Source organism: Miscanthus floridulus, chromosome 18 (assembly GCF_019320115.1).
Source record: "Miscanthus floridulus cultivar M001 chromosome 18, ASM1932011v1, whole genome shotgun sequence".
NCBI classification, from domain to species: domain Eukaryota; kingdom Viridiplantae; phylum Streptophyta; class Magnoliopsida; order Poales; family Poaceae; genus Miscanthus; species Miscanthus floridulus.
The window spans coordinates 105799172-105871260 of record NC_089597.1 but is presented as its reverse complement, the minus strand read 5'-3'; the positions used below and the strand labels follow the sequence as shown (position 1 = coordinate 105871260).

The 72089-nt window shown below is 45.8% G+C and overlaps 2 protein-coding genes across 2 annotated transcripts; both read left to right on the top strand.

Annotated features, from left to right (window-relative positions):
* The first annotated feature begins 6883 nt into the window (after positions 1-6883).
* Positions 6884-10269, top strand: LOC136522634 (APETALA2-like protein 4). Its single transcript, XM_066516444.1, has 10 exons — positions 6884-7587; positions 7731-7756; positions 7859-7889; positions 8013-8100; positions 8410-8555; positions 8657-8701; positions 8829-8920; positions 9035-9162; positions 9259-9450; positions 9626-10269. Exons 1-10 carry the CDS (start codon positions 7199-7201, stop codon positions 9830-9832), a joined length of 1344 nt encoding a protein of 447 aa, XP_066372541.1. The 5' UTR covers positions 6884-7198; the 3' UTR covers positions 9833-10269.
* A 23538-nt stretch (positions 10270-33807) lies between these two features.
* On the top strand, positions 33808-42726 carry LOC136524320 (rRNA biogenesis protein rrp-36-like). Its single transcript, XM_066517737.1, has 2 exons — positions 33808-34029; positions 42496-42726. The coding sequence occupies exons 1-2, from the start codon at positions 33808-33810 to the stop codon at positions 42724-42726; spliced, it is 453 nt and encodes a 150-aa protein (XP_066373834.1).
* Positions 42727-72089: the final 29363 nt, after the last annotated feature.

The window sequence follows — 72089 nt, the reverse complement described above, 5'->3', positions numbered from 1 at the left end:
GACTTTGCCGAATGTTTTTTATTGGGCACTCGGTAAAGAGGTTGAGTACGCCAAAGTGACGGGGCCGACCTACTCATTTGACCACTACGCCGCCGCCCCCGATGCTGCAGATCGGGCCCGCAGGGTATTCAACAACAAGGCGGAGTGGGTGAAGCAAGAGCTGTGGGTAAGTCTTCCTCGCACTACATTGCTCAATACAATCTTGAAATAATGAATGGATACATTGTGTTTGTATGCAGGATTTCTTTAGATGCTAGGACGGACATGAGGCCAGGGCGGATGCGGTGGCTACCAAATGCTGCAAAAAACTCATTGTGGACATGCATTATGAGGCGCGTATCCAGGCCGTCGTAACTTACCACGGGACCGTCCTTGGAACGAAGGTCACCAAAAGGGACGCAAGATCCATGACGCTAACCCGAGACCAGTACCTGCAGGTAAATACAGAACATTAACACTGATTCCTTTTGAGATTAAGTAGGCTTAATTTCATCTTCTGATATGTCATGTACTTGATGGCCTGTAGATGATTCCTTATTGGTGTGCCGCGCATCCCCAGTGCTGGGAACAGATGGTGGACAGGTGGTCCTCACGCGAGTGGGAAGAGACGCACAACTTGTGCCAGGAGCGGCATTTGATGATGCCAGGTGTAGCACACCATCAAGGCAGCTGTAGCCTTAGCGGATACGCAGAAACATAGGTACGCAAATTCATTTATTTATTCTAACTCTCAATTCTACATGATTTCTAATCATCTTGCATTTTTTCTCGCAGTCGGCATCACATGGTGGCCAGCCTTGCTCCATCTTCAAGGCATTTGCTATGGCCCACAAGGGTAAGGCGACGTCCGACGTCGACTACAACCCGGAGGACGGGCCCGAGGCATACAGCAATGCGACCATCCACAACCGCCTCAGTGAGTACACATCGATGGCAAGGGAGGTCCATGGGTCAGAGTACGATCCGAGCACCAAAGACCTTGATGGAGAAGTCGTCATGAGGGTGGGAGGAGGCAAGAAGCATGGGCGGTGCTGGATTGGCGACGGCGCAATCGACTCGTCCGCTACTCCCAGTCTCTCCCAGAATCAAGCAAGCAGCACGAGCAGGAGCCCGGCCATATGACCTCGGCAGGACACTTCACACCACCGGGTGGAGGCACTCGAGGTTATTCCTGGTTTATTCGTAGTTCATTGGTTTTTTCATACCTTTCCTTTGCATTATTGTAACATTGGAGTGAATATATTGTAGGCCCAGCTGGAACAAGAGAGGAGGATACGGGAGCAGATGCAGGCGAAGATGGAGAGGGTGGAGGCCGAGCAACGGAGGATGGTGGAGATTCTTCAGTACATGCAAAGTCTTGGCGCCGCTACGGCTGTAGCTCCGCCACCTTTGCTATTCGCTCCACCTCCACCTCCACCTCCTTACTATTCTACTACTGTGAGTATAAATGTTTTAGTTTGTATGTTCATGCTTATGGTCAAACCTAGTGGAGTATGAAAGTTTTATTCATGTATGGTATATATTTATCTTGTTTCACACATGCAATTTCTTCTCCTTTGTGTAGAATCAATCGGCAGCATCGAACGATCCTCATGCTTCAGCGAACCCTTCACCAAATCAGTGATGATACTTGTGGTTGTTAATGATACTTCTATTTGCAATTGTGGTTGACGATGATGGAGCACTTGGATCGCTTGTGAACTTATTTGTGATATATTATGAGACATGTGACGTTTGTGATATATATGTGGTGTTGGTGATATATATGTGATGTTGATGATATATATGTGATGTTGGTGATGTTTGTTATATATATCTTCTGTTTGTTTGGATGGGATGTAAAAAACAAATAAAAAAGGCTGTTTTCAGTCACTTTGCCGAGTGCAATGGCCATGACGCTCGGCAAAGTGACCATCTGGGAACTATCTGAAAATATGCTTTGCCGAGTGCAATGGCCATTGCACTCGGCAAACATGTTTGCCGAGTGCCACGGGCCAGGCACTCGACAAAGGTCGCCACTTTGCTGAGTGTCTTGTCGGCGACACTTGGCAAAGTGGCCACCTTTGCCGAGTGTCTAAGTCAACGGCGCTCGACAAAGCGGGCACCTTTGCCGAGTGTTTGACCTTGACACTCGACAAAGCCGCCGTCACGGCCACTTTTCTTTGCCGAGTGTCCGATAAAGTGCACTCCGCAAAGAGGTCTTTACCGATAAACTATTTACCGAGCGCTCTAACACTCAGCAAAGGCTTTGCCGAATGTATATCGGTCTTCGCCGAGTGCCTCAGGCACTCGACAAAGAAACTGTCTCCAGTAGTGATCCCAACCACTGGCCACCCTTTTTTTTCCGATCGACAAACAAACGTCATTCTCTTATCCCTTGTCTGAAAAAAAACGTTATTATTATTCAGCTACGTGCTCTTGGTAGCAGTATTCTTTTATCTCTCTCGTCCCTTTTCCTACCATCAGTATGGGAAGCTAAGCATGCATGCACCAGCAGTATTACTATAAAAATCTAATTATTAAAGAATCTAATGATACTTATTTTACATCATAAATGTTATTATTTTATTTTATTATATAAATTTGGTCAAAGCTGAGATGCTTTGACCCTTTAGGAAAGTATAATTTAGGACCACGGAGGGAGTATTATTTCAGAGACGGTTAAATGCCCGACGCTACAGAGCTCTATCTTTAGGATCGTTGGTATTGTATCGCTTTTCAAACCGCCCATGTAAAGTTATTTTAACCGCAACTAGAAAACATTTCTCCACTAGCGTGAACAAACTGCAGAAGTAGTCGTACAAGGCACAGCTGAACGGTGCCATACTTGTACGCCTACGGATGCAAGCGGGGCGGGCTGTGGACAGCCCGCACGTCACCGCTGGGTGTCCATTTGCTAAAGCAAACAAGCCCGCATGCTTCTGCAGGCTTGGCGGTGGATCCTGCAAAGCCTAGCAGAGCCCGCATGCCTTTGCGGCAGAGACGTACTAGCCTGGTTCGACGACGCGTCCTTCACCTCCTCGTCCAAGCTGTGGCGTGCGGACAACGGACCTGCTGTTCGCGAATCGCGACACCGCTCTTGCCGAAGACCCCGAACTGCATGGGCCAACATGGAGTCGTTGCGAACCGGCCGGCGCGGCCTCGCCATCCCCGTCGTGCTGCGAGCGCCTGCCGGGCAGAGACGGGGACGGGAGGTCCTGGAGTCTAGCTAGGCCCCGCTGCATCGCCTTCCACAAATGTCAACGTCTCTGGCAGTCTGGCTACAAGAATAGCTTCGTAACTTCATCGACTACCTCTCTGGCCAGGAGATGAGCGACGACATGATTGATCTTCGGAAGTTCATCGAGTACCACCGGCTGGGAGATAGGTGACGACATGATTCGTGATTGTGGTCAGCACATGAGACGTGGCCGGAGGGCTACGGTAGCGACTAGCCACGCTCAGTAATCTCTCGTAGCGTCGGCGCTCCGTAGGTACTGGAGAGGGCATGGATTTCGCAGGCTAGTCTGCTTCAAACCGCAACGTCTAAACAGGTTACCTGCATTGTCCAACAAGTCAATTTTGCGGGGCGGGCAAAGCGGGCTGGCCCGCGCCGCTTGCATCCTTAGGGCGTTTGCGAAATGAAAATTTTTGGATGTCATATCGGATGTTTTGGGAATGTCGTAAGAGGTTTTCGGATATTAATAAAAAAACTAATTACATAGCTCGTCTGGAAACTGCGAGACGAATTTATTAAGCCTAATTAATCCATCATTAGCGCATGTTAGTACTGTAGCACTTATGGCTAATCATGGACTAATTAGTCTTAAAACATTCGTCTCGTGATTTTCAACCAAACTGTGCAATTAGTTTTTTTTTTCGTCTATATTTAATACTTCATGCATGTGCCGCAAGATTCGATGTGATAGTTTAGGGTGAAATTTTTTAGGAACTAAACCAGACCTTACTTGTACTACAACTCCTTTGGCACGGCTCATCCAAAACGGTTCACCGGTGAAGCCAAAGCCGGTGAAACCAGAAAAACTGACTTTTTCCTGCTTCTAGTTCATTTTAACCCAGCTAACAAAACGGCTTCACGCTACAGTATCTCGATTTGCGCAAAATAGATGAAGCCGAAGCCAGCATAAACCGTAACTAACAGGCCCTACGTATGCAGCATCACGTTTTTCGTTAGGAGGGAACGAACACCTTGTTTCTTCAGCTGTGGTCGGCAGGCACAGTATACTTGCTACGTACTCCTGGTACGTACATATATACAGTATTCGTCTCAGCGGCGATTAATAATAAATAACAAGGTGGTATTAATTATTACGTGCAAGTCCACAGACCGACACACGCACGGACCACGGCGTTAATGGCGCGCGGCCGCGGCCGCGCCCACGCCCATGCATGCATGCCCGCATTATGATGCATGTCTTCGATCTGGTTAACGTGGGACTCGGAGCCGGAGGTAGATTGAAGACGACGACGACGACGACCATGGTGCTGGTGCCTTACCTGATTGCCTTCTCGTCTCTCTGTTGGCCCTCCTCGATGTCTGCCTCTGCTTTCTTCATTGCATAGCAGACGCAGACGGCATAGCAGACGCACACGGCATGCGTTCGTACGTATATCGTATCGATTCGAAAACCAGCGGCAAAACCGGCCTGCCGCTGCCCGCTGGCCTCTCTAATAACTCTCACCGGCGCATGCGCATGCAATGCCAGCAAGGGCGGGCAAGTGGCCAAGTGAGACAAGCAGCTGTGTACATATGTCATTTCACATGCTTTGTAGGTCTTCCTAGCCTCCCTGCCATGTTGGCGTGCCCATCTGATGTGTCATCTTAGAAAAATGGTAAAAATGTAGAAGAATTACTGTTTACGATGATAAATATATATAGACGCATATAAAAATGACAAACGAAGAAGTGCCATCGGTATGGCAAAAAAAAAAGTTAAAAATCCCACGTAACATGGATTGGAATAGGCAGGCACCAGTGTTGCTCGGCTGATCCACTGCCAGAAAACTACGACCTAATCTCAACACCTAGGTACCATATGCATGCGAGCTCTGATACCTGCACTGCTAGCTAGAGTACTTATATGAAACTTATTAAATACGTAGTACTGTCTGTATGTCTGCTTGATGTCCAGTTGGAACTTAGAGCGTGTTTGGTTTCTCCTCCTAAATTTTAGTCGTTGTCTCATCGGATGTTTGGACAGATGTATGTAGTATTAAATATAGACTAATTACAAAACTAATTACACAGCTTACGACTAATTTGCGAGACGAATCTTTTAAACCTAATTAGTCCATGATTTGATAATGTAGTGCTACAATAAACATGTGCTAATGACGGATTAATTAGGCTTAATAAATTCATTTCGTGGAGTACTGACGGATTCTGTAATTTATTTTTTTATTAGTATCCGAATACTCCATGCGACACCCTCACGTGACATCTCCTAAATTTTAGTCAATGGATCTAAACACACCCTTATTCTAAACTTCTACTAGCACGACTTCTTCTTTTAGGTCATTCTCACCAAGAGTTTTATATCATTGTTTCTAACAACATATTCGCTTGAAAAGCTTATCAGTCATGAAACAATGTTTTTCTTTTACAACGTATCAGCTTCAGCTGACTTATCAGCCGTAAAAATCATCAGCCGAATAGCTCGTATAGATGAAATCATTAGCAGTAGTTCTTCTTTCGAATCATTCTCAACGGAGAGTTTTATATATCTCATTGCTTCTAATAAGAATATAGAATGCAGTGAGACAAAGATGAAACCATCATCTCAATATATAGTTTAATTTTTTTATTCCATAAACATTTAATTCTATGATAACTCATCCTAAGTTGGTAACCGAGCCAAGACAGTTTTATCTCCATAAAAAAAAATTTCTCTAAAACGTTGTCGCATCATAAAAAATCACTTACTGGAACTATGATAAAAGCTTCCGTTGATAATGTGACTGCTTAGACAGAGAAGAGGCCTCGTGTCGTCCGGAGTACGTGACTGCTTATTAAATATAAATGAAACTCTGATAAAACTTTTGCTGATAATGACCTTATACAACTGTATAGTAAGGAACTGACATAGCACTGGTTACCTATTGGAACCGTCGGCATGAATGTCAGCCATATACTGTATACATACCTACATACATACATACATACATACATACATACATACATACATATATATAATATACTTCTTCTGTCCCTAAATAACTATCGTTTTCGCTTTTCGTGAAACAACCTTGACTAAATATATATAAAAAATATTAATATTTATGGTATAAAACTAATATCATTAGATAGATTGTTAAATCTATTTTCATAATAAATTTATTTGGGATACAAATGTTGCACGTATTTTTTACAAATTCAATCCAGCTTAGCACGGAAACCAAAAGCGACAGTTATATAAAGTACTAGCAGGTAAACCCACGCTTCGCGCGGGCAACAGTGAACGCTTAAAAAAAAGAAAAAGGAGAAAAAAAAGAAGAAGGGTTGGTACTGTTACATAGCGGGTCGGATACTATTCATCGTGATATGCTGCTGCTCAGCAAAAAAAAAAGGTGGTACTATTACCTAGAGGGTCGGGTACTGTTCATATACAGTGGTCTAGCGGGTCCGGAACTGTTCGATACTACGGAGTACCTACGATTTGTGCTGTGTAATTGTAAATGTGCACCATGAAGAGACAGATATGATGGATGATGGTTTGGTGACAAGCCCAAAAGCACATAGATAGACAGACAAGAGGTGTGTGTTTGGGGAGAGGGGCCGTCTCGCTCGCTTGCCGCTTGTGGCTGGACTGGTGTTCTCCATGCTTCCAGCCCCATAAAAAGACGACGCTTGACATGAAGTGATAGACTGCTCAGAGATCTTTCCCTTTCCTTTAGCCAGCCTTCCTGGTAGCTTGATACTACCCGCAGATTCTTTGACAGACATCAGACAGCAACCAAAGTGCAAGTGTGCAACGCACACACATCACCTCAGAGTCTCACAGTGTGTCTGAGAGAGAGAGAGGAAGAGATCAGCTAGCTCAGCTGGTATCATATCATCTAAACTGCATAAAAGGAAAAAAAGTTGCAATGATGCATTCCACCACATAGATAGAGAAGAGCCTCGACCCAAGAACGCCGTGTGCGCATCTCTATCTCCGTTCACGCACGCTCGTACGCACCCGCGGCAGCACAGCCGGCCATGGCCGACACCAGGAGAGCCTTCTTCCACTGCGGCGTCGACGGCATTGCGCGCGCCGCGCCGGGGGAGGCCGAGCTGCTGCCGCAGGTCGGCGGCCGCCGAGCGGAGGAAGGCGCCAGCAGCATGATCTTCGGCTTCCCCATGCCCGTGGTGCCCGGCCAGCCGGCCGCCGTCACCCAGCAGTTCTTCCCGGCCACTGCGGCAGCGCCGGCGCAGCAGCTGGCGACGGAGGAGCAGTGGCAGTGCCACGTGCCCTCCGGTTATAGCGCGGCGGAGCAGTGGGTCCGGTCGGCGTCGAGGAAGAGCCGGCGCGGCCCGCGGTCCCGGAGCTCGCAGTACCGCGGCGTCACTTTCTACCGCCGCACCGGCCGGTGGGAGTCCCACATCTGGTCAGTCACCTGCTGCACTCCTGCAGTGCAGTGCAGGCCTTTGAATTCGCTTCGTTCTTTGCTGGTGTTTTCGGCTTGTGCAAGCAATCTCCATTTCCTCTTCTATTTCATGCTCGTCTCTGTGTCTCTTGTTTCATTGGCAGGGACTGTGGGAAGCAGGTGTACTTGGGTGAGTTCTTGTCCAATTGAAAAAAAAACTGAAACTTAAATCACGTACTACTAGCATCATTTCATGGCATTTACTCAGGTGTCCGCATTGCTCTTTTTCTAGGTGGATTTGACACAGCGCAGGCTGCTGCAAGGTTCATAGATTTCTTCCTCACATTTGTTCCATCTTATATATATATACGTACAAACTAGGAGTAAATTTCTAAATTTTTGTTTGAACTTTGAACCCTCCCTGTACTTTGACCCATTGTTTGCAGGGCCTATGACCAGGTTGCTATCAAGTTCCGCGGCGTGAATGCAGACATCAACTTCACCCTGGACGACTACAAGGATGAGATGAAAAAGGTGATCCCTTATGACAACTCAAAAGACCTGTAGAAGAACAGCCCACCACCATGAATGAACTGAACAGAACAAAGAAGAAAGAACTGCAGTAGCGGCCCGTTCGCTTCGCTGAAAAAATAAACCGAAACACTGTTTCCGGCTGATTTGTTGTAAGAACTATTCCGGCTGAAAGAACAAGCTGAAAAGTATGGATTATAAGAGAAGCGAAGAGGACCACTCTGTTCACCGTTGTTAACTTCTCTCTCTCTTTCTATCTCCTTGTTTGATGCCTTGGTTCTGCTCTTCTTGCCATGGCGGCGGCATTTTCAGATGAAGAGCTTCAGCAAGGAGGAGTTCGTGCAGGTGCTCCGGCGGCAGGGCGCCGGCTTCGTCAGGGGGAGCTCCAGGTTCCGGGGAGTCACCCAGCACAAGTGCGGCAAGTGGGAGGCCAGGATCGGAAAGCTCATGGGCAAGAAGTAATTAATTAACGCTGAACAATTAGTTGTGCTAGTACGAAAATTTTGGAACTTAATTTGGGAAATTTTTGGCTTGGTTGATCTCCTAGTTGTTGCTGCAGGTATGTGTACCTGGGCCTGTATGATACAGAGACGGAGGCTGCCCAGTAAGTGTTGCGCTGCCGCTGCTCTCCTCTGAATTTCTGTTACGCTTGTCATTGGAGTGTCCCAGAACAGAACGGCATGTGATGTGACAACTTATGGTTTTGTGCCATGCGTATGCTTGCTAATCAGGGCTTATGACAAGGCTGCCATCAAGTGCTACGGCAAGGAGGCGGTGACCAATTTTGATGCCCAGAGCTACGACAACGAGCTGCAATCGCAGTGTGAGCCGCCTTGATCCGTTCTTGTTGTTGTCGTTGCTGTGTTTTCCTTATACTTCGTGATGAAAGATGCATACTCTTGAGCTGCTGAGCTGAAATTTTGTTTGTGGAGTGCAGCTTGGGACGGCGGCGAGCTGGATCTCGAGCTCAGTCTGGGCTGCGCCGGCAGCGATCCGCCGTCCACGGGCGCCGTCGAGGAGTTCAGCTCCGCGCCGGGCAGCAAGCAGAGGACGATGACCCTGACGGTATGTACAGCACATATATACATGGCCGACGCGCTGAGCCTTTTGCTAACGTCCACTACTGTACCTGACTGAGCTTCCTCGGACACTGACACGCAGCTCGATCTGCCGGCGGTGGCGGCGGAGGGGGAGGAGACGAGCGCCATCTACCCGCACAGGAGCATCCTCAGCAGGCCTCCGCCGCCGACTGCTGCCGCCGGCATGTTCTGGCGCCCGGCTGACGGCCACGTCCACGTCCGACACCCCGGCAGCGGCAGCAGGGACGACACGCTGCACATGCAACTCCAGATGGTACGCCGCTCGTACTACCATCACTGATGGATCGATCGACACACAGCAAACGATTCGATCCGTGACGATGCACCAGTGATCCATCCATCAGCGCATACTATTGCACATGCTAATCAGCGATCGTTGGTTTGGTTTCCTTTTTTGTGAACACAAACACTGGCGGACGACCCGGCAGCACCTGGGCGACGAGCAGGGCCAGATCGGCAGCGGTGGGGGGCCGCGCGCGCGCTGGACCAATCCCGGTGGCAACGGCATTAACTTGGCGCCGCCGTACGCCAGCGCCCGCCCCGGCAGCGACGACGACGCCAGCAGCGCCGCTGACGCAGCATCATCAGGATTCCCTCTGTGGCAGCTGGGCGAGGCGTGCAGGCCCAGCCGCTGAGCCTGAGCCTGTCGTCCAGCGCCAGCGACAGTAGTGGCGCTGAGCCACTGACCGGGCCTAAAGACTGTATCGGGAACCGCCGTTTGCCTCCGCAGGCCGCCGGCGGGTTCCCTTTTCTGGGTAAGCAGTGGCAGAGGGGGGCGAGCAGCAGCAGCAGCAGCCTCGTCATCGCTGCGCCGTGGCAGGAGCGCGGCCGGCACCGGCAGGAGGCAGGACCAGCTACGGTGCTACAATAGCGTCTGTAAGGAGGCAAGCGGAACGGATCGTCGGGGTGGAAAGATTCGAGCGGTTTTGAGCGTCCGGAGCTCGGAGATTTCCTCCTGCCTTGAAATAGTTATTTCTTCCCCTCGTTGATTCTGCTATTCTTAGCTAACTACTGTAGCTACATGCATGATGCTACTGCTCTGGTGCTGTTGGATGTGGAATGATATGTGTGGCCCGTGTCCACAATTATTTCTGCTGCTGCTCATTCTGCTCCCCTAATAAATCGAAGTCCTACTAGTGGTTGGTTGGTCCGTGTTTAGTTGCCAGGCCAAATTCCAAATTCCAAAAAAGTGCTACAGTATCTATCATATCGAATCTTACGATACGTGTATGGAGCATTAAATGTAGGCGAAAAAACTAATTGCACAGTTTAGTTGGAAATCACGAGACGAACATTTTGAGCCTAATTAGACCATGATTGAACACTAATTGCTAAATAAAAACGAAAGTGCTACAATAGCCTTAAATCCAAAATTCATCCAACTAAACACCATCTGAACCAAAATCCAATTAGCAAATGTTAGCTAGCTACTCCATTTGACTAGTACGGAGTAATAACTAGCTCAAGCCTCGATGACTTGGCTACAAAAGTCTCACATGTTACCTATGAGTCCTCCTGTTTGGATGGCCTAGGATTAATTTTTAGTTAGCTAGCAATTAGCTTTTTATCTAAATAGGCCGTCAAACTTTTTGTAAGTTGGTGGACTTTGTATAAAAAATATCAACATCCAGGACACCAAATAAATGCATAATGAAAAAACTACGTATCTAATTAATGATATTATTTTTCTATCTATAAACTTGGTTAAATTTATAAAACTTTAACTTAAGACAACTCTAGAAGTTGATTTATTCAGGGACAAAGATAGTATATTATGTTTCGATTTGAGGACACTTTGGGTTGGGTTAGATAATTACTTACTAATAATTAGCCAGCTCAGCTTGTTAAAGATTTGTTAAGGCTAGTGAGCTAGAAATGACTCCATGTTTTTTGGCTCACCAAACTTAGCGTAGTTCAACATCATCGTCAAGTGCTAATAAGAAAAGAGAAATCACGTAATGATGTCACACGTGTTATTACAATAGGTAAGGCGTGCTTGGTTGATAGCCTAAGGTTGCTAACATATGTGTCACGGACGTTTTGCCAAACTCATCCGTGTGGTTATCAAATTCGGGTTTATCAACACACACTTAAGTACATTGCAATATTTGTATATATTTTTTTCTATAAATTAGACCATTGAGAAGTTTTATGGACTACAAATCCACAATACAACATTTAAACATTATTTGTTACCCCTTATAGCAGCTTACATGGAACACTATAATTAATTATAGCACTATGTGTTTCGAATTGCATCGAGAAAGAACATTGAAAGATGACTAGTTTGACTCCGATCACTTTTTGCTAAGAACATAAAATTTTCTTATCAAATAGGACCATATATATAATATTTATTTTATCCATAATGTTGTAGTAAATCAGGGGGGGGGGGTGTTTACAATAATCCTGTTACTAGTATAGTCATTATGGTAACTCAAAGTGCTAAGAGAGAGAGAATAGAGTGGATCTAGCATCAAGAACCGCATCAAGAACCAATAAACTGTTGGCTAGCATTAATTAGTCTGGTGCGTTATTGTACTCCGCACCTTCTTCTCGATATATGGTCCGGTGCTATACAGGCCTCGTTCGGATGGTACGGTTCTGGAGGAATTTGAATGATTTGGAGGAATTCTAAAGGAATTTGTGAGAGGAAAATACTGTTCCGGATGAAAAAAGCGGATCAAGCCAGGTTTAAGGACACGCGAACGGGGCCATAGTGCCATGCTCTTTGTGATAGTCGAACAATCCATGACACCATTCTTCACCATCGCCAGATCATCCAATGGGCTATAGTGAACAATTGTCACGTTTGCAAGACACCATCGAACAGCCTACCGCTCACCGTTGATTGTTCAATAGATCATCATGCGGGGTATGTTCTCCTAGGATCCTTGAAAGACCTAGTTTAGTTTTAGTTAATTGATGAAATCTATTTAGACTAATTCTTTCATCTAAGTGTGTGACTAGATAGGATAGTCCAATCCAAGTGGTGGAGCAAGATGAAGTCCATGATGATGTTGGTTGACATGTGATGATGGTGATCAAGCTCCGGGACTTGGAAAAGAAGAAAGGGAAAAATAAAAAGGGCTCAAGGCAAAGGTGATATCAATAGGGCCTTTTTGTTTCGGTGATCAATACACTATAGAGAGTGTGATCACATTTAGGATAGATGGTCGTACTATTAAGATGGGAGCTCTTATCGGATAACTCGATCATCTAGTGCCATTAGGTGTTGAAATACTTGCATTGCATTTTAGGTCTAGTGCACATTCGGTGAGAAAGTGATTAACCTTTGAAAAAATGATTGTGAAAATGCTAAAACACTTGCATGTGATGGAAAAACACTTGGGAGTGTTAGCACATTTGCAAAGGTGGTGAGAAAGGTGAAGAAACGGAGGTGAAAACAGGCTCTAGGTGCTGCCTTGGGGGCACCGCCGTGCCAAGTCTGGTGCACCGTCACCCCTGCGGTGGTGACCACTTGGCCTCGACCGAGAGCAAGCTGTGAGGGACCCGTCGCGTTAATTCGCCTAAATCAAGTGTCATCCACTTGAATAGCTCAATTTAAGCAAACCAACCTCGACGACTCCCCCAGGAGCGCACTTGGCAACTCTTCTTTAGGATCAGGTTGAGTATCATACCACAATAGCCTCCACAACTGAAGGTAACATCTCATCATCGAAGTACATAATAATTCAATAGAAAACATATATTACAAGTCTCTTTTAATTTAACAAGTTAATTATACAATATTAAAGAAGACATTGATTCAATGCAATCATATGTAGTGAAGACCAACTACTATCTTACCAACACCGCTATGCTATGGATCACTCATATAGCTAATAACTAGTGGTCGCCTTGCCCATGGGCGTCGCCACCATAATCTGGACGGCTCCTGCCATTCACCCACTTTGTCACCAACGACGGGGTGAGATGGCCGCCAATGTCCTTTACCCGCAAAACAACTTAATAGCAGCACCATGAGTACATTGCATACTCGTAGTACTTAATTCCAACACATAAAGATCTAGTGGATGCAAAGAGATTAGTAGGTATTTGTACATTTGCATAAAAGCATAAGGTTCATTAAAAGAATGACATGCTCATGATTCATAATTAAACATCAGCATTAGAGTTCATGATAACAACGTAAGTGATCATCATAGGTAAGCCATATCATCATCAACACTACAATGGGTATAGAAGAAGGAACAACCAGTTCCATCCCGAAGGACTTCAGGCTTTCAAACTCTCTAGAGGTGTACAACTGTACCACACGGAGACCGGGACGAACCACCATACCCGTGCCCGAGAAAGGGTTGCCTCACGTTCTCTAACCTTTCCATAATCTAGCCAGGATATCTGACGAAAGGTTCGACTAGTTTCTTGGTCAATGTCCCGGATATTCCCAACCAACGCTAACCCCCTTGCCAGTTTCATGGATAAACCGGTCGCAATTAGTTACTTGGCTTGTTGACCCCATCCATGACATGTGGTCTATATAGGTGGTTACTCGGACTCACTATCCCAATGAACGGTCCTTAGCTGCTCCGCGAGCTATGTCACTTGAGATCCCACACTCACAGAGACCTTACCCCTTGCAAGATTAGAGAGTAACAGGGTGACCATTAGATTATATCTTAAGTTAAGGTTGGTCCCTTGAGGCAGGTTTGGGAAACCAAAGTCTTTCGTAAAAACCCTTTGTTTAGTGAAACAAGATGTTTTCAGAAAGGAGTTCAAATCAAAAGGTTTTGATACTTGTTTTGAACACAGTTTGAAATCAAGTCTCTTTTGAAGGGTAAAGCCTTTGCAAAGAAAAATGAGGTTTTCCAAAGCATTTTCAAGGCGACACCCTTTGAAGCTAGAAGAGGTCAAGAGTTTATAAAACAAAACCCTTTCGCAATCATTTTGTTTGATAAATCGTTTATAAATCATTTTGGAAACAAATTGATTTTCAAAGAAGGTTTAGACTCTCTTTTAAATAGGGAAGGACCTGCCAAAAGGAATTATAGTTAACCTAGTCATATTTGATTACCTATGAATCAAGTTAATCCCCTCATTCATTTTAGTAATTAATTAACCTGGTGTAGCATCCTACTCGTGCAAGCATGAGTTCCCTTCTCATACTCGACTTCTACCGTTGCTAAGCAAGTAAGCAATTAAGCGTTCCAAACCCCGTGGATTAAGTGAAGGCTCTAATTAGTTAATGAGTAGTTCTAACTTAGTGAAGCATCATTAAGTTGTTAACAAAGCTACATGAAATGCATAACTCATAATGAAACACAATATGTTCCAAAATATGGTTCATAGTAGTGGGGTGCTTGCCTATTGGAAGAGCAAGGTTCCCTTAGCTTGGAACATCTCTTGGCGTCTCTCCGATACCGTGTACCTATATGTGTGCACTTGTATGAGATGTGTATGTATGCATGACATATATGAAGTATGCAAGAGAGATGAGGGATGCTTGTGTGGTTCAACTCCTATGAGTGCAAGGTGCAAGAGGTTTCATGATCCTTAGACACCTAGAGAATAAGTTGTCTATTTATTAGACTAAGAATGCATTATGTTAAGTCAATATTAAAATATACTTTTTGGTGTCAAGATCATGCCTATATGATAGATAATATCCTAAAGAACACAACAAAACTTGTTTCACAATTTTTGGAGTTCAAATGCATCTTCTATGACTTTTACAAGTTGGGGCTGTGCTGTTGTGGTATAGCGGACAGTCCGCCAGGGACGAACGCGTGTGCCGAAGCATTCTGCTAGGATGAACACTAGAGCTGACGGATAGTCCATGAGAATGACGGACCATCTGGTAAAACGACGAACAGCTCGGGTGTAAAAACGTTGGAGATGATTCCTGTGGCATTTGAGCTCCAAATCGAGTGCGGTTTGTTTCTATGGCTTAGTGATGTAGGAAAGCTTCTACAAGTGATGGATGTGACATGCATGGGCTATGATGAGCTCAACCTCATCCATGGTGGTGGTGGTCATGGATTGAGCAAGAACTCCATGGGTTGGCCAAGGGGATTAGGGAAGATGACATTGGGCTTTGGGGATGTGATCACCATGTCAAGGAGGGTCTCCAACTATAGCAGCTTGTACTAGAATAGCTTGGGGAAGTAGATCGACCTTAGGGCACCTCCATGGCTTGAGCTTGAAGAAGATGAAACTTGGGGCTGCCTCCTTCATCTCTAGCGAGGTTGATGGCTTGGGGAAGCAACAGCTCGCCGGTGACGACCTCTAGCAACTAGTGGGTGCCATCCTCCTCTTCCTCTCCTTCTTCTTCCTCCTCTTCCTCTCTTCTTCTCCCTTCCCTTCTCCTTCTCTTCTTTCTTTCCTTTCTCTGGTGCTTGTGCGTGAGCGTGAGAGGGAATGAGGGAGAGAGCTGGTAGAGAGAGTAGATATTTGTGAGTTGTGTGAATGACAAGTGGTGCCGGGTTGACATGTGGGACCAAAGAGAGTGAGAGATGGATAGCAAGGCAAACTGCATGTTATAGGTGTCGCTGCAATCTGACGGACAGTCCGTCGTGAATGACGGACGCTCCATCAGCGCACGAGCACGCCTGTGTGTGACAACACAACACCTACATGGGACACGTGTCAACATGTGTTGACGGATAGTTCATTGTGGGTGACAGACAATCTGGTACAAACTAGGTACTCTCGGGTTGTCAGGTGACTACTCTTTATAATTCAACGGACGCTCCGCTGTAAGTGACGGACGCTCTGGTATGGGATAGGTGCTCTCAGGTTCACTGCTATAAGTCCTTATAATTTAGGGACACTCCGCGGGATATCGCGGACACTCCATCAGTGCATGGGTTGGCCAAGATTATCCTAAGTCTGTGAGATGTCTTGACGGACGATCATGTAGTGATGTCAGACGATCCGCCAAAACAAACAGTGCTCAGTCTTGGCTTGGCTAAGCATAGGTCAGATTCTAATTTGGATTAAAAAGGCACACTGGGATGGTCAGAAATGACTGCCTACATTATAACATTTTTTAGGTCGTTACAACAGCAGTGATGAAGGCGACCACCAGAGCGACCGGTGTGCACCACCGTGCGCAGGGTGGTGCACCGCCCCTGGCACCCCCATGGGTGTTCGGTGACACTACCATAAAAGTCTAGAGAGGTGGTTTTCTGGGTAGTTGGCCGGGTGGTCACCGCTACCCTAGGGGCGGTGCCATCGCCGCCTATCCAATGACTGCCTGACCAGTCAACTAGCTGTTGGATTCGATCGTTGGGGGGTGGCACCGCCCTATGCCACCACCGCCGTGTTCGGTGCCCTCATAGAAAGCTGCTCCAAAGTTTGCTTGTGGGCTTATAAATAAAGCTAGTGGCTGGCCTTGGCCACTCTCTTGGCACTTCTAATAGCTGCATACACCCTTTGAGAGCTGAGCGCACCACTCCACTCACTTTCACACTTGATTTCATCATCTTGAGTGAGATTGTAGAGCCTCTAGTGCATTGCTTAGTGTTCTAGCATCTTGTGGCACTAGTTGGGCGATTTGGGCTGGTGGAGATCTTGTTACTCTTGGTGTTTGCCAACACCTAGATGGCCCGGTGATTGGTGGATCATCGAGCGGAGAAAGGTGATTGTCTCCGGCTCCGATCATTGTGATTGTGAGGAGTTCTTGTGCCTTCCCTAGTGGAGTGCCAAAGGCAACTCTAGTGGATTGCGCATGGCTTGTATGATCCTCATCTTGTGTTGGTTGTGCGGCATCCGGTTGCGGGTTTAGTGTGTGATGCCAATTAGCACGTGAACCTCTAAGTGAGTGAATCGCCACAATGAGGACTAGCTTGCTGACAAGCAAGTGAACCTCGGTAAAAAATCTTGTGTCACATTGTCTGAGGATTTCATTGGTTATCTTGTGGTTGATTGATTGGCTCCATCTTGTGATTGGCTCAATTCCTTGACACAGTGGTATAATCATCACATCCCCTCTCTTGTATTTACATTTCTAGTGTTGCTACACTCTTTAGTATAATTAGATCTGAGAGCTAGCATGTGTCGAGGTCTAGTGGTTAGTGAGGCTCTTTAGTTAGCCTTTGAGAGCTCAGTAACTTAGTGTAGTGATATAGTCTTTGTGTGGATAGAGACTATAGATACTAAAATTGTGGTAGGTGGCTTGTATTTTTAGTACGCTAGCGGAACACTCGCTTCTCCATTTAATTATCTAACCTCTTTACTATGTATTTGAAAGCTCTGGTTTGGTTTTGATTAATTGATAAAACCCTAAGTGCTAACCTAGTTTATCAAAGTGATTATGAGATAGGTAACACTATTCCAAGCGGTGAAGCAAATGAAGATCATGACATGATGATGGTGATTCCATGGTGATGATCAAGTGCTTGGACTTGGAAAAGGAGAAAGGAAAACAAAAGGCCCAAGGCAAATGTATAAGTGGTAGGAGCCTTTTTATTTCGGTGATCAAGACACTTAGCGAGTGTGATCACATTTACGTTCGATAGTCATACTATTAAGAGGGGTGAAACTCGTATCAAAATGCGGTTATCAAAGTGCCACTAGATGCTCTAACTCATTGCATATGCATTTAGGATCTAGTGGAGTGCTAACACTCTTGAAAATGTTTGTGAAAATATGCTAACACACATGCACGAAGGTGATACACATTGTGTTTAGCATTTGGGAGCAAGGCTTTGAAACTCCACCGGCGCTCTATACAGAAAAGATAGGATTTCACAGAGTGCACCGGACGCTAGTCACGCGGTAACTAGACGTTGGGGTCCTACGTCGGGTCAGTAGCAGCAGTGAGTGCGCTGTCACTGTCTTTTGACCGGACACTGGCGCAAAGTGTGACCGAACGCTCAGGGCGTGTGTCCGGTCAGTGCTAACATACGCTGATGTGGCAGCGCACTGAGGAGTTGATGAGTGACTGAACATTGGGTGAGTCTGGTCGGGCATGACCGGACATGTCCGGTCATGACTGGTACCTTACTAGAAACAACCGAACGCTGGGGTCCTATGTCAGGTCGCTTCAAAGCAGCGCATCCGATCATAACTTAAATGTACTGATGACCGTTGAGATCGGGCGATCAGTGTTTGAAGCAGGGGACATGTGGCATGCATCACACGATCGGACGCTAGAGTCCAGCGTCCGGTCAATTTGACCGACGCGTTCGGTCGCCCCATTTTTTAGTGGACTGAGGAGCCAACGAATCTATTTCATGGGGCTTCTATTTAAGCCCCATGGCCAGCTCAAGCTCACTCTCTTAGCCATTTGCATTGATATAGCAACCTTGTGAGCTTAGCCAAAGCACTCCCACTCATCTCTATCATTGATCCATCATCATTATGAGATCGGGAGAGAATCTAAGTGCATTGCTTGAGTGATTGCATCTAGAGGCACATGATATTCATGTTTCGCTACGGGATTCACTTGTTTCACTTGGTGGTTGCTGAGGTAACTCTAGTGGATTGCTCATGTCATTGAGTTACCTCACTTGTGGGTTGGTTCTTATGGTGTCCAATTGTGTGGACGAGGTTCATGCAACACCTCTTAGCCGCCGAACCACCAAGTGTTGGTCGACACAACGGGGACTAGCGTGCCGGCAAGCACATGAACCTCGGGAGAAAAATTGATTGTCTCTTGCCCTTTGGTATTCTCCCAGTGATTGATTTAGTATTCATCTTGTGATTGGTTCACTCCTCTACACGGCGGTATAATCACCCTACCCACTCATTTATATTCTTACAAACTAGTTGTAGCAAGCTCTTTAGTGTAGCTAGAATTGAGAGTTTGCTTTGTAGTTTAAGTTCATCTAGTGGAGCTCTTTAGTGTAGCAAGTGTGAGAGCTCTTAGTGAGTAGTGACATAGCAAATTGTGTGTTTAGTGATCATAGCAACTAGAATTATTGGATAGGTGGCTTGCAACCCTTGTAGAGCTAGAGCAAGTTTGCATTTCACAATTTGTTATACTAATCAAATTGCTCTAGTTGGTTTGTAGATTTTTAAATAGGCTATTCACCCCCTCTAGCCATATTAGGACCTTTCAAGTGGTATCGGAGCCATGGTCACCGTTTGATTGAAGGCTTAACAACCTCGGTGTCAAATTATGGCTCAAGTTATGTTCAACCATGTGGGGGGCAAACCACCATTATTTGATGGCACAAGCTATGATTATTGGAAAAGAAAGATGAGGATGTATCTTGGTTCAATCAATGATCAAGTATGGGATGTGACAAAAAATGAGTATGCTATCCTTGATCCTGATAATCTCACCAACCAAGACAAGATCAACAAGCAATGCAATATAATGGCTCTCAACACCATATACAATGCCATTGATTCCAAGGTGTTTGAGCAAATCAAAGATTGTGAGAGAGCTAATAAGGTGTGGAAGAGATTGGAGGAAACATATAAGGGCACATCAGAGGTGAAGAGTGCCAAGTTGTATATTCTCAAGGACAAGTTAACAAGCTTCAAGATGAAGGAAGATGAGAGCATTCCGGAGATGTTCCATCGATTGCAAGTAATTGTCAATGATTTGAAGGCATTAGGAGAGAAGCTCAAGAATGATGATGTCTCTTATCGGTTCTTGATGTGCTTACCTCCAAGATTTGAGATGTTGAGATTGCTTATCATAAGAGGAGGATTGATGGAGACTAGCCCTAACCAAGTACTAGGTGAGGTCATGACACAAGAAACATACCATATGGAAAGGGAAGGTGTTGACAAGGATGACAAGAAGGAAGATGAAGATAAGAAGAAGAAGAAGAGTGTAGCATTCAAGGCTAGCTCACCATCTAAGAACAAGGGCAAGTCCAAGAAAGAATCAAGTGATGATGATGATCTTAGTGATATTGATGATGAAGCCATGGCTCTCTTGGTGCGCAAGATGGGCAAATTCATGAAGAAGAAGGGATATGATGCAAGAAAGAGAAGAGATCACACCAAAAGCAAAGAATATGTGAGAAGATGCTACAATTGCAAGAGCCCCAGTCAAGTTGTAGCGGATTGTCCCTATAATAGTGACAATGATGAGGATGAAAAGAAGAAGCACAAGAAGGACAAGAAAGAAAAGAAGGATAAGAGGATGACCTTACAAAAGAAGAAGGGTGGAGGATATGTAGTCACTTGGGATAGTGATGGCTCTTCAGATAGTGATGACTCTAGTGATGATGGCAATAAATCTATCAAGAAAGCACTAGCAAGCATCGCCATCAACAACAAGCCCTCCATCTTCGATACTACATCGACATGCCTCATGGCAAAGCCTACCAAGGTAAAATATGATGTGAGTGATGTTGATGAATGTGAAAGTGATGCTTGTAGGAGTGATGATGATGATGATGAGGAGTATACCAAGGAGAAGCTCTTGGACATGTGTGAACAAGTTCACACTTGTGTTGAGATGAAGAGAAAGGAGCGCAAAGAATTACGCAAGAAAGTCAAATTTCTTAAGTAATCCTTTGATGAGCTCAGTGCCACTCATGAGAGGCTAATAGGGGCCCATGAGAAGCTTGGCAAAGCTCACTCTAAGCTTGAAAAAGCTCACTCTAAGCTTGAAAAAGCTCACTCCTCTCTCATTGAGCAAGTCAAGAAGGAGGAAGCCAAGAAGGAGCAAGTGATTGTGTCTTGTGATGTGGGACTAACATGTGATATTATTGATGAATCTTTAGCCCATTGTAGTTGCTCCTACTAACCCTTCTTGTAGCACTTCAACTTCAACTTTACCTTTGAGTGATGGTCTCACTTGTGATGCCTCACTAATGGTGGAAAATGAGACCCTCAAGAAGGAGGTGAATGAGCGCACTCGTGCCTTAGACAATGCCTATAGTGGAGATGCCTGCTTGCTAAGGTGCTTAGGTAGCTAAAGATTTTCTCTCAATAAAGAGGGATTAGGCTATATCCCCAAGAAAGGCAAGGTGACCTTTGTCACTCCTAAAGTTAGCTTTGTGAAGGGCGATGGTCGGTTTTACAATAGATGCAAGCAAGTTGGGCATATAGAGCAATATTGTAAGACTAAGAAGAACAAGCAAACTATTGTATCCTCAATTAAATTTGATTCTTATTACATGCTTTTTAAGGGTGCCAATGGTGTGAAGGCTAAGTTCATTGGTACACCAATTGTGAGCCCAAAGAAGAAGGCCATTTGGGTACCAAAGACCTTGGTAACTAACCTTCAAGGACCCAAGCAAGTTTGGGTACCTAAAAAGAATTGATCTTCTTTTGTAGGTCAATTATAAAGCCGGAGGAAGGAATTGGGTACTTGATAGTGGGTGCACACAACACATGATCGGTGATCCAAGAATGTTCAATTCAATCAATAAAAACAAGAGCAATGGGATTGATAGTATCACATTTGGTGACAATGGTAAAGGCAAGGTCAAAGGGCTTGGTAAGATTACAATATCCAATGACTTGAGCATTTCCAATGTGCTACTAGTAGAAAGCTTAAACTTCAACCTATTATCGGTAGCTTAATTGTGTGATCTTGGTTTCAAGTGCATATTTGATGTGGATGATGTAGAGATCATAAGTATAGATGGCTCAAACTTGATATTCAAAGGATTTCGATATGTGAATCTATACTTGGGTGATTTCAATGCTAGATAAGCTCAATTGTCAACATGTTTGATCACTAAGTCTAGCATGGGCTGGTTATGGCATAGAAGGCTTGGTCATATGTTGGAATGAAACAATTGAACAAGTTGATCAAGCATGACTTAGGGGCTTGAAAGATGTCATATTTGAGAAGGATAATCTATGTAGTGCATGTCAAGTCAAAAAGCAAGTCGGTAACACACATCCTAAGAAAAGCATGATGAGCACATCTATGGCATTTGAGTTGGTGCACATGGACTTGTTTAGACCAACCACATATACTAGCATTGGTGGAAACAAATACAGATTAGTGATTGTGGATGATTTCACTAGATGCACATGGGTGTTCTTTCTTGTTGACAAGAGTGATGTGTTTGCAACATTCAAATCATTTGTCAAGGGCATTCACAATGAGTTTGAAACAACTATCAAGAAAGTTAAAAGTGACAATGGTAGTGAATTCAAGAACACTAGAATTGATAAGTTGTGTGATGAATTTGAAATTAGACATCAATTCTCGGCCAAGTACACTCCACAATCAAATGGTCTTGTTGAGAGAAAGAATAGAACACTCATTGACATGGCAAGATCAATGTTGAGTGAGTACAATGTGAGTCATTCTTTTTGGGCCAAAGCAATCAACACAACTTGCTATTATAGCAACCGACTCTATTGTCACCCCATGATGGAGAAGACACCTTATGAGCTATTGAATGGAAGAAAGCCCAATATAGCATACTTTTGGGTCTTTGGTTGCAAATGCTATATATTGAAGAAAGGCACTAGATTGAGCAAGTTTGAAAAGAAATGTGATGAAGGTTTCTTGCTTGGTTACTCCACTACTAGCAAGGCATATAGAGTTTATAATTTAGCTAGTGGTACTCTTGAAGAGATTCATGATGTGGAATTTGATGAAACAAATGGTTCCCAAGAGGAAGATGAGAATCTAGATGATGTAAGAGGCACTAAATTGGTCAATGCAATGAAAAATATGGACATTGGTGATATAAGGCCTAGAGAGGTGATTGATGTTGAAGATGACATGAATCAAATGCTCTCTAACTCAAATGTGCAAGCTAGTGGTTCTCATGATCAAGTTCAAGCAAGTACTAGTGATGACAAAGTGCAAGATCAACAACAAGTGGCTAGTTCATCATCTCAACCAAGTGATCAATCAAATGCAAGCAATCACGTGCAAGTGCTTCAACCAACCAATATTGCAAGAGATCATCCATTGGACACTATAATTGGTGATATTTCAAGAGGTGTGCAAACTAGATCAAGATTGGCTTTATTTTGTGAGCATTTCTCATTTGTGTCATCCATTGAACTTAAGAAGATAGATGAAGCTTTGAAGGATGTTGATTGGGTCAATGATATGCATGATGAGCTAAACAACTTCACAAGAAACCAAGTATGGGAGTTAGTTGAGAGGCCTAAGGATCATAATATGATTGGAACCAAGTGGGTCTTTTAGAACAAGCAAGATCAAGATGGGATAGTAATAAGGAACAAAGCAAGATTAGTGGCTCAAGGTTACACTCAAGTTGAAGGTCTTGACTTTGGAGAAACATATGTCCTAGTTGCAAGATTGGAAGCAATTAGGATCTTGTTAGCCTATGCTTGTGCCCACAACATCAAGTTGTACCAAATGGATGTGAAGAGTGCATTTCTCAATGGGTACATCAATGAGCTTGTGTATGTTGAGCAACCTCCCGGTTTTGAAGATGAAAAGAAACCCAGCCATGTTTACAAGTTGAGAAAGGCTTTGTATGGCTTGAAACAAGAACCAAGAGCATGGTATGAGAGATTGATGGATTTCCTACTCTCTAAGGGATTCAAAATAGGAAAGGTTGACACCACTCTCTTCACCAAGAAGCTTGGAAATGACTTATTTGTAATGCAAATCTATGTTGATGATATCATATTTGGGTCAACAAATCAAGATTTTTGTGAAGAGTTTAGCAAGATGATGGCAAGTGAGTTTGAGATGTCCATGATTGGAGAGCTTAGTTACTGCCTTGGTCTTCAAATCAAGCAAATAAAGAATGGCACATTTGTGAGTCAAGGCAATTATATCAAGGACATGCTCTAAGAAGTTTGGAATGGATGATGCTAAAGCTATTAGTACACCAATGGGGACAAGTGGAAGCTTGGATAGTGATGCTAGTGGCAACATGGTGGATCAAAAGATGTATCAGTCTATGATTGGAAGCCTACTCTATGTGACCGCATCAAGGACGGATGTGATGTTTAGTGTATGTATATGTGCTAGATTTCAAGCCTCACTAAGAGAAAATCATTTGAAGGCAACAAAGAGAATATTGAGGTACTTGAAACATACACAAAATATTGGATTGTGGTATCCCAAAGGATTAAGATTTGAGTTGATTAGATATTCGGACTCCAATTATGTGGGATGCAAAGTTGAGAGAAAAAGCACATCGGGCACATGTCAACTATTAGGAAGATCACTTGTGTCTTGGTCATCAAAGAAGCAAAATAGTGTAGCACTTTCAACCACCGAAGCGGAGTACATTTCGGCCGGTAGTTGTTGTGCTCAATTACTTTGGATGAAGGATACTTTGAGTGACTTTGGAATCAAGTTCAAGAAAGTGCCATTGCTATGTGACAATGAGAGTGCAATCAAGTTAACCAACAATCTGGTTCAACATGCAAGAACAAAGCACATAGATGTCTACCATCATTTCATAAGAGATCACCGACAAAAAGGGGGCATTTGCATTGAGAGTTTGGGCATCGAAGATCAACTTGCCGATATCTTCATCAAGCCACTTGATGAGAAGAGGTTTTGCAAGCTAAGGAATGAATTGAACATACTTGACTTCTCCAATATGTGTTGATGCACCCTCCCATTATATGACATGCCTATCCTTCGAGCAAAGCAAGGTAAAGTTGATTGACATGTCATCCATCCATTGCTATGGACCTGTGTCGACAGAAAATCATTGGCAGACCTCCGAGGGGTATCCCACGAAGGTAGATTGATCGGCAGAGAGGCGTGTAATCAAGAACAAGAAGGCAATAGAGACACATGAGTTAGACAAGTTTAGGCCATCAGTATGATGTAATACCCTACTCCTATGGTCTGTTGGTTTGTATTGGCTATCGTATGATCTTGCATGTGTTTGGAGGGGGGTCCCTACCCGCCTTATATAGTCCGGGGGTAGGATTACAAGTCGTTAGATATGAGAGATAACCGGAAAGTAATAACAAATTACAGAAATCATAGAATCATACGTATCCTAACAGATCTCGTAGTATCTTCATGATATCTACCTGGTGTCTTGTGGGAAGCGCCAGCAGAGTCGTGCCCCACAAGGCTTCATCTTGTGGGCTGGGCCACCCATAGGGGTGTAGCCCATGTGGTCTACCATGGGTATCCGAGGTCGTACCCCCCATAGCTAGTCCTTGAGTACCTTGTACCCATTGTGCAATGCTGTCTTGATCTTGTCTGAGCAGGTGTGAACAAAGCCGAGCAGTCAAACTCATGGTTCGACCACCGTGATGAGTTGCTAAGCAGTTGTGAGCAGTTGCCAAGCAGCGTGAACCATCACCGAGCAGTGTGAACTATTGGTGAGTAGCATGAGCCGTCGCCGAGTAGTGTAACCCAAGTACGGCTTGCCATAAGGGTGTAAGGAGCTCAAGTTCAGAATCAAAAATTTCTTCGTAGTGGACCAAGTGTGCCCACTTAGAGTCCAAGCACGAGAAAGGGAGATAGTCTTCTTCAACTTCAAGAGGCGCAGAGTCTTCTAGATTAAAGCAAACACACTCATCGTAAGGTGAAGTGTGCCCACTTAGTCCCCGAGCCTAACAATAGATGACGTAGTCATGTGGTGCTAGGGTCTAAAGTAGAAGAATAGTAAAAGACTAGCCGAGCAGGCAGCCAATCCTCGATCATAGCCCTGAGGTGAGAAAAATGCACATTCACCACAAGGTGAAGTGTGCCCAGTTAGTCCCCGAGCCTAACAGTAGGTGATGTGATCATGTGGTGCTAGGGTCAGAAACATCGATCAATAGGAGAAAGTCCCCAATGCGGTGATGACCATAGACGTAGTGCTGGCGCAGTCCCCTAGCCACAAGGGGAAATCTTAAAGAAATTAAATCATGGAGAAAAATACTGGAGTAATGGCTATACAGTAGTAATTACTGAGCCATAACGGTTGGTGGAGAAGTCGTTGAATATTCGGCGAGCCGTAACAAATTGTGGAGATAAATCGGCGATACGGGCCACGGTTGTGCGAAAGCCCAAGTAACGATGCACCTTGCTTTTGCGAAGAATTCGAAGAGGCATAAACCATGGGAACAGTTTCCCAAAAACCCTTGAATGCAAACGGATGGGGGGAGTGCTTTATAACTGTGCCGCCGCACCCTATGCTCCCATCTTTGCCACTCTAACATTTCATCTTCGTCCTCAACCCTCGCATTTCTAGATCCACATCCACGCGTGCTTCTACCGCCAATCTCCATCTGGATCCAAGAGATGGCGCCTAAGAGGGGAGCTATGAACAGAAGGCAAGCCCAAAGAAGGCAAGCGTCAGAGCCAGCTGTGACGAAGAGTGGGTGTCATCGTGCACGGGAGAGGCAGAGCTCAATAGATTGGTGGAGGCGGGCGTTCTTCCTGGCCGCGTCACTGCCAGATGGCGGCTAGCCAGTGGTGAGCCCTTCCCAATGCCTCATATTGATGAAGTAGTGGTGTTTGAGGATTATTTCTAGCGATGGTTGGGATTTCCTGTTCATCCTTTTTTGAGGGATCTGTTAGAGTTCTGGGCACTTAGTCTTGGAATCTCCACCCAAACACCATCTTGCACATCTTGATTTTTATCCACTTTTGTGAAGCATATCTAGGGATTCTTTCGCACTTCAACCTCTTCAGACACCTATTCTGGTTGAAGAAGAAAGGCGGCAGCGGTTCCAAGGTGGTCAGCGGCATATATCTGCAACTCCGGGACGGGATGGCGAGTGAGTACATCATTGTTCCACTGAATACTTCACTGAAGGGGTGGAACGCCAGGTGGTTATACATGAATAGAGCCACATTGCAATCCGCTATGATGTCGACCACATCCTGGAGAGCCAAAAAAAACTGGTCGGAGAATCCAAGCAGTGCTAACATGGAGCAAGTGAGGGAGCTTCTTAGCTTAATAAAGGGCGTGAAGACCAATGGTGGACTGGTGGCTGCGAGCTTCATAGTGCGCCACGTCTAGCCCTGCATGGAGAGGGCCCATGCAGCCTTTGATTTCAAGGGGAGACCGACGATACCCGGGAGAGGACAGAGATGCTATCGAGGGACGTTGTGCAGGAGGTGGGCCACAGAGCTATTCGTTCCACTTGCCTCATTCAACTTGGAAGGGTAGACGAGACCCTTTCACTGCCAGAATCTACCTCCTCAGGTAAATATCTCAATTGTGTATTCATGATGCTTTTTATCTTTTGTCGTTGCCGAATAGTGGACTGATTCACTTATGCAAAGATCCATTCATAGGAAAGAGCGGTGTACTTCTTAGTGAAAGTGCATCTAGCCCTTTAGTGGGTTTTGGATGAGTGAATGGCAACGTAATTAAAGGTCTAACCCATTTGCTAAGTGTGGATAGGTAATAGGTTATCTCACAGGTACTTAATGAAAGCCAAAATAATATGTTGTTGTACAAACAATCTAGTTCAAACACAAGACAACAATTCAAATGGAATTCATATAAAGGCTTATTTATTGTGGGATTTTCATGTACTACGTGAAAGCAAGCTCGTAAGAATTAATTAATGAGACATGAGGGATTGCATATGGAATGGTCTCATATTTGAAGCTTGCTAAATTGAAATGAAAAATATAACAATACAAATGAATGGATGATTCAACACAAGATGTGACTTGATGGCTTGAGATGGTGAAGATAGCAAGGAAAGACTTTGAGGTACTAAGCAAGGGTGAAGGGCAAGCGATGGCTTGGCGGTCGAAGAACCTAGCTAGGGTGAAGAAGGAAGTACTTGCATTTAGTTGATCTACTAATCAAGCTATGATGGTCATGTCTTTGTGGAGGATCAAATCACTATTGGAGTGTTTGATGGAAGTGACTTGATACATTTGGGATTATTCAAATTTGATGAATGGAATCAAGTCATGTGCTCAAGATGGCTATGCTCAAGTGAAAAGATCAATATAAACATGTTGGCACCCTCACTTGATGAAGAGTGGAATACACGGCTTTGGTTGAAAGAGATCAACTCAAAAGGTTTAAATTCATTACACTTTTAAATTTGAGTTAATAGGAATGTCGTACTATTAAGAGGGATGCATCATGTTGATAGATAATGTTTCATAAGTGCTCAAGCCAACCCATGTGAGTTTTTAGAGTGTTTGAGAGACAAAAGAGCTAATTGATTTCTGCTGGTCTGGCAATACTGGACGTGGCCGGTATTGATGCCGGACGTGTCCAGTATTTGCCCAATAATGATAATATTGTTGATCTCGGGTTGGTTCGTTGGGAGTTCCGATAATGGTCGGGAGTTCTGACGTCTTGTGCTTAACTGACTTGGAGAGTTCACTGTGGTGGTCATACCGGACGTGTCCGGTATGGACGGCCAGAAGCCAACGACTAGTTTTCAATTGCCTTGAGGGTCGGGAGTTCCGACACCTCACATACTTTAACTCAGTTACCTTAGTTTTCAAATGCGTTGAGGGTCGGGAGTTTCGATGTAAGTCGGGAGTTCCGATGGTCGGAAGTTCTGGCATTCATTGAGAGTTTCGACGCCTCACAATGTTACTGTAACTCAGTTACTGTTGGCGCAGTGTAAGTCATCCGGACGTGTCCGGTATGCATCCGGTATGGCAACGGCTATAAAACGACTAGTTTTTCCATGGGGGTATGAATACCCCCAAGCCTCCACCTTTGGAGGCTGCTGATTCTGCTGATACACATACACATTTTTGAGCCTTGCCAACTCTCCCAAACCCTCTCTTAGTGAGTGTGTGATCCAAATTGCTAAATCAATTAGTGGGTTGAGAGAAATTCAAAAAGAGAGCCATTCAACCACTTGAGCACTTGTGCATATTGTCAATCTCGTGATTTGCATTTGTTACTCTTGGACTCTTTCATCCTAAATGGCTAGGCATCGCCGGAGAGCACCCAAGAGATTGTGGTGTGCCTTGGAAAGTTTATAACGGTCGATTCTGCCACCTCGGAATCAACTAGTGGAAGGAGGAAAAGGAGTTGGAAAAGACTCTGGCTAGAGTGACCTTCGTGGTACCCTCTAGGGCTGACCTTTGCTGGGTTGCCCATAGCCCCCCTCAACGGAGAGTAGGACTCAAACAAGCCCAAACTTTAGTAAAAGCAAATATCGTGTCTCAATTCGCATTTCATTTGATATTTGTGTTGCTCTTGCTCTTGTGTACGTTATCTATGTATATTGCCATATCTAGTAGGTACCTATAATTTGATTTGAAGTTAGAAATCGAAAGGAGCAAGTTTAGGGCTGTTCCACTGAAACAGTGTATACCGGATACGTCCGGTATAGCTACCGGACACGTCCGGTATTGATCACTATGCCAGGCTGTTCTGCAGAACACGTGCATAGCGAACACATCTGGTATACCTACCAGACACATCCGGTATTTCCTGCTTGTGCTTAATATATTCATTCTCTGTTCTAACTTTGTATTACAGGGTTGTAACTTCTATATATATTCTTTATACCTTGTTTACTCTGTGGCTAACTTGTGAGGGGTGGTACTACACTTAATTTGGAGTTTCCATTTTAGAAACTCTCTTTACTAATTGTTTCCGCATTTAAAGGTGTTAATTTTTAGAAACGCCTATTCACCCCCCTCTAGGCGGCATCCTAGGTCCTTTCAATTGGTATTAGAGTGAGGTTCTCACCTAAAGCTTCACTGCTGTGAGAAAAGGATGTCGACGCCTATCGAGTTGGAGCCGGTGCTTCTCCAAAATGATGGTTCAAACTTTCTACCTTGGTCAATTCATGTAGTCAATGCTTTTAGAGATATTAGTCCTCTTGTTGAGCATATTGTGGATGCAAGCATATCTCTTCCTATAGTTGATTGGAGCAACTATAAAAATTTGTCAAAACAGGAAGAGATATGCATGCAACTCAATGCTCAAGCTATTAATGTCATTTTGAGTACATTAAGTGTAGAGGTTCAAGATGAGGCAATCTTCAATGGACAAACACCTCTGGAGAGTGCTCATCTCATTTGGACTAGGCTTGTTGAGTTATATGGAAAATCCAAATGTGATGATGCACTTGAGATTGAGTCAATGGAAAGTATGTCCATTGTGTCTTCATGCAGCGAAAAAGCCTCACAAGACCTCAAGAGCGCCAAGCCAGAGCAAGAAGTGCAAGCAGCGCATGACCTACTGTCTGCCTGCACATACTGGATGTGTCTGGTATGGCCAAGTTAGCAGAGCAGCAAGCAGCTGTTTGCAACGATGCTCAAGCCTAGTGGTGACCAAGTGATGAGTCAACCTCAGTATCTCATGATACTCATCACTTGTGTCTCATGGCCAAGAAAAGCAAGAAGAAGAGTAACTAGAAAGATCAAGAAAAGGAGAAAGCACAAGTAGATGATCAAGATAAGAGTGATGTTGAAGTTGAAGACAACTACAACCTTAATCATCTCAACCGCAAAGACAAGTTCATCATCATGAAGATAGTTGAAAAGAATAATGAGCTTGAAGAAAAAGATTGAGAAGCAAGAGCAATCACTTCAAAAGCAAGAATTGTTTCTCATCTCCAAGATGGAAGAACTAAAGGCTCTAAGTGAAAGGTATAAAAAATTGTCAATTGAGCATGCTTTAGTTACTAACTCCACTTCTAGTGTTTCACAACTAGAGAAGGAAAACTTGGAGCTCAAGGCAAGGCTAGATGAACTATCAAGCAAGTATAATGTGCTACAAGCAAACTATGTTCATCTAAAGTGCTCTCATAAGGAAGTAGTTGAATCAAGCATCATGCTTGAGGTAGCTCATGAGGTTGTGATCACATTAGAAAAATTTTCTCAACCTCTCACACATTCACTCACTAGTACATCATCTCAAATAAATATTTCTTGTACTAATGAATGTGCTCCTCAAGCAAGCCAATCTTCGATTGAGCTAAATCTCATAGAAAACATAGAGCTCAAAGAAGAGGTGGAAAGATTAAAGAAAGATGTGATTTGGTTGAAGGGTAAGGAGAAAGCATAACCTTCTCAAGATAACCGTGATAACATGGTGAAGAAGCTTGAGAAGGGTTCAAACCTTGCTTCCTTTTAAATCCAACAAAAGAATCACATTTCAAGCAAGGCCAACACAACCAAGAGCAAAAAACATGGAAAAAGGTTATGCTATGGTTGTGGATTATATGGACATGAGTGGGCCATGTGTCCACATAAGAGTTGGGCTGACAAGTGTGAAGTGGCTGAACAAAAGGTCTCAAACAAGTTGGCCAACCAAAAGAAAAGTGATGAACAAAGCGCTTGTCTCATGAGCAAGAAATTAGGGCATCCTACCAAGAAATGCCCAATGTACAAAGAGGCAAGAAAAGAAGCCCAAGTTGCAACAAGAAGATGCTATGGATGCAATGAGATGGGCCACAAGGTTGATAGATGTCCATACAAGCAAAGAAATCATAGAGCAAACAAAGGTCGCATATGCTATGCTTGTAGAAGAAAGGGGCATTTAAGCTATGAATGCCCAAATGGTACCACTCCTAAGGCGAAGACATTTGTTTATAATGATAAGCTTAGGAAGACCACAAATGGAGTTAGCACTAGCAAGGTGATGTGTTCACCACAAACTAGTGCTAAAGCCATTTGGGTGCCTAAGCACTTGTTGACCAACCCAAAAGGACCCAATAAGAGTTGGGTACCAAAGTGTGCTTATGTTAATGATGTAGGTACTTAGTGATGAGATGAAGGCATCAGGGTGGTTGAGCAAGTAAATTGAAAATATTCACTCAATCTATCAATCGATTCTCATCATAATCTCCTATATGGTTGACCCGAAGCTAATTTAATGAATATATCATTTACTTCATTTTCACCATTGGTAACAAGTACTTAAACCGTTATAGGATAGCCACTTGGTTTGTTTTGTGCTCAATGACTCACAAATAGGCATTCTTGTGAAAAATTGAAAGTGGCTAATTAGTTTTACTTAATAATTATCATGCTTGCCATATGATGCTTTTAATAGCTCTCTAGTAGAGCAATTCATTTGTTGAGATGCAGGTATACAATAAATAAGAGAGCTAAACGAAGAATCACAAACAGCGAGTTAATTTGTTCTGTCCTGCCCCTATCAGACGTGTCCGATATGGCTAGGGACAGAAAGAAAGTGTTTCTATTCTACGTATTCTAGACGTGTCTGGTATACTACCGGACGTGTTCGATATTGCAGGAACCAGAACACTAAAAGAATTGCAACTAAGTCTTTGATCCATATATTTTCATATATCCTCAAGTTACTCAAAAGCTTGTGGTTTACCAAATCTAAGTGGTTTGTGAGCATCTCTTGAACTCAAATTTAAATATGGCAAATTGTTTGGTTGTGGTTCAAAATAGAAAATTGACTCCCAAAATTCTTAATAGAATAAAGTGCTAGTTGAAAGTCATTCAAATTACTTAAAGCACTTATTTAGGGAGAGCTCAATTTCTATTTTGCACCTTGTGGACTAACAAATTTATGTAGCATTCTTTGTAGTCCTTTGGATGAAAAATTGATTTCGTATCTAGCATGATTATTTGGCAATTAAGGTCAACAAAAAGATTATCATGCTATGTATTTTCTTAGTGGTATTCTTGTGGGCTCAAGGCAAAGGTATGTTTTTACATACATGCATTGTAAGTGCATCTAAGGCCTTTTATATGTTAGAATGTGCATTTGTGTGACATAGGTTAGAAGTTTTTCAAAAAAAATTCCCTAACTAGCATGCATAGGAAGTGTGATTTTGGAAAATCTATTTGGATCTTGGTCTTTGTGACCTAGCCTTGTCATGTGATAATTATAGCTCTCCTTGATAGTTTGATTGGCTAATTACACATGACCTGACTTTCTTAAGTCCACATTCTACTATGTCTCACTATGTCTCTCTCAAGTAAGCAAAATCATGTTTATGCCAAATATTTGGAAAAGAGAAAATCAATTCATGGCATTGGATAAGAAAAGTGATGATACACAGTTTGGATCAAGATTATATACCTTTTTGGACTCAGAAATAACATAGAAGGGGATTGGAAGAGAGAAAACACCTTTTGGAACAACTTGGGCCAGCCTATGTATACCGGACATGTCCGATATGAGTGGGGCTAAAAGACTGAGCGTACCCCTTCGGCCAATTCAGTTTTATCTCTTTCCAACCAACCTAGCCGATGCCCTCCTCCTCACCTAGGGTGACCAAGGCTTTCACCAAGAAAAGGGAGAGAGGGAGATTGCATTGGAGAAGGCTTGCATCAAGGTTGAAGGCCCGGGGATTTGGATTTCACATCACTTTCTCATCTCTTCTCTCAAGGTACACTAATCCCAGACCTCGTCCGATCTACGTGGTTAAAGCATGGTTGTGAAATTCCTTCGGTCAATATGCTGCATTGGTGATATAGAAGCAATGCCTAAAGTTTGGAATTGATCTGTGATGGGTTGAATCTAGGGACCCTGGTTAGGGTTGCTGAGCGCACATACTAGACGTGTCCAGTATGCCTACCGGACGCGTCCGATATGAGCCAGCAGAGTAGGCCACTACTTCCCTTTGATTGAATCAAATTCAATAGTTGTATATTAGTCTTAGTTTCTTTTGTATCTACGTTTTGCAAACCTAGTGACAGTGGTATGTCGAGGTGATTGTAAAACCATGGATAAAAGAATCTGTCTAATTGCAATTCAAGATTAAGCTATGGGCATGTATCTAAAATTCCTTGCAAATCTTTGGAAATAGGACAACAACTATGAGCGGAAGACAGGAGCCTAGGTCCAAGCATAGGCATGATCTAGCTTTGGAGAAACACAAGAAGACAAGACAGGAAATGCATCCTAGATTTAGTCAGCAGGAGCAGGGCAGCAACAAGGTACTCTCCAGGGCTACTAGGGGTGCTCCACAGTACAAAGAGGGAGACAATAGTTCTTCCTCTGACACAGATATTGATGAGTTCAGAGTGGAGCCCATAGAAGATAGAAAGAGGAAGAGCACTGACAAAGGATCAGATGGTGACAGCTCAGATGAGGAGCAGGAAATTGAGGAGGAGCCAGTACCTCCATTTTAGCACCAACCTGGTCAGGGTATGCATTATGGTCTTCTTGAGACACGTCTAACTAATGTGTCCTCTTGTGTTTCTAGAGTTGACTACATGGGAAAGGGCATGACCAGGAAAGCCAAAGATGAGAGAAGAGTAGATCCAAGAGGCTTACCTAAGGTTTAGTATGACCACTGCTTCCAGACAGCCTTTCTCATGGACTTCTACTCTAGTGTGATTCTCACCAGGAACCCTGTGGTAGCCAAATCTTAGTGGATAGACTAGCAGTACATCAGAGAGTTGCAGAAGGCCTCAGTTGATCATGCTATTGCCATTTGCCAGCGCATAGGAGTTTATGAGATCATGGAATTCCAGCATGACTGGAACATAGAGGTGGTAGCTCAGTTTTATGCTACTCTATTCATTGAGGAGGATGAGAGGCGGATGCACTGGATGCTTGAGGGCCAGTAGTGTTGATTATGATGTATTCGTCGCCCAGCTTGGCTTCTTAGAGGATGATCTCTAGAGGGATAAGATTCACACAGAATAGGTACTTCCTCTAGAGCAGCTGGCCTACATGTACCCACTAGGAGGTGAGAGAGGAGCAGTGGGTAAGGTTCTAGGTCTTCACCCAACTTACAGATACCTGGATAGGATGTTCAGGAACACCATTGATTGCAAGGGTGGAGATAAGGGAAACATCATAGATTACTCTAGGAACCTGCTCCATAGGATGGCACTTGATGCTCGACCCTTCAGTGTTTTTGACTTTATCTAGTGTGGGATCCAGAGTGTAGGTGAGAGGCCCCTCATGGGCTATGGATTTTCTCCTTATATCATGTATATGATTGAGAAGGTCATAGGGCACACATTCAAGTATGACAAGATTCACAAGGTCCTAAAGATTGTTGCAGACTTGCCTGAGACAGGGATACCTCTAGTAGGTCTAGGGGAAGCAGCAGCTATAGCTATGGCAGATGCACCTACCGGTGGTGCACCAGCAGGAGGAGCTTCCCTTCAGCCACGTGGTTCTCACTCATGTTCTTCCTCAGGCAGTGGCAGTTCTCCCTCGCCTATCCGTAAGTTTTTTAGTTCCATCTTTGGTATGTGATGGGACATTTAGGTTAGGCAGCAGGGCATTGAGTCTAGGTAGAGGAAGGAGGGGGAGGCTAGGAGGAAGGACACCAGGACTCTAAAGCAGTTAGCTACCAGACTTGGGCTTGATCCTCCTAGGTCTCCTCTATCAGATGGAGCAGTCTCAGCAGCTAGTGAGCTAGAGACTGAGGAGCAGCAGCAGGCCAGATATGATAGGCAGTTTGCTAAGTTCTTTCAGCGATAGCAGCCTCTGTAGGAGCAGCCTCAAGAGCAGGCATAGCAGGAGCCATGCCCTAGTGCGGGAGAGGAGATGGGTTCGGCTTTCTGGTAGGACATCTTCGGCAGTGACCCCAGGTACTCTACCAGTGACTACGGCTTTGGTGGCCAGGATCTTTACGGTGGTATTGGTGCTCCAGGATAGAGTTCTTCTCGCCCACTCGGTGCTTCACGCTCAGACAACAAGGGAAATGGTGATGGCGATGAGTGATGTCAGAGATCAGATATAGCTTGCAGCCCCCTTGTCCTTAGTATGTAATTGTTGGACCTTTGTGGTGATTGTAACAACCCAAAAATCCACACACCAAAAATCTCAACTACAAAATTTTTCTTTCTTTAAAACCCTTAAGTGATGATGTGGCATGTAGGAAAACCCCTAACCTTGCACTAACTAAACCTATATGACTGGCACGAGTATCTCACCTCATCACCTAGAATTTATTTTACCACATAGCATACATCAAGTTGCATTATATTCAACATGGTGATTTGGATTTTATTTGATTTATGTGTTGATTAATAAAAGCTAACAAGTATGTGTTTATGAATAAATGAACTAATATGGGATTAATATCCCAATAAATACTTTGACCAATGTTTATCACCATGGAACATTTTATCAGAGGTGAAGTAGGCCACTTTGATTTATATACATGAGAGGGGTGTAACATAATACAAAATGTAAGAAGTGGGAGGCAGCAGCTCAGCCCAGCCTACCTCGACTGGCCCAGCCAGCCAGCCTAGCATCGCCGCCCGTACGTGCACGCCGCTGACGAGCCAGACCCGCCCGTCAGCCGTCACGCACCGCACGTCGCCGCATTAGGACAAGATGATATATGGGCCCCCTCTGTCAGCCGCCCAGCTATAGGATCATCTTCTTCCCCACGCCAGCCTCACCTCTCGACCGAGCCCCAACCAAAGTAGCAGACACGGGCCTAGGGTCACGCACATCGCATGACCCTGTCCCCCACCTTAGCACCGTGCCCACGCAACCGCCCCCGCGCACGAGAGCCGTCCGATGTGCTCGTCGCATCACCAGCCGTTCTGCCATCCGCCATGGATGAGCATGGAGCTTGGCCTATAAAATGAGGACCCCGAGCCCTAGCCCCCATTCACCACACCTCACCGCCGCCATGCGGTCCACACTAACTCACTAAGCCGAGGGACGAGAGGAGAAGGAGAGGCGCGGAGAAGGACGTCACTGCCAGAGCAAGAAGGGAGAAGCGGAACCGCACCTCGCTGGAGCCAGGAGTGCCGCCCCGATCAGCTACATCAACATAGCTGCTCGGCACGGCACTGCATCGCCTCTACACGGCCACGACCCTCCACTGCACCGCCATCCTATCTCCCACGACACCTACGGTGAGCGCCCAATTTTCCCCTGCTCGCCGCCGGACTCTGCTATTCTGGCCATGGCGCTCCACACCGTGAGCGCGTAGGCCAAGGCCACCTCCAGCCTCTGGATACACAAGCACAGCATCCACAACCACACCGTAGACCCCTCCTAGCCCCATGGACGCTGTAGTCGAGCACACACACGCCGCGCTCACGACGCCGCCACCATGGCGCAGCCACCACCGGCTCACCCGACCACCTCGCTAGACTGGAACGTAGCCGTAGAGCATCACCGTGATGACCGAAAGATAGCCGCATAGACCAAGTCGATGATAGTTAGCCGCAGCCCCCTTGGCCACAAGCACGAGACCACATGCAGAGACCACATGTAGAGACCACATGCAGAGACCACATGTAGAGACCACATGTAGAGACCACATGTAGAGACCACATGTAGAGACCACATGCATAGACCACATGTAGAGACCACATGTAGAGACCACATGCAGAGACCACATGTAGAGACCACATGTAGAGACCACATGCAGAGACCACATGTAGAGACCACATGCAGAGACCACATGTAGAGACCACATGCAGAGACCACATGCAGAGACCACATGTAGAGACCACATGCCGAGACCACCGTGACTCCATCTCGCTCACAGAGACCACATGCTGAGACCACCGTGACTCCATCTCGCTTGCCGAGACCACATGCAGAGACCACATGCAGAGACCACATGCAAAGACCACATGCAGAGACCACATGCCGAGACCACATGCAGAGACCACCTGCCGAGACCACATGTAGAGACCACATGCAGAGACCACATGCAGAGAACACATGCAGAGACCACATGTAGAGACCACATGCAGAGACCACATGCAGAGACCACATGCAGAGACCACATGCCGAGACCACTGAGACTCCGTCTCGCTCGCCGAGACCACATGCTGAGACCACCATGACTCCGTCTCGCTCGCCAAGACCACCATTGCCGAGACCACTGAGACTCCGTCTCGCTTACCGAGACCATCGAGACCACCAAGGCTTCGCTTGCCGAGACCACCATGAACCGCGCCTCACCTGTGCCCGTGGACCACGGCCCGTTAAGTGGCCCAGTGAAACGACGTGGCCGCACCAGCACGCGCCACAAGGCGGGCCGAAGCTCAGCCTGTATCTAGGCTCAACCGGCCCAGATTGGGCCCGGCCTGTATTGACCATTGACCGATCAACATTGGTCGTTGACCAGGGCCCACATGTCAGCGACACAGAGACTCTGGACCCACCTGTCAGCTGCAGTATAGCTCTAATGATGCCATGCTGACGTCATGCCAAAATTGAGACCACGCCAGCATCGAGGACCTCGGCGACCACTCCGACCACCTTACCAGCCAAATAGATTTAGTCTTCGGAAATTCATAACTAATTCATACAACCTCAGGAAAATATGAAACCTAGACCGAAATTCATCTAAAATCGAGCTCTACACAATGAACCCATGATTTAGTGCATTTGGCTCTTTTGGATTTTCATTGCTTCTTTGTGCTACTTTATAGATGTCGCTAACGCGACTATAATACGATCGTTTGCAGACTCGGAGGAGAACCTGACGGACGAGGATCGTGAGTACCATGAGGAGTACGGAGACGACTACACTGAAGGTGCCACATCCCACCCAATTTTGTAGCACCTATTACGCATGGCTAACATAGAACTGCTATTGCTCTACCTTGTTGTTATAATCATGCTATGATAGGACTTGCATGGTAGTATGCTTCCTTGATGGCCTTTACCTTGACACAACCTTGCCCCTGCTCACCTAGCTGATAGGCTAGTCACACGCTTGCTACTATATTTCATTGCTTATTACTTCTACTACGCATGCACTACATGGATGCATGGTGGAAACTGGTATTATCTGGACTATGGGGAGAGTGCTGCGTGGGTGACTTGGGTGCGTGGAGGGTGAGGGTTGTGTCGACCAAGCTGGAGTATACGACGAGCCTGGGGCAAGTCTTGCCATGGGGTGCTACCTGGGCACCCCTGGAATGGATACCTATGGTGGGTAAATGGAATATGAGGTGGCCCTGGGTGTGAACCTGTGATGGGTGGAGCACAGGGCGGAGGTGCTGTGGTGGCACGGTAAATGGAAACCCTGATGAAGATATTCTGGCTTGGTCATCCCTAAGGACTTACTAGTACTCAGATTCACCAGGAAGCCTTATGTACCACTCGCCCTATATGGTGCGGGACGGCCGGACTACTTGGTAGGATATTGCCACTACTGCTAGGTTGATAGCGGACAGTGCAAGGGAGGTACGGGGCACGGAGGATTTCCCCCACACCCTTCTGAGACTTCATGGAGACCTTATGGACCCGGCTCATGACTCACAGTTTTAGCCACCCTAGACCAGACTTGGGGTGTACCAGGGCTGAATGGTAGAGTGGCATTATCCTAGGCTAGCAAGCGGTCGAAATCAGCCCAGTTGACGACGGTCAGCGAGGAAGGCGGATCTTGTGGTTATGTAAAACCTCTGCAGAGTGTATGGTTGATCGATCGATACATGTGCCGACTTGTCGGCTATGGACCTTTCCTGGGTTTCGCTTAAACTAGATATGAGATGAGTCCTTCTCTTCTTCCCCCAGAGAGTGAGTGTTCGGTCGTAGCCAGGGGCTATGGGCCTTGAGACAGTGCCGAGAGGGAGTTGGCCTGTCGACTGAGTGATGGTATGGTTATGGTATGGTGATGGTGGTACATCGATCCCAGGATCAAAACCTGGCTCTGGAATGGGAATGGGGTGGAATGGGTGTGGTAATGGTGTTAAAACCTGACTATACTATTATATACTTGATATGCTAATACATAGGAAACCCCAGCCTTATAGGTTCCTTTTGAATATATTCGACTTGCATCCAATTACCACAAAGCAACGCTCATAGGGTTGGGAGTGGCCAGTACAAATCGTACTGATAAATTTTGGCACATAGGTTCTGCTGAGGAGTATAGCTCTGAGGAGTTTGACGGTTGAGGGATTCGTTCCTACGCTCGAGTTTGGTGATCTTATCTTCAAGCTGTTCTGAATGAATGCTACTTTTGATTCCGCCAATGCGGCGATGTAATAATTTATGTAATTCCACACTATTTGTACTCTGATATTATCGATGTATGGATGTGATCATCGACTGGAATTTGGGTAATACGATCTACCATGGTCTTATTACACTTCGACTCTGTGGATTTCCCATCGCGGAAATCAGGGTTGTTTCAGTTGGTATCAGAGCCATACTTGACCTTAGGACGAAACCCTCAGAAATGGACGATAGAATAGGACGTGGACATCCCTTCTTTCGGTTATATACCGACCCTGCATTTACTTTTATGCAAGGCTTATCTATTATTGACCTGCTAACACCTGTTCCTTGAAACATGTAGATGGTAACGAACGTCAAAGGGCCGCCTCTAGGACCGCTACCTATGGACCACGCCAAGCTCACCTTCGACCTACGTGAGCTCGGGGGTTTTGCATAGACCCTCTGCCGAGTACTCATCATGTTAGGAGTCCCCGACGAGCTTGTCAAGGTCACCTGCACTGGGAAGCCAACCCAGGATGGAGGAATCGAAGGACTGGTTGTCACCTCAGTTGAGTTCCCAGCTAGCTCTACCTTACCTTCCGTTCCAGCTTTCACGAGATGACTATAGAGGACATAGTTGAGGAGGGACTGCGAGCTATCTCACACAAGGCACTTCGTAGAGTGATGAGGGACCACTACGAGCACCTGAAGACGACAGAGTTCCGTCTACTTCCCCAGGCCCTCGACCTCAGCCTTACCCCTAGTGAGTAGAGTTTCGCAGCCGGTAGAGTTATCTTTGCTGAGGAGGACTGATGCCTTCATGTCTCAGCTATCCACCTACTAGAGCAGGATAGGTACGTGACCTAGCTTGAGCAGAAGAGATGTCAGCACCAGGCCCTTCTGTGGGAGTACCAGGAGCAAGACTCGTAGGGAGCACAGGAGCGAGCTAGTTTGCTTGAGACAGTTGCCCAGCTACAGGACGAGCTCAACCATCGTGAAGAAGTCCACAGAGCCGAGGTCGCTGACTTACAGGACAAAGCAGCTGACCTAGGCAACAGCAACTGCTACCTCGACAGCAAGGTCTTGGAGTTGCAGAGAGAGTTGGATGACAGGAAGGCTGAGTTCAACTGTAGAGGAGACAGAGAGAGGTCCAAGGGGATTGATATGCTGAAAATCCATTCCAAGAACAAGACCATGACTCAGGAGTTAGAGGAGTTCAGGAAGAAGGCCGTTCGCAACCAGGGTCACCTGATCGAGGCACTCAGGTAGAACGAGTACCTATAGGACAAGTGTGAGAGGACTTGGCAGGCTTGGCAGAAGTCTGACAGGAAGCGCCTCAGGGAGATGAAGGGTATGTGGGATCAGCTACCCAAGGAGATTCATAGCAAGACGAAGCCTAGGATAGAGGAGTTTGAGCTAGCCCTGACTCGCCTCAACCTAGATGCCTGCCCTACCCTACCTAGAGCCAAGCCTACTGAGGAGCTCGCCGAAGCCTTGAAGTACGTGTCCTGACTTCACAAGTCTGACGAGGAGATCGAGATCGAGAACAGTCGTATCCCAGCTACGGTGTACGAGTTAGAGTAGATGACCCTGCATGGTCATGAGTCATGTCAGTAGCTTCCATGAGTTGTACCCCATGATGTACCCCTTATGAGATGTATTATGAGACACTATGCGTAGTACGATTCTCGCACGTCTTCAAGTGTAGCTACTGGAGATGATGCTATGTAATAAAACCCATGTAATGAATGTTTTGGATCTTATTGCATCTTATGGATCTTATTGCTTCTTTGTAATGAGTGTTGGATAGCATAAATGTTTTCTTTAAATCGTCAAAAACATGTAATCATATTGAATTATAAGCACTCATGGCACAAACACTAAAATTTATATGATCCATGTTGCAGATGCCGAACCTCCATTCTAATCGCCTAATGAACCGTGGACGTGCGGCCATCCCCGAACCAGCCGAACCAAATGGGGAACGTGGTGGCAACAACCGTGGCCGTGGCCGTGGCCGTGGACGTGGAGGGATACCCTTCCACCTGGAGAATACCCCACCGCCTGAGGAGAACATTCCACCACCACCACCATCGAACCTGGCAGAAGTGATGGCACAATAGACCCAACTTCTTGCAGCTCTTGTGGAAGGAGCAAATCGTCGCCAGGGAGGTCAACAGAATGATTTCCAAAGGAAGCTAGAAGGATTTCTGAAGCTAAGGCCACCTACCTATGATGGCACCGACCCTGACCCGCTCGTAGCCGATGACTGGCTCAAGGAGATGGAAAAGAAGCTTGACCTCACCACTTTCACTGATGATGAGTGTGTTGGAGCTGCCACACACCAGCTCATAGGTGCAGCACGCGCCTAGTGGGATAGTTTCAGTGATTCCCATGAGGACCCTGCCAACATCTCATGGGATGAGTTCGCTGAAGCATTCATTGAGTACCACATTCCCAAGGGTATCATGGAGGCCAAAGCTGAGGAGTTCCGCAGCATCAAGATGGGAAAGGACAAGGTGACTGAGTACACTACTCGTTTCACCAACCTTCTACGCTATGCACCTTCCTATGTTGTGAACTCTGAGAAGGAGAAGCTGTACTACTACCACAAGGGACTTAACCCGCACATCAAGCTGAAGTTTGGCGGTATTGAGAGTAACACATTGCGTGCTCTGGTGGATTGTTGCATCCAGATTGAGAAGGACCGTGCTGAAGCTAGAGAGGAGCACAGGGAAAGGAAGCATAAGCCTGAAGAGTCCTTCCGTGGATGTGATCGCAAGAGGTTCCGCAGAGATGCACCATCCAGGGAACGCTCACGTCACAACAGGGATGACAACCCTGGATCGAGTAGGAGTGGTGGAGACTACACCACCAAATACTCCCGTCCTGCTCAAGATCGTTACACCCGGGACCATTATGCTTAGGACCGCAACACTCAGGATCGTTCCAACCATCCCCGCTCAGCAAATGAACGCCCAGCACAGAACCACTTTGCACCAAGCACTGGAAACTAGAAGGCACCCGCGCAAACCCCTACAGGCGGTGCGTCTTTCACCTGCTTCGCTTGTGGCCAACCGGGTCACAAAGCCACTGAGTGCCCTCAGAACTCAGCTGCTCAGAAGTCTCAGTTCAAGGGATCTGCTACTCGTGGACGTCTCAACCATCTGGACGCCGAGGAAGCACAGACTGCCCCTAACGTGGTGTACGGTATGTTTTTAGTTAATGGCAATACTGCATCAGTTCTATTTGACTCTGGAGCAACTTGTTCATACATATCATCCAAGTTTGCATGAGAACATGACCTGCTTGTAAACCCACGTGGAAAGCCTATCATCACCAGCTCACCCTTAGGAGACCTAAAGTGCACCCACATATGTAAGGGAGTGAGTCTTACCATAGAGGGCCTTACCTTTGAAGCCGACCTAACCCTGTTACCTTCCACTAACCTAGATGTCATCTTAGGCATGGATTGGTTAACCATTCACCGAGGTATCATATCATGTTCACCTAGATACGTCCAAGTGACCCATCCATCAGGCCAAGTTGTTAGATGTGAACCCTAGTCTGGAAAATCCACCTCTATCCTATGTGCCCTGAAAGCAAGTTTAGAATCTCAAAAAGAGGAGAAGACAATTCATGATGTGCCTGTGGTCAGAGACTACCCTGATGTATTCCCTGCAGAATTACCGGGTATGCCACCAGACCATGATGTAGAGTTCATCATTGATCTTTTGCCGGGAACAGGGACCCATTGCCAAAAGACCTTATCGCATGTTAGTTGATGAACTAGTTGAGCTCAAGAAACAACTTGATGAGCTCATCTCGAAGGGATATATCAGACCCAGTGCTTCACCCTGGGGATCCCCTGTTCTGTTTGTTAGGAAGAAAGATGGCTCAATGAGAATGTGCATTGATTACCGGAACTTGAACGTAGTTACCATCAAGAACAAGTACCCCCTTCCAAGGATTGATGATTTGCTTGATCAGCTTAGAGGTGCAAGTATTTCTCTAAGATTGATCTCAGATCTGGCTATCATCAGATGAAGATTCGAGAGGGTGACATCCCGAAGACAGCTTTCGTGACTAGGTATGGGTAGTTTGAGTTCACTGTGGTGTCCTTTGGACTCACAAATGCTCCCGCATACTTCATGAACATGATGAATAAGGTTTTCATGGATGAACTGGATAGGTTCGTGGTAGTATTCATTGATGACATTCTTGACTACTCATCCACCGCTGAAGAACATGAACATCATCTAGGAACTGTACTTGAGAAACTAGCCCAACATAGCTCTACGCAAAGTTCAGCAAATGTGAGTTTTGGCTACAGGAAGTTGCCTTCCTAGGCCATGTACTATTAGCTGAAGGTGTAGCTGTTGACCCAGCCAAGATTGAAGCTGTAAAAGAATGGGATCAACCCCGTAATGTGATAGAAATCAGGAGTTTCTTGGGATTGGCTGGATATTACCGCCGATTCATCGAGAACTTTTCTAAGATAGCCCGTCCAATGACCAACCTTCTAAAGAAGACCAAGGAGTTTGAATGGATGCCCAAGTGCAAGCAAAGCTTCTAGGAATTGAAACTGAAGCTTACCACAACTCCTGTGCTAGCATTGCCTGATATCAGCAAAGATTTTGTGGTCTATTGTGATGCATCCCGTCAAGGACTTGGCTGTGTATTGATGCAAGATGGAAAAGTGATAGCTTATGCTTCTCGACAGTTGAAAGAACATAAGGACCGTTACCCTACTCATGACCTTGAGTTAGCAGCAGTTGTACATGCCTTGAAGATCTGGAGGCACTATTTGATAGGCAACAAGTGTGATATCTACACCGATCATAAGAGCTTGAAGTACTTTTTCACTCAAGAAGATCTGAATATGAGGCAACGCCGATGGCTAGAATTGATCAAGGACTATGACCTAGAAATTCATTATCATCCAGGTAAAGCTAACGTAGTTGTAGATGCTCTCAGTCGCAAGAGTTACTGTCACGCTTTGATCACAAAATCCGTACAACCTAACTCAATGAAGAGATTGATGATTTCCAACTTGAGATACTACCACATGGCTTGTTGAATGAGCTTCGCATACAGTATGATCTCATAGATCGCATCCGTCAAGCTCAGAAGGATTGTGAGGGGAGCGAGTATCTCCGTGGTCTGATGAAACTAGGCTACAAGACCAACCACCATGAAGATGAGCAAGGAACCATCTGGTTCAAGGACAGAATCTATGTACCTTCCGATCTAGCACTACAAGAAGAAATTCTGTTAGAAGCTCATGATTCTAAGTACTGTATTCACCCTGGAGGTTCAAAGATGTATCAAGACTTGAAGAAACATTTTTGGTGGAAAGGTATGAAGATGGACATTGCATGACATGTGGCACGATGTGACACCTGTAATAGAGTCAAGGCTGAACATCAAAGGCCTGCAGGATTGTTGAAGCCTCTTGACGTTCCCGAGTGGAAATGGGAGAGCATATCCATGGATTTCATAGTTGGATTACCCCGTTCACAGAAAGGCAATGATTCCATTTGGGTGATTGTTGACCGCTTGACCAAAGTTGCTCACTTTGTACCCGTTAAGACCAAGACTGATGCCGAAAAGTTAGCGGATCTATATGTTGAGCATATCCTCAGATTGCATGGAGCTCCCTCTAGTATTGTATCTGATCATGGTCCTTAGTTTGTGTCCCGATTCTGGGAAGCTCTGCACAAGTCTATTGGAACCAAACTTGAGTTCAGTACCGCTTATCACCCTCAGACAGATGGACAGACAGAACGAGTAAATCAGATCTTAGAAGACATGCTTCGCGCTAGTGTACTAAATTATGGCTCTGACTGCGAGAAATGCTTACCCTATGCAGAGTTCTCTTACAACAACAGCTACCAAGCCAGCATCAAGATGTCACCTTTTGAAGCTCTGTATGGCAGACCGTGTAAGACACCTTTGATGTGGTCCCAACCGGGAGAAAGGTCGTTCTTCGACTCCGCTAAGATTCAAGATGCCGAAGAAGGAGTTGCCCAAGTAAGAGAGAATTTGAGAATTGCTCAAAGTCGATACAAGAGCTATGCTGACAAAAGAAGAAGAGAACTTGAGTACAGTGTGGGAGATTTTGTTTATCTCAAGGTATCCCCGCTACGTGGAACTGTCAAATTCCATGTGAAAGGAAAGCTTGCCCCTAGATTTGTTGGCCCATACAAGATTTGCAAGAGAATTGGAAAGCTCGCTTACAAGCTTGAGCTACCCAAGGAATTGGCAGGAGTACATCCCGTATTCCATGTCTCACAGCTACACAAGTGTTTGAGAGTGCCCAATGAAGCAGTTCCAACTGATACACTTGACATGCAAGATACTCTTGAGTATAAAGAACATCCTATCAGAATTCTGGGCAGAGATACCAAAGAGACCCGAAGCAAGACTATTCCTATGTGCAAGAACCAATGGAGCAACCACACTGAGAGGGAAGCAACATGGGAGAAAGAGTCTGACCTCCGGCTATGATATCCTTACCTCTTTGAAGAGTACGTTACACTTTAATCTCGAGGACGAGATTTTGTTAAGGGGGTAGGACTGTAACAACCCACAAATCCACACACCAAAAATCCCAACTACAAAAATTTTCTTTCTTTAAAACCCTTGAGTGATGATGTGGCATGTAGGAAAACCCCTAACCTTGCACTAACTAAACCTATATGACTGGCACGAGTATCTCACCTCATCACCTAGAATTTATTTTACCACATAGCATACATTAAGTTGCTTTATATTCAACATGGTGATTTGGATTTTATTTGATTTATGTGTTGATTAATAAAAGCTAACAAGTATGTGTTTATGAATAAATGAACTAATATGGGATTAATATCCCAATAAATACTTTGACCAATGTTTATCACCATGGAACATTTTATCAGAGGTGAAGTAGGCCACTTTGATTTATATACATGAGAGATGTGTAACATAATACAAAATGTAAGAAGTGGGAGGCAGCAGCTCAGCCCAGCCTGCCTCGACCGGCCTAGCCAGCCAGCCTAGCATCGCTGCTCGTACATGCACGCCGCTGACGAGCCAGACCCGCCCGTCAGCCGTCATGCACCGCACTGCCGCCGCATCAGGACAAGATGACAGATGGGACCCCCTCTGTCAGCCGCCCAGCTACAGGATCATCTTCTTCCCCATGCCAGCCTCACCTCTCGACTGAGCCCCGACCAAAGCAGCAGACGCGGGCCTAGGGTCACGCACATTGCATGACCCTATCCCCCACCTTAGCGCCGCGCCCACGCAACCGCCCCCGTGCACGAGAGCCGTCCGATGCGCTCATCGCATCACCAGCCGTTCTGCCATCCGCCATGGATGAGCATGGAGCTCGGCTTATAAAATGAGGACCCCGAGCCCTAGCCCCCATTCACCACACCTCGCCACCACCGTGCGGTCCGCACTAACACACTAAGCCGAGGGACGAGAGGAGAAGGAGAGGCGCGGAGAAGGACGTCACTGCCGGAGCAAGAAGAGAGAAGCGGAACCGCACCTCGCTGGAGCCAGGAGCGCCGCCCCGATCAGCTACATCGACGTAGCTACTCAGCACGGCACTGCATCACCTCTACACAGCCACGACCCTCCACTGCATCGCCATCCTATCTCCCACGACACCTACGGTGAGCGCCCGATTTTCCTCTGCTCGCCGCCGGACTCTGCTATTCCGGCCATGGCGCTCCACACCGTGAGCGCGTAGGCCAAGGCCACCTCCGGCCTTTGGATACACAAGCATAGCATCCACAACCACACCATAGACCCCTCCTAGCCCCATGGACGCCGTAGCCGAGCACACGCATGCCGCACTCATGACGCCGCCACCATGGCGCAGCCACCACCGGCTCACCCAACCACCTCGCTAGACTGGAACGTAGCCGTAGAGCATCATCGTGATGACTGGAAGATAGCCACGTAGACCAAGTCGATGATAGTCAGCCACAACCCCCTTGGCCACGAGCACGAGACCACATGCAGAGACCACATGTAGAGACCACATGCAGAGACCACATGTAGAGACCACATGTATAGACCACATGTAGAGACCACATGCAGAGACCACATGTAGAGACCACAAGCAGAGACCACATGCAGAGACCACATGTAGAGACCACATGTAGAGACCACATGCAGAGACCACATGCAGAGACCACATGTAGAGACCACATGCAGAGACCACATGCAGAGACCACATGTAGAGACCACATGCAGAGACCACATGTAGAGACCACATGTAGAGACCACATGCAGAGACCACATGCAGAGACCACATGCAGAGACCACATGTAGAGACCACATGCAGAGACCACATGCAGAGACCACATGCCGAGACCACCGTGACTCCGTCTCGCTCGCAGAGACCACATGCCGAGACCACCGTGACTCCATCTCGCTCGCCGAGACCACATGCAGAGACCACATGCAGAGACCACATGCAGAGACCACATGCCGAGACCACATGCAGAGACCACCTGTCGAGACCACATGCAGAGACCACATGCAGAGACCACATGCAGAGACCACATGCAGAGACCACATGCCGAGACCATTGAGACTCCATCTCGCTCGCCGAGACCACATGCCGAGACCACCATGACTCCATCTCGCTCGCCAAGACCACCATTGCCGAGACCACTGAGACTCTGTCTCGCTTGCCGAGACCATCGAGACCACCAAGGCTTCGCTTGCCGAGACCACCATGAACCGCGCCTCACCTGTGCCCGTGGACCACGGCCCGTTAAGTGGCCCAGTGAGACGACGTGGCTACACCAGCGCGCGCCACAAGGCGGGCCGAAGCTCAGTCCATATCCAGGCTCAACCGGCCCAGATTGGGCCCGGCCTATATTGACCATTGACCGGTCAACGTTGGTCGTTGACCAGGGCCCACATGTCAGCGACACAGAGACTCTAGACCCACCTGTCAGCCATAGTATAGCTCTAATGATGCCATGCTGACGTCATGCCAAAATTGAGACCACGCCAGCATCGAGGACCTCGGCGACCACTCCGACCACCTTACCAGCCAAATAGATTTAATCTTCGGAAATTCATAACTAATTCATACGACCTCAGGAAAATATGAAACCTGGACCGAAATTCATCTAAAATCGAGCTCTACACAATGAACCCATGATTTAGTGCATTTGGCTCTTTTGGATTTTCATTGCTTCTTTGTGCTACTTTATAGATGTCGCTAACACGACTATAATACGATCATTTGCAGACTCGGAGGAGAACCTGACGAACGAGGATCGTGAGTACCATGAGGAGTACGGAGACGACTACACTGAAGGTGCCACATCCCACCCAATTTCGTAGCACCTATTACGCATGGCAATCATAGAACTGCTATTGCTCTACCTTGTTGTTATAATCATGCTATGATAGGACTTGCATGGTAGTATGCTTCCTTGATGGCCTTTACCTTGACACAACCTTGCCCCTGCTCACCCAGCTGATAGGCTAGTCACACACTTGCTACTATATTTCATTGCTTATTACTTCTACTATGCATGCACTACATGGATGCGTGGTGGAAACTGGTGTTATCTGGACTATGGGGAGAGTGCTGCGTGGGTGACTTGGGTGCGTGGAGGGTGAGGGTTGTGTCGACCAAGCTGGAGTATACGACGAGCCTAGGGCAAGTCTTACCATGGGGTGCTACCTGGGCACCCCTAGAATGGATACCTGTGGTGGGTAAATGGAATATGAGGTGGCCCTGGGTGTGAACCTGTGATGGGTGGAGCACAGGGCGGAGGTGCTGTGGTGGCACGGTAAATGGAAACCCTGATGAAGACATTCTGGCTTGGTCATCCCTAAGGACTTACTAGTACTCAGATTCATCGGGAAGCCTTACGTACCACTCGCCCTATATGGTGCGGGACGACCGGACTACTTGGTAGGATATTGGCACTACTGCTAGGTTGATAGCGGACAGTGCAAGGGAGGTACGGGGCGCGGAGGATTTCCCCCACACCCTTCTGAGACTTCATGGAGACCTTGTGGACCCGGCTCATGACTCACAGTTTAAGCCACCCCAGACCAGACTTGGGGTGTACCAGGGCTGAATGGTAGAGTGGCATTATCCTAGGCTAGCAAGCGGCCAGAATCAGCCCAGTTGACGATGGTCAGCGAGGAACTCGGATCTTGTGGTTATGTAAAACCTCTGCAGAGTGTATGGTTGATCGATCGATACATGTGCCGACTTGTCGGCTATGGACCTTTCCTGGGTTTCGCTTAAACTAGATATGAGATGAGTCCTTCTCTTCTTCCCCCAGGGAGTGAGTGTTCGGTCGTAGCCAGGGGCTATGGGCCTTGAGACAGTGCCGAGAGGGAGTTGGCCTGTCGACTGAGTGATGGTATGGTTATGGTATGGTGAAGGTGTGGAGATGGTGGTATATCGATCCCAGGATCGAAACCTGGCTCTGGAATGGGAATGGGGTGGAATGGGTGTGGTAATGGTGTTAAAACCCGACTATACTATTATATACTTGATATGCTAATACATAGGAAACCCCAGCCTTATAGGTTCCTTTTGAATATATCCGACTTGCATCCAATTACCATAAAGCAACGCTCATAGGGTTGGGAGTGGCTAGTACAAATCGTACTGATAAATTTTAGCATATAGGTTCTGCTGAGGAGTATAGCTCCAAGGAGTTTGATGGTTGAGGGATTCGTTCCTACGCTCGAGTTTGGCGATCTTATCTTCAAGCTGTTCTGAATGAATGCTACTTTTGATTCTGCCAATGCGACGATGTAATAATTTATGTAATTCCGCACTATTTGTACTCTAATATTATCGATGTATGGATGTGATCATCGACTGGAATTTGGGTAATACGATCTACCACGGTCTTATTACACTTCGACTCTGTGGATTTCCCATCGCGGAAATCAGGGTTGTTTCAGTGATAGATGACAAAGGGGGAGAGAGACTGATTAAAGCTTTAGGATATTTGTTTCATTTGCTTATCTTTGTACCTAAAGATATGTACTGCAGGTTGTAGCTTTAGCTTCTTTTCAGTTTTTGAGCTTCATTGATGTATATCTTGAGTTTAAGATGAGACTTACTTATGTTTTATCTATGTATCTCTTGAGACATGATCTTTATTTATTATATTAGTGGCTTGTGGACTTGAGAAAATGTGTAATGAGTGCTATGTGTGAAATACATGTGTTATATTTATTTTCATAAGGACTATGCATGCTAGAATGAAAATATTTGATGTGATGCCTTTATATTTATTCTTGTGTGATATATCTTGTCATATGCATCACGGTTTTACTTTGTCACACACACATGCACCGCACGGATTGTGGTAGAACCGTCTAATCTAATGCCTCCTAGGAGTGCTCGTCTTCTATTAGACACTAAGCACTCGAAGGAGAACACCAAATTACACGGGTCAGCTCTAGCATCCACCTGTCACCTGCAACAGGGGAAATAAAACCCTGAGTACTCAATTATACTCAGCAAGACTTACCCGACAGGAGGAAAGAAAAGACTCCAAGGATATGCAAGGCTATCTAGCTTGTGGGTTTATTGCATTTACAGGAAGCATTACTAAGTGTGCGTCCTTATATTCAATTTTTATTAATAGCTGCATTAGTTCATTAACTAACCATTCTATGTAAGCACCTATCCTACTTTCAAGTAGGTGATAAACAATCAGATTTCCTTTTCTTTCCATCTTCCATCTTTCAGTTCTTACTACGGTGCTAGGCTTGAAACAAGCCGTACCGGATCGCCCGACGATTCGTGAACCAATGCCCCAGCTGGGTACCCTAAAAACACATGCCCCGCTTGTACCCAAGGCACAAGTAGGACCAACCCATCACTCTCCTATCCTAGGGTCCTAGGTTCCCATCCAAACTAGGACTCCAAGCCCCCGCACCTGAGTCCTAGACTCAGTGTGGTGTAAGGACCTCCTCCTCCAAAAAGAAACCCTGACAGTCTGTCCGGAAAGAGCCGGAACCCACGACAAGAGAGCAACAAGTCCTCCAAGCACCCATACCTAAGTATGTGCTTGGGATAATAAGTCTATGACTTGCCTCGATGGCTTATGCAACGACCGGTCCTTAATCGACACAGACAGGGAAAATAGTGTAACTAAGCTATGCCCCACGTCCACGGTGACACAACCTCTTACACCCACCAATACCCAAACCATATCCCTGCCCGGTCACCAATTTCCTTTCCACCATTTATATTTTTCAAGTGATAATAATACAGTAATATATTTTCTATCTCTCGCGAGTGACAGGCAATCACTCGAGTTCTACCGGAGTCCTGTAGCATAGCAATCTACACAATCCTGTCATACTAGTAAGACTCATAGGATAAAAATATTTTTATGCAAGTGGGTTTCATTCAACTCCTTAAAACTTAATGCACAAATATAATTTAAATTGTAGAAAAGTAGGGGTTATGCACCGGGGCTTGCCTGAGTAAGATATATATTAAAAAGTTAGTGTCGGCATCGTCAGATCATCCACCATCATCTGAATAGAAAGCCCATTGCATCATCTCCAGGAGAGAATACCATCTGTAGATTCCCAATCATCCTTCAATTGATCCGTTGATCCATCATCGTACCTATATGATATGCATTGATGCAAATGCATAGACGTAATTAATCAACAATAGCCGAATGCTTAGAAACTCGATCACGCCTCATAAGCTAACGAAATAGCTCTAACGCTGGTCTACGTATCCATGTTGTTGAATAAGGCGTTATTTCTCAATAATTATTTTAGTTATATAAATCCAAGGTGTTTCTTTATTTTACTCTATCAATTTAATCTTTATTCGAAATAGGGCATCATTATTTATCTAGCAACTAATTATTCTAAAGCGACAAAAATTATAGTGAGTACCTAATATTGCTAGGAGCCTACTGTACAATTTTTAGATTCAACAATATTACCAATTTATCATGGAAACTCCTACAAGTTTGTATTTTACAATATTAAGTACCTTAAATTAATTATATAGCTTCCAAGAATATTACCAAATTATGTGAACAAAATATACTAATAGATAGATCAAGATTTTAGAGACTCAACAAAACTGATTTGGCATTTTTATGATTTTTCTACTATTTACTACAATTTTTACAAGTCTATTTCTGAGACTAAATTAACAAATACTTTTAGAAAACTAAAAGGGGCAGCGACTCGGTTCCGCCCGTAGACACGCGCATGGCCCATGCAAAACTGGCACTCGGCCGGCCCAGGCACGGCGTGCGGTCAGCGGCCCAACCGAGCGGCACAACCGACCCAGCAGGGCACGCGATAAAGGCGCAGTCGGCCCGACAGTGCAGCACGTATGGCCTAGCGGCGCGGCGGCCCAGGCATGCAGGCCTCGGACCAACAGCCGATCCATGTAGCCAGGAACCAGAGAGGGCATGTACTTAAGCAAAAAGGGCCCTGCACTTTCTCGAAACTACCCATCAGTCCAGCATGCACTATTCGCATGAGTCACATATTTAATAGTAAAGACCCTGTATAAAGTATTTGCTTGGATTTATACCCTCGCTTCATCCTCAAAAATAGAGGGCCGACGGGGAGCCTTGGCCAGTGGCAGAAATGGTGATGGGGCCAGGGAAGGGCACGACGGCGGTGGATCAACTGCCGGCGAGCCGCACGGGGACCCACGCGGCCACAGGCTAGCCACGGTAAGAGCCAAGCTAGCCCACGGCAGCCTATGGGCGCGGCCATGGCTTACGGCGGGCAGTGGGCACCGGAGATGGAGTGGTGCAGCAACAGCTGCTCGGCGTAGGAGGTCATTAGAGGAACAGAGAGAGCAAGCGAGCGGGGAGGATGAGCAGGAGCTGGGTGCCGATGAGCAGTAGACCCAGCACGGGATCGAGGAGCGCGCGTGCTCGTGTGCAGTGGCCGGGTGGCGGCGTAGTTAGGTAGGTGCGGATGAACCAGTGATGTGGCTCGGGCAACGGTGGTGATGACCGTGGAGCAGCAGGGAGCACTGGCGCTAGAGGAGCTGCGCGTGGCTCAAGGCAAGCGGCAGCGGCGGCGGCGGCGAAGCTACTACAGTGGTACAGCCACGGCGCACCCGGGGGTGGCGCTGAGTGCCTGCGTGCGCTCACGCAAGGCGGCTATGGCATGCTAGGCAAGGGGTGCAGAGTCGTCGCGCTCATCGGTGCCAAGGTACAGGGCGAGGCCAAGGCGCCGGTGCTCGTCGAGGCTTGGCGCAGCCACGGCCAAGTGGTGGTGGATAGAAAAGGAGGTTGGGATATGAGAGAAGCTGAGGGGCTCGCTGCTGGTTAAGTGCACTGGGTTGTGAACATGAGGAGCAAATGTGGAACAGAGCAGTGCTGAGTAAAAAGCAGCAGCTGTAGCATTCCGGCCAATCCTCATTAAGGCACTCATAAAGAAAAGGACGCAAGAGAGAAGGGATAGCGCGAGACAAGACCTCCACTAGTTCGCGAACGCAGTGTAGCCTAGAGATAAAGCCAAGGTAGGCAGCAGGGGCGCCTCCTCCTTGGCACAATAGGAAAAGAAAGGGAGGAAGGGGAAAAAGCAGCGCATGGCTTAGCAGCCTTCAATCAACGCCGTGAGGAAACAAACGCACGTGGCACAGCGTGGCCATCAGGACGTGCCGGTTGGCATGGACAAGACCACGGCTATAGAGACAAACAAGGTAGGCAAGGACAAGACCGAAGCAGTAGAAAAATAAAGGGAGGAGAGCAATGTGAGGTTCGGCCAGCTTGGAATGCTACGGTGGCAGCGGGCTATGGCGTACGCGACAAGGATTGCGTACATGCTTTGGCTCCGGTGTAATGGTTCTATGCTGCTTGTCTGGTAGAAGGAAAAGAAAGAAGCCGAGACAAGCAAAGGTAGATAGAGACGATGATGGTAAACATGGAGGCAGCACGACAAGGTTATCAGTTTGACAGGACAACGGAGGCAGTGGTTACTCGGTGGTGCACGATAGGGACAAAACCACATAAATTTATGAAACAGCTAGACGGGCAGCTGTCGCGGGTACGTTACCAACCTATTCCAAAGACTAAAACGAGTCTATACTTAAACATGTCACTTAAACCAAGGCTATAAATATATATCATTCTATTTATTAATGGATTTTTATTTTATTTATAAAAGTTGCTTTTCATTCTTAATCTAAGAGAACAAACCATTTGCCAGAATTATCGTTCGACATTCCTAAATATTTCTACGCATGGCGTGGTTTAACTTGAGCATTTATTTGAGTCCACGAAACTAAGTTACACAGAATTCGCTTATCATGTCGAGTACGTTTTAAATCAAAAATCCGTGAAACTTGTTTCATAAATTTTTACTTAGTCCTAAATCGCGGTGCTAAATAAGTTCATAACACCAGGGGTGTTACAACCAACCCCCCTTAAAAAGAATCTCGTCCCGAGATTCGAAGCTAGAACCAAAAAAGGGGAAAACACGATTACATTCCGTAGATCAGGAATTACACGAAAGATCACACGACTTCAAATGCTAAGCCACACGGGGATTTAGAGATACATGGTTAAAGGCAACCTGGTACAACCGAGACTTAATCTAGAAGTCGAGATAGATGAGGACAATGGAGAAACAACAAGATAATGATTATCCAAAACATGGCATAGCACCAACAGATCCAGAAACAAGACTGCTAGAACTCAAACATTGTGAACCCTAAGACCAAACTAGCCAAGGGAACTTGAACTTCTTTGAAAACTAGATCCTTTCTTCTCCTCAGATTACACCATCACCTCAGACTGATGAACCTAATTCCATGAGTGATGACTGAATCCCATAGCTCTGCTCCGAATGTGAGGGAATGGGATGAAGAAGAAGAGCAAGGACTAAGGGTATTTTATAGAGGTGAACGGAGGTGGGGAGCAACGAACCAGGAGTGGAGACGACATGGATGAGGTACACAGATGGGACATGCAGTGGAGATAAGGTCAGACATGGTGCGCTTCCTGCGCAAACGACAGAGGGGAAAATAAAGGAGAGGAGAGGGGGAGGGGTCCGCTCGATGAGGCAGGCATGCGGGCGACCATGTTCACAAAAGAAGAAAGGAAGGAGAGGAAGGGGGTCCGATACAGGGATGAGGCATGAGAGTTGAGGGCCGACTGGATGCTGGGAAAAGGAGAAATGCACAGTGCACAAGGACGACAAGTGTGGCCCGATGCCGCGGCCACGCGAGAACATGGAGCTAAGGACCCGATACAGACAACGTTCGCAAGGCACACCGTGAAACGACCCAGCATGCGTAGCACGGTCAACTAAACACAGGGTTTGGGACATGACATCCACTCAGGCTTTTATAATTACTCCTGACTATTCATGGCTAACTTTCCTTACTACTCTTCTTTTTCTTTCCTTTACTCGACCACATCCGTCTTTCATGTAAACTAAGACCATGTCGTACTTTCTTCCTCCAAAACCACCTCCTCTTGTTTACTTTGAGAGAACACTATTTTATCAACCCATTGTGGATTTCCCATTTGAATACCTAAATATTTTTAAGGAGAATATTTTTGTAGCAAAAGTGGTATGGCGGTGTAACTTGGTAAAGGTACTTGATCAATAACCTCGATACCAGTGCGTGCCGAGTAGCATCACCATGTGGCAGCTGTTCCACATGGAGCCCTTGGTTTCGTCGTGGCACCATAAGCTATTAACCAGGCAACTATTACCAACTTACTTGCCATGAAGGTAGTGGGGTCATAGACCACAGAATAAGAGGAGTATTGCAAGGGAAAATTCAAACAACAAGGGTTCTCTTCACAACAAGGGACAAGGAATTCAAATCTAATGGCGGATTTGTTTTTAAAGAGATTCAAGTGTTCTACTAGGACATCCACAATTAGTCGATATAGTGTCCAATATTATCCACTCATGACTGGTTTGCTGATATCTGAATGGCAACTTCTCTTATAACCCTCTTAACATCGCCTTTTAAACTTTAAGCACATCTAACAAAACTTAAGGTAAATGAACGCAATAAACACAGCGAAATAAACAAAATACACATTCCAACGATCTTATACGGGTACAGCGTACAGGCATTCAGGCTCACATTCATGATACAGCATTCACCTACGGTCGGACAATCTCAACAACTACAGACGACAACAATGGCAAGAGTACAATACAAGAGAACAGCGACAACAAGCACTACTACTATAGGTACAGCATCCTAAGACAACTAAGCTACTCTAGCCACGCATCTTCATTCTTAGGCTCGGTGGATTCTTCTACTGCCCAGGATATGGATCTGCATGTTCTCTTGGCACTGGTTGAGTGAGAGGAATCAAGGGTTTTACTTCTAACACTTCCAAAGTTGGAGGTGTTGGCGGTTCTGCATCACCGATTCTCCTTCTTTTAGGTGGGTGGATAGGGATCCCCTCCAAGATCAGGGCATCCTGACTTTCATCAACCAGCTCCTCCGCTTGGCCCTAGTGAACAGATAGGCCTCACCTAGCTGATGGACATGTCGATCTTCAGCCTCCTTTAGGGCTTCTGACATGGTAGTTTCCCGGCTCTCAGCAGCTGCAGCACTGGCATGCGCTTCGGCGAGCTGCACCTAGAGCATCCGGTTGAAGGCCTTGGCTTCCTCAGCACGCCGAAGGCACGCCCTCAGCTCTAAGGCTTGCTGGTCATACTACTCATCCAAAGCAAGCAGGTACGTGGTCAAGTGCACCACAGTTGGACTGTCCTCTTGCGCATCTCGCCCTTGCAAGGCCTCCATGCGAGCCTTCCATGCCCGCTGATTCTTATCCAAGGGTGGAAAGAACCTTATGGGGGTACGGGCAATGGACTCTTCATAGATCTGGCAGAGGTGCTGCAAGGCTTTGCGGGCCACAACCTGGTAGATGTCGACGAAGCGAAACCCGATTGTGGTCACACTCTAGGCTTTAGTGAGGTCGGGGAACTCTTCACTCTTCCTGATGTAAACGGTAACCTCACACCAATCGCTGCCATGCTTCTCATACTCATGGCCCTCATACTCGGGACGATCTTTGACTCTGAGCTTTTGTAGGGTGGCATGCAAGATTTTGGGAAAACCCTCAATGTTTAGGTAGTAGCTACTAACCTAGGCTCCTACCATTTCTGGCGGTGATGGTGAGGAAGGCTGAGCGAAAAGCTTGCTAAAAGAAAAAAGCTAAGCGAGCTAAAGTGCACCGAGTGATGGTACCAATGGTTAAGCCAAACTCTGCTTATAAAGGCGGAGCATTCAGTGGTCCTGGCGTGGTCCACAAGGGTTCCCGTGTGGGATCACTATGAGCGAATCGACCAACTTCCATGTGTTCAAGGCGAGCGACGTACGACGCCATTACTGACTAGTACGACTGCAGGGTAAGGGTCTGACAAGAGTGTAGAAAAGAGGTTTGAGGAGACATGGGTCATGACCGGCGTGAACCACAAGTGAATGCGGGTCACAAAGCCACAGTGCAGACCTAACTCTAGAATAGGAATGAGTCAGTCGTGCATAATACGACACGCGTGACACCTATGGATGGCGTATCTGCAAGCAATACGACACTACAATGCAAAAACAGGATATGTATGAATGCACATCCTATATGTCCTTTCACTATTGCCAACATATAGGGCAACCGTTCTCAGACTTTTGGCACAGCGTTCTCTCCCCGTAGCTAATCGATACTATCGAACTATGCTCGAGTCAGTGTACCTACAGAAAAATTGATTACTCCTATCTAAGTCAGCAGAGTGCCATCTATCATGCATACATAACCATAGTAATAGGGCTACTTATATAAATTCGCATACAAACATCCTAACTTTTGAAAAGAATTTGTTGTCAAATTTTAGTTCAGAAAAGGTTTTCGAAGCCTTATTTCCTCATTTGCGCTCTGATACCACCTGTGGCGGAACCGCCTAATCTAATGCCTCTCAGGAGTGCTTGTCTTCCATTAGACACTAAGCACTCGAAGGAGCACACCAAATTACATGGTCCCATTGGGCACACCCCAGGGGAGAACCTGAAAATCCACATTTTTACCATCAGGATCACAAATGAGAGAATAAAGCTTACATCATTCTTAACCATTTCTTACATCACTTTTAATACAACATCAGAGTATAATATTTATTATTATAATAGCAGAATGAATATCTAATCATGACATGATGAAGTATTGATATATAAACTACGACAACAGATTATGAAAATTTCATTTATAAAAGCATTTGGTGAGAGTTGTAAATAAAAACTACGATCGCAGCGTAAAAGAATCCTTGTTCAGCCCACCAAGAGGTATCCACACATAAGGATCAGCTCTAGAATCCACCTATCACCTGCAACAGGGGAAATAAAACCCTGAGTACTCAATTGTACTCAGCAAGACATACCCGATAGGAGGAAAGAAAATACTCCAAGGATATGCAAGGCTATCTGGCTTATGGGTTTATTACATTTGTAGGAAGCATTACTAAGCGTGTGTCCTTATATTCGATTTTTATTAATAGCCGTATTAGTTCATTAACTAACCATTCTATATGAGCACCTATACTACTTTCAACCAGGTGGTAAACAATCAGATTTCCTTTTCTTTCCATCTTCCATCTTTCAGTTCTTACTATGGTGCTAGGCATAAAACAAGTCGTACCGAATCGCCCGACGTTTCGCAAAAACCATTGCCCCCAGCTGGGTACCTCGAAAACACATGCCCCGCTTGTACCCAAGGCAAAAGCAGGACCAACCCATCACTCTCCTGTCCTAGGGTCCTAGGTCCCTATCCAAACTAGACCTCCAAGCCCCCGCACCTGAGTCTCGGACTCAGTGTGGTGCAAGGACCTCCTCCACCTAAAAGAAACCCTGAGAGTCAGTCTGGAAAGAGCCAGAACCCACGACAAGAGAGCAACAAGTATTCCAAGCGCCCATACCCAAGTATGTACTCGGGATAATAAGTCTGTGACTTGCCTCGATGGCTTATGCATGATCGGTCTTTAATCGACATAGACAAGGAAAATAGTGTAACTAAGCTATGCCCTGCGTCCACGGCGACACAACCTCTTACACTCACCAATACCCAAACCATATCCCTGCCCGGTGACCAATTTCCTTTCCACCATTTATATTTTTTAAGTGATAATAATACAGTAATATATTTCCTATCTCTTGCGAGTGACAGACAATCACTCGAGTTCTACCAGAGTCCTGTAGCATAGCAATCTACACGATCATGTCATACTAGTAAGACTCATAGGATAAAGATATGTTTATGTAAGTGGGTGTCATTCAACTCCTTAAAACTTAATGCACAAATATAATTTAAACTGCAGAAAAGTAGGTGTTATGCATCGGGGCTTGCCTAGGTAAGATATATATTAAAAAGTTAGTGTTGGCATCATCAGATCATCCACCATCATCTGAATAGAAAGCCCATCACATCATCTCCTAGAGAGAATACCATCTGCAGATTACCAATCACCCTTCAATTGATCCGTTGATCCATCATCGTACCTATATGATACGCATTGATGCAAATGCATAGACGTAATTATTCAACGATAGCCGAATGCTTAGAAACTCGATCACACCTCACAAGCTAACGAGATAGCTCTAACGCTGGTCTATGTATCCATGTTGTCGAATAAGGCATTATTTCCCAATAATTATTTTAGTTATATAAACCCAAGGTGTTTCTTTATTTCACTCTATCAATTTAATCTATATTCGAAATAGGGCATCATTATTTATCTAGCAACTAATTATTCTGAAGCTACAAAAATTATAGTGAGTACCTAATATTGCTAGGAGCCTACTGTACAATTTTTAGATTCAACAATATTACTAATTTATCATGGAAACTCCTACAAGTTTGTATTTTACAATATTAAGTACCTTAAATTAATTATATAGCTTCCAAGAATATTATTAAATTATGTGAACAAAATATACTAATAGGTAGATCATGATTTTAGAGACTCAACAAAACTGGTTTGGCATTTTTATGATATTTCTACTATTTACTACAATTTTTACAAGTCTATTTCTGAGACTAAATTAACAAATACGTTTAGAAAACTAAAAGGGGCAGCGACTCTGTTTGACCCGTAGACACGCGCGCAGCCCATGCGAGACTGGCACTCGGCCGGCCCAGGCGCGGCGTGCGGTCAGCAGCCCAACCAAGCGGCACAACCGGCCCAGCAGGGCATGTGGCAACGGTGCGGGTGGCCCAGGTGTGCATCCAGCGGTAGGCCAGCCCGGCAGGGCAGCGCACGTGGCCCAGCGGCGCGGCGGCCCAGGCGCATAGGCCTCGGCCCAACAGCTAGCCCACGCAGCCAGGAACCAGAGAGGGCATGTACTTATGCAAAAAGGGCCATGCACTTTCTCAAAACTACCCATCAGTCCAGTGTGCACTATTCACATGAGTCACGTATTTAACAGTAAAGACCCTGTATACAGTATTTGCATGGATTTATACCCTCGCTTCATCCTAAAAAAATAGAGGGCCGACGGGGAGCCTTGGCCAATGGTGGAAATAGTGACAGGGCCGGGGAAGGGCACGGCGGTGGTGGATCAACCATCGGCGGGCTGCACGGGGACCCATGTGGCCATGGGCTGGCCACGGCAAGAGCTGAGATGGCCCACGGCAGCCTACGAGCGTGGCCATGGCTTGCGGCAGGCAGTGGGCACCGGAGATGGAGCGGTGCGGCAATAGCTGCTCGGCGTCGGAGGTCGGTAGAGGAACAAAGAGAGCGTGCGAGCGGGGAGGACGAGCAGGAGCTGGGCGCCAATGACCAGCAGACCCAGCACGGGACCGAGGAGCGCGCGTGCTCCCACATAGTGGCCAGGCGGCGGCATAGTTAGGCGGGTTCAAACAAACCAGCGATGTGTCTTGGGCAAAGGCGGTGATAGCCGTGGAGCAGCAGGGAGCACCGGCGCTGGAGGAGCTACACGCGGCTCAAGGCAAGCGGTAGCGGCAGCGAAGCTACTGTAGTGGTGCAGCCACGACGCAACTAGGGGTGGCGCTGAGCGCCTGCACACGATCGTGCGAGGTGGCTATGGCATGATAGGCAAGAGGCGTGGAGTCATCACGCTCATCAGTGCCGAGGTACAGGGCGAGGCCTAGGCGTCGATGCTCGTCGAGGCTTAGCGCAGCCGCGGCCAAGTGGTGGCAGACAGAAAAGGAGGTCGGGATATGAGAGAAATTGAGGGGCTTGCTCCTGGTTAAATGCACTGGGTTGTGAACATGAGGAGTAGAGGTGGAACAGAGCAGTGTCGAGTAAAAAGCAGCAGCTGCAGCTTTCCGGCCAATCCTCATTAAGGCACTCATAGAGAAAAGGACGCAAGAGAGAAGGGACAGCGCGAGACAAGACCTCCACTAGTACACGAACGCAGTGTAGCCTAGAGATAAAGCCAATGCTGGCTACAGGGGCGCCTCCTCCTCGGCACAGTAGGAAAAGAAAGGGAGGAGGGGGAAAACGCAGCACACTGCTCAGTAGCCTTCAATCAACGCCGTGAGGAAACAAACGCACATGGCACAGCGTGGCCATCAGGACGTGCCGGTTGGCACGGACAAGACCACGGCCGTAGAGACAAACAAGGTAGGCAAGGACAAGACCAAAGCAGCAAAAAAATAAAGGGAGGAAAGCAGTGCGAGGTTCGACCAGCTTGGAACGCCATAGTGGCAGCGGGCTACGGCGTACGCGATAAGGATTGCATACGTGCTTTGATCCGGTGTAATGGCTCTGAGCTACTTGTCTGGTAGAAGGAAAAGAAAGAAGCCAAGACAAGCAAAGGCAAATAGAGACGTTGATGGTAAACGCGGAGGCATCACGACAAGGTTATCAGTTTGACAGGACAATGGAGGCAGTGGTTACTTGGCGGTGCACGGCAGGGACAGAACCACGTAAATTTATGAAACGGCCAGATGGGCAGCTGTCGCGGGTATGTTACCAACCTATTGCAAAGACTAAAATGAGTCTATACTTAAACATGTCACTTAAACCAAGGCTAGAAATATATATCATTCTATTTATTAATGGATTTTTTTATTTATAAAAGTTGCTTTTCATTCTTAATCTAATAGAACAAACCATTTGCCAGAATCATCGTTCGATATTCCTAAATATTTCTACGCACGGCGTGGTTTAACTTGAGCATTTATTTGAGTCCACGAAACTAAGTTACACACAATTCGCTTATCGTGTCAAGTACGTTTTAAATAAAAAATCCAAGAAACTCGTTTCGTAAATTTTTACTTAGGCCTAAATCGCGATGCTAAACAAGTTCGTAACACCAGGGGTGTTATACGGATGCAATGATTTAGGTAGAGTCTTCTATATGTTTTAATATGTGCAATTGACATTTAAAGTCATTTTGTGAATTCTAATCAAAAGCACATATTAAGGGGGAGCCTCTCATAAATCATTGAACCCAAAAGTTTAAATGTTTATATTCTTTTGTAAGCTTAAATCAAGTTGTCATCCATCACCAAAAAGGGGGAGATTGAAGGTGCATCTAGCCCTTTAGTGGGTTTTGGATGATTAAATGACAACGTAATTAAAGGCCTAACCTATTTGCTAAGTGTGGACAGGTAATAGGTTATCTCACAGGTACTTAATGAAAGCCAAAATGATGTGTACCCGGTGTCTTGCGGGAAGCGCCAGTAGAGTCGTGCCCCGCAAGGCTTCATCTTGTGGGCTGGGCCACCCCTAGGGGCATAGCCCATGTGGTCTACCATGGGTATCCGGGGTCGTACCCCACATAGCTAGTCCCTGAGCGCATTGTACCCATTGTGTAATGCCATCTTGATCTTGTCCGAGCAGGTGCGAACAAAGCCGAGCAGTCAAACTCATGGTTCGACCACCGTGATGAGTTGCTAGGCAGTTGTGAGCAGTTGCCGAGCAGCGTGAACCGTCACCGAGCAGTGTGAAACCATCGCCGAGCAGTGTGAACCATCGGCGAGTAGCGTGAGCCGTCGCCAAGTAGTGTAACCCAAGTACAGCTTGCCATAAGGGTGTAAGGAGCTCAAGTTCAGAATCGAAAATTTCTTCGTAGTGGACCAAGTGTGCCCACTTAGAGTCCAAGCATGAGAAAGGGAGATAGTCTTCTTCAACTTCAAGCGGCGCAGAGTCTTCTAGATTAAAGCAAACACACTCACCGCAAGGTGAAGTGTGCCCACTTAGTCCCTGAGCCTGATAGTAGATGACGTAGTCATGTGGTGCCAGGGTCTAAAGTAGAAGAATAGTAAAAGACCAGCCGAGTAGGCAGCCAGTCCTCGAGCGTAGCCCCGAGGTGAGAAAAATGCACATTCACCACGAGGTGAAGTGTACCCAGTTAGTCCCCGAGCCTGACAGTAGGTGACGTGGTCACGTGGTGCCAGGGTCAGAAACATCAGTCAATAGGAGAAAGTCCCTAATGCGGTGAGGACCATAAACGTAGTGCTGGCATAGTCCCCGAGCCACAAGAGGAAATCTTAAAGAAATTAAATCATGGAGAAAAATACCGGAGTAATGGTTGTACAGTAGTAATTACTGAGCCGTAACGGTTGGCGAAGAAGTCGTTGAATATTCGACGAGCCGTAACAAATTGCGGAGATAAATCGGTGATACGGGCCATGGTTGTGCGAAATCCCAAGTAATGATGCACCTTGCTTTTGTGAAGAATTCAGAGAGGCGTAAACCATGGGAACAGTTTCCCAAAAACCCTTGAATGCAAAAGGATGGGGGGAGTGCTTTATAACTGCGCCGCCGCACCCTACGCTCCCATCTTTGCCACTCTGCCATTTCATCTTTGTCCTCAACCCTCGCATTTCTAGATCCACATCCACGCATGCTTCTGCCACTAGTCTCCTTCTGGATCCAAGAGATGGCGCCTAAGAGGGGAGCTACGAATAGAAGGCAAGCCCAAAGAAGGCAAGCATCAGAGCCAGCTATGACAAAGAGTGGGTGTCATCGCGCACGGGAGAGGCAGAGCTCAATAAATTGGTGGAGGCGGGCGTTCTTCCTGACCACGTCACCGCCAGATGGCGGCCAGCCAGCGGTGAGCCCTTCCCAATGCCTCATATTGATGAAGTAGTGGTGTTTGAGGATTATTTCTAGTGAGGGTTGGGATTTCCTGTTCATCCTTTTTTGAGGGATCTATTAGAGTTCTGGGCACTTAGTCTGTGGAATCTCCACCCAAACACCATCTTGCACATCTTGATCTTTATCCACTTTTGCGAAGCATATCTGAGGATTCTTCCGCACTTCAACCTCTTTAGACACCTATTCTGGTTGAAGAAGAAAGGTGGCAGCGGTTCCAAGGTGGTCGGCGGCGTATATCTGCAACTCCGGGATAGGATGGTGAGCGAGTACATCACTGTTCCACTGAATACTTCGCTGAAGGGGTGGAACACCAGGTGGTTCTACATGAAGTAGAGCCACATTGCAATCTGCTACGATGTCGACCACACCTTGGAGAGCCAAAAAAAATTGGTCGGAGAATCCAAGCAGTGCTAACATGGAGCAAGTGAGGGAGCTTCTTAGCTTAATAAAGGGCGTGAAGACCAATGGTGCACTGGTGGCTGCGAGCTTCATAGTGCGCCACGTCCAGCCCTGTATGGAGAGGGCCCATGAAGCCTTTGATTTCAAAGGGGAGACCGATGATACCAGGGAGAGGATAGAGATGCTATCGAGGGACGTTGTGCAGGAGGCGGGCCACAGAGCTATTCGCTCCACTTGCCTCATTCAACTTGCCAGGGCAGACGAGACCCTTTAACTGCCAGAATCTACCTCCTAAGGGAAATATCTCAATTGTGTGTTCATGATGCTTTTTATCTTTTGTCATTGCCGAATAGTGGACTGATTCACTTATGCAAAGATCCATTCATATGAAAGAGCGGTGTACTTCTTAGTGAAAGTGCATCTAGCCCTTTAGTGGGTTTTGGATGATTGAATGACAACGTGATTAAAGGTCTAACCCATTTGCTAAGTGTGGATAGGTAATAGGTTATCTCACAGGTACTTAATGAAAGCCAAAATAATATGTTGTTGTACAAACAATCTAGTTCAAGCACAAGACAACAATGCAAATGAAATTCATACAAAGGCTTATTTATTGTGGGATTTTTATGTACTATGTGAAAGCAAGCTCGTAAGAATTAATTAATGAGACATGAGGGATTGCATATGGAATGGTCTCATATTTGAAGCTTGCTAAATTGAAATGAAAAATATAACAATACAAATGAATGGATGATTCAACACAAGATGTGACTTGATGGCTTGAGATGGTGAAGATAGCAAGGAAAGGCTTCGAGGTGCTAAGCGAGGGTGAAGGGCAAGCGACGGCTTGGCGGCTAAAGAACCTAGCTAGGGTGAAGAAGGAAGTACCTGCATTTAGTTGAGGTACTAATCAAGCTATGATGGTCATGTCTTTGTGGAGGAACAATTCACTATTGGAGTGTTTGATGGAAGTGACTTGATACCTTTGGAATTATTCAAATTTGTTGAATGGAATCAAGTCACGTGCTTAAGATGGCTATGCTCAAGTGAAAAGATCAACATCAACATGATGGCACCCTCACTTGATGAAGAGTGGAATACACGGCTTTGGTTGAAAGAGATCAACTAGAAAGGTTTAAATTCGTTATACTTTTAAATTTGAGTTAATAGGAATGTCGTACTGTTAAGACGGATGCATCATGTTGATAGATAATGTTTTATGAGTGCTCAAGCCAACCCATGTGAGTTTTTAGATTGTTTGAGAGATAAAAGAGCTAACTGATTTTTGCTGGTCTGGCAATACCGGACATGTCTGGTATTTGCCCAGCAATGATAATATTTTTGTTCTCGGGTTGGTTTGTCGGGAGTTCCGACGTGAGTCAGAAGTTCTGACGGTCAGGAGTTCCGACAATAGTCAGGAGTTCCGACGTCTCATGCTTAACTGACTTGGAGAGTTCACTGTGGTGGTCATACTAGACGTGTCTGGTATTCATTCCAGATGTTCCAGTATGGACGACTAGAAACCAATGGCTAGTTTTCAAATGCCTTGAGGGTCGGGAGTTCCGACGGTCAGAAGTTCTAGCATGAGTCAGGAGTTCCGACACCTCACATACTTTAACTCAGTTACCTTAGTTTTCAAATGTGTTGAGGGTCGGGAGTTCCGATGGTCAGAAGTTTTAGCATTCATTGGGAGTTTCGACTCCTCACAACATTATTGTAACTCAGTTACCGTTGGCGCAGTGTAAGTCATACCGGATGTGTCCGGTATGCATGGCAACGGCTAGTTTTTCCATGGGGGTATAAATACCCCCAAGCCACCACCTTTGGAGGCTGCTGATTCTGCTAATACACATACACATTTTTGAGCCTTGCCAACTCTCCCAAACCTTCTCTTAGTGAGTGTGTGATCCAAGTAACAGAACCGACCAAATCATAAGAACGTAAGTACAAAAACAATCACCGAAGCGATCAAATTCCTGTACTTAAGCTCCCATAATCCCGGTAGTCCGGAAATCACGAAGGATTTCAACCAACTCTCGACATACAAACCAAGACCGTAGTGATTCAACACAACATATCATTCGTTGCAACATTTCACAAGTAGCATTTGGATTACATCCATCAGAGTTCAAATAAAATATTACAAACCAAGTTCAAATTTGCGGAAGCAACATAGTTTAGTACATAACTTCATAGTTTCAAATACATTGCCAGGTCTTAGTCATGTCCCACAAAAGCATCTTCAGATACGAGAACTAGGAGAGACCGTGCCCAACGGTCTAGTCTTCATCCCCAGCCGGGAGAAGGCAATACTTGCAGCAACCAAAGTAGAACTGGTCATCTGCAACAGGTGGGAGATAAACCCTAAGTACGAGAAGGTACTCAGCTAGACTTACCCGACAAAACTAGAAATAAAAGACACCAAGGGTCATGCAAGGCTTATGAGGTGGGCTAGCTAGACACAGTTGCATAAAAGAGCTTATGAATATAGTAACCAATTTAAACTTCGCATCAAGTTTATCATCATTTACCTGTCCACTAAATTTGCACCTGTACTAGAGCACTCACTTATTAGGAGCAAACAATATTAACCATAGCAGGTATAATAAGGCTGTCATCATCATATCATCATTTCCAAACCATTATGTTATTTAGTGTATCTACTTTGGAGATAAGCCCGTCAAGTTCTCACTAACCGGGAGAGACGGCGACTCGAATCGAATTACAACTCAGCTGAGGGGGTATTCCTAACTCTCACCCTGGCATACTTTGCAAGGGTAGCCGTGGGTCACCTTTGGAACAACTCAGGAACCAAATTCGTGGGTTCGATCAGCGCCAGCACTCTCAGGGATTACCCTTCTGCCAGGACGATCAGGACTTTTAAATCACCTGCCCTTGGACTCACGCCTACGGCTCCCTTTCGAGGCGCACTTTATACTTATCGACTCCCGGCCTGAGGTGAGCTACTTGGCTTCATGGTCGGTCTTCAGACACGGCCAACTAAGAGAGAGGCATGCGTTCAACATGAATAGGAAAGGCTCCAAGATTCAGTCCTTAAGCGACATAGACGGAGTCACTACAAACCGGCAAGCCTCCGCCCAGTCTTCATTTCAAATTAAGACAGGTTCTTTTCCACGATAGCAAATATAGCCAACCGTGCCATATGTATGTCCCTATATCTCGCAGGTGACAGGAAATCACCTGACTTCTACCGTGTTTAAGTAGGGCTAAGCACTACACGAGCCTGAGCTACATAGGATTCAGGGTATCAATATCTGGACAAGGATTGGATAACCAATGCAGCAAGTGTTTGCATCCAACACCTAAACTTAATGCAACAATATATATATGTAACAATAATACTTTAACTGCATTTTAGAAATTAGGAGGCTTAATATGCTTCGGGGCTTGCCTTTCACAAAGTTGCACGGACGGTGATCCGGGCACTCAATGGCGACCTCGTCTGGCACTTCTCCTGAGGGCTGCACCTCCTGAACCTCTGGTGTCGGCTGCTGCTGCTCGCTCGGTTCCTCGAATTCCAGTAGTGTCACACCTTCCGGTACACCTATTGCATGCTGATGCACAAGATAAATATCATGGATGCATAAGGAATGTCATGATGCTCATGATGAATGGATCACAGTAAGTGTTTAACGAAACATCACTGGACACTCGTTTACCGATTAAGAATAGCTCTATTCAAATCACTTTAAAGCATGTATCTAACTTAACTTGAAGAACAAGATCAACTTACCTAACTTGCATAACCTAAGATAAAGATGCTCATCTTCAGTTAAAGGCCTAACACCTAGGAACATTACCACAAGCTTAGGAAATAGTAAAGGCATACTTAAATCAAAGTTAAGGTTTCACATGCAAACGAGTAGTTCCTTAATTCAATCATAACCAGAGTTCTATAAATTCAAATGACTTGCAAGAGGACATTCTGGAAAGCTTATGAAATTCTCTACAAATCATTTGTAAACATCAAAGCATGATTCTTACGTTAACCAAATCGAATTCCAGTAAACCTAAAATCTGTCCAGAAATGATAGGTTTACTAAATTAATTATTTAGTGATGATGCAAAAGCATAATTGGACCAAACCAAGTTTACCAACTTGTTGCACATACCAGAGGAATATCAGAAAGTATAGTGCCAACCTCTAAATAAATTATTTAATGTCCTTTTCTAATTTATTTAGTTAATTAGGTGATTAAAGCAATATATAGTAAAACTATTCAGAAAAATCTATAAAAATTACAGTAGCTATCTCATACTTCACATAGACTACCATAAAAATTTCAAAGCCATTGGGCAAGCAGAACTTGCTGTATCCAAAATAATAGGTGACATGTCTATTTCTAGCATAGTTAGGAAACCCTATTGAAAAGTGTCAAGCAACAGATTTCTCATTTTTCCTAGTATCATTCTAGCATAAGAATAGCACTCACCAAATTTTACCATTACTGGATCTATAGAAAAATTATGAAAATTCACACAAGATCCATCCACGCAAACAAGAGCATTTTCTAACTCCTACATATAGTGTCCAAAATGTATGAAATTTTAACTACAAGCTATTCATGATATGAGCAGTACACCATAAAAATTTCATGTCATTTGGAGCTACATAGAAAAAGATATAATTACTCCTATTTCCGTCATGATTAATAGAGATAATTAGCAACTCCATTTTTCATAACAGAACATGGCATAAATTATCTTTTTAATATAAACTAGACATTATCATGAACTCAACAAAATTGGAACCACATCATTTGAAGCTACCAACTAGGAGATACACATTTTTGAACATGCACACAAATCTGTGAAAAAAGAATAAACAAAACAATTTTGAAACCCTAACTCTACTGCTGGGCCGGCCCGAAGGACACGGCGGCCCGCGAAGCACGCGCTGGCATAGCCCAGACTCGACGCGGCCCAGGTGTCGCTCCCGCCTCCGCTTCAGCGACTGACAAAGGGGGCCCCGTATGTCAGCGAGACAGACAGGGGAGGGAAAGACGGCCGACGGCGTAGCTTGTCGCCGGTGACAGCTTCGGCGAGGCCATCGGTGCTACGGTGTTCACCTCACCCATGTGCATCTAGCGGTGCCATCAATTGAAGCTATTGCTGCGGCTAAAGGCAATGGCGACGGCGTCGCGGCCCTAGTGGGTGACCCTACAAGCATTAGCATCGCACCCAGGACTCAGAGCAAGGAGAAGATGAGATAGCAAGGGGCTCGAGTGGCACAACCGCATGCGAGCTCTGCCGGTGGCGGTCATGGCGACCCGGTGGAGCCGCGCTCACTGTGAGCTCTACCTGAGGCGAAAACGCGATGATGGGGTGGTCGCGGATGTGGAGGAACTCACGGTGGTGCTGTGGCTTTGATGAATCAGACCAAGGCGCTCGGTTGAGGTGGATTTTGGCTCGGCGGCTGCCACAGCGTCCCGGTCGCCGCTCTCGCGGAGGAAGACGATGGCAGAGCGTGAACTGGCGAGACGCAAAGAGAGTGGCGAGGCGCTGGCTTTCATCTGGAGCATGGACACGCGACGTGGAGGCGCTGGCCAAGCATGCGCACCACACGGCGATCAGCTCCTGAGCCGGTCGGCCACAGCGAGCTCTGTCGGTTTTCTGAAACGTTGATTCAGTGTTCTACGACGACGACTGACAGCGTGAATTCGACGATCCGTAACTCCCAAACGGTGGCGATCTGGTTCATGGTATAGTTAACAAAATTGAAGACCTAAGTGAGTACAACAACTTCGTTAATTGGAGCTTAGGTTGGTTCGGTCTGGTTAGGGAGATACAAGCCTCCAAACATTGATACACGAAACTGTAAATCGTCTTAAGGACTTACAAAAATTCTAAGTATGAAAATAGCAGGGAAATATGACTTGTGGGCCATGTTTAAGCATGTTCTAGCCATTTTCATGAGATGGTCATATTGAGACTTTTGTTCCTTGATAAATTGGCTACAACTTTGGTAAAGGGTGCACAGCCATGCAAGGTCTCTAGGTTGGTCTTTTGAATCAGTCAAACAGTGGCACTCTGTAGGTCTTTCTAAGTCAAACCTCCACTTGAGGGCATTTTTGTCATTTTGATCCACATGAACAATGTCCCATCAATTACCCTAAGTGTAGTTAAGGTGTATTAGACCATAATCAACCACTTTACACAATTGTTATACCAACTTCTAATGATCACATGTGATGAAGCAACAAAACAATCAATTTCACTCAAATGTTGCAATTTCATGTTTCACATGTTTCATGACTTTGTTGTTATTTTATGCTTGTCATATTACTACCATGTTGCCATGTTTTAAGGTATGAGAAACTCATGTTGCATTCACATGTTTCACTACTACCATTCATAAGCAAATCAAGTGTGAAACAAACAGAATTGCGAATGTTGCATATGTATATTTCAGTGACAATGGCATGATGAGATAGATGATGCATATGTTTATGAAATGAAATGCACTTATGTGGAAGCCAAACACCTAGGGTGTTACAAGTGGGTTGAGAGAAATTCAAAAAGAGAGCCATTCAACCACTTGAGCACTTGTGCATAATGTTAATCTCGTGATTCGCATTTGTTACTCTTGGACTCTTCAGTCCTAGACGGCTAGTCATCGCCGAAGAGCACCCAAGAGATTATGGTGTGCCTCGGAAAGTTTGTAACGGTCAATTCCGCTGCCTCGGAATAAACTAGTGGAAGGAGGAAAAAGAGTTGGAAAAGACTCTGGCTAGAGTGACCTTCGTGGTACCCTCTAGGGTTGACCTTCGCTGGGTCGCCCGCA

Coding starts and splice junctions, on each gene's coding strand:
- LOC136522634 (XM_066516444.1), top strand. CDS start 7,199: ATGGCCGACACCAGGAGAGCCTTCTTCCACTGCGGCGTCGACGGCATT. Junction 7,588..7,730: donor CGGTGGGAGTCCCACATCTG/GTCAGTCACCTG, acceptor TTTCATTGGCAG/GGACTGTGGGAAGCAGGTGT. Junction 9,451..9,625: donor TGCACATGCAACTCCAGATG/GTACGCCGCTCG, acceptor ACGACCCGGCAG/CACCTGGGCGACGAGCAGGG.
- LOC136524320 (XM_066517737.1), top strand. CDS start 33,808: ATGCATCCTAGATTTAGTCAGCAGGAGCAGGGCAGCAACAAGGTACTC. Junction 34,030..42,495: donor AGGAAATTGAGGAGGAGCCA/GTACCTCCATTT, acceptor TGTTGCATCCAG/ATTGAGAAGGACCGTGCTGA.